Raw genomic sequence first — 72089 nt, forward strand, 5'->3', positions numbered from 1 at the left:
ATTAATTGTTCTAACTGTAAGGGCATTTCTCCTTAGTTATAGGTTGGTTTTCTCATTGAGGAATCTGGTAAGGAAATATCTCTGACACGATGACCCAAGGATATCAGTTTTATAGTAAGATATAAACTCTTTTCACACATTCTATTCAATGCAGGCAGATCTGTGTGGAAAAATAAGGAAAATTGTCAGCATCATCACCACTATCTCCACCATTGTAGTAATAAGATAAATGTTGAAAGAACATAAATTGTAGAACTTCTTGATTTTTAATAAACTCATGGACATATATAATATGCAGATTTTAGAGCTTGCATTTTGTGAACCTTTCTAGAATTCTCAGATGGTACCGCTGAAATTTGGTGGCAAAAACACTGTACTGAATTAGAAAGTAAAATGAGTGCATTATGTTTCTGTGAATGGCAAAAACAACCCAAAATGAAAAGAAACTGGATTAATTTTTGGAGCTACTCCTTACAAGAATATTATTATTATGCCCACTGAGATCAAAGGCCTTAGGGGAAAAAAGTGTCTTCTAACTTCCTCAGTCTTCATTGGATCTCCTTGGGTAATAAAATGCAATTTTTTTCATTACATGTATGTTTTTGAATAGTGAGAAGTTTCATGAATTAATGTTTATCTAGGTTTGGTTTATTTTGAAATGAGATTCAAAGAGAAAATAGCATAGTACTAGGCTTTAAGTAACTTTTTAGAAATTATATCTGAACTACAAATCACATTTTCTATACTAACATAGCTATGTTAAGGTAAAAGTTTGTCCTATCCAGTTGTGTCTGATTCTAGTGGGTGATGCTCATCTCTGTTTCTTGGCCAAGAAGGCAGCATTGTCCGAAGACATTTCTGTGTTAACATGGCCAGCATGATTATACACTGAGGCACATGGAATGCTGTTACTATCCCACCAAAGTGATACCTATTTATCTATTTGCATGTGCATGTTTTTGAACTGCTAGGTAGGTAACTATGTTTATAACTGATTTAACACATATATCATTTTAAGCTTTTAGCTGTTTTGAATATTTATATACAATCACTGATTTTCTTTTAGATATTTTATCCTTCTGCATATACCTATTTGAAGCCTTAAATATAAGGGTGAAGAATTAGGAGATAGATTGAAAGAGACAATCTGACATGGGGACATTTGTTGCAAAGCACCATTCATGTATCTTATGCAGCAAACAGATTTCTGCAGGGTAATTACAAAACAATTAAGCCTGATTGAGAATGGTTGTATATTTTCAATGTAAAGATGCAAGAACAGCACTGAGAAGATGGCAGAGGCTTGTCCAACCCTAGAACAGTGGTTCCCAACCTTTTTTTTGGCCATACCCCACCTAAGCATTTCTAAAATCCTGATGCTTCCCCCCAACATATAATTCTTATTTTACTCAAAAAGTGAACTCTACTCCTGCGGAGGAAGCCTAAAAGGCCATTAACTTGGTTTAAACAAGGTTCAATTTGCCCCCATTAAAAATCAAATTGCCCCCCCCCCCTGTGGGGCCTGGGCAGTTGGGAACTACTGCTCTAGAAGAATGTCCTGAGCCCATAAAGTATAGAGTTAGCAGAGTTGTGTGCAAAATCTGGAAGGTTGATTCACAGAATGAAGCCATCTCCTCCTCACTGCAGAGTAGATATGATGCAACTTGTTGAAAGCTCAGTGTGACCACTACAAGGAATGTCTGCTCATATAGCAGACATCCCTTCCTGCAAACTGCTACCAAATCAAAGTCCAGCAGAAGATTCATCTGTGTTTGTTCAGATGACATGAAAAGGCCCTCTGAGTATTTGTATTGATCCTGTTATATACTGTAGATAGTAAAGTCCTCGACTTACAATCTGTCACAGTGTTTGCTGCATGACTACTCTTAGGAGACAACCTAGGAGCAAAACACAGCACACAGAGACTTAGACATTAAACAGTGGTTTATAGGCAATATATACAGAAATATACATGGTAGAAAAATACCTGACAAGCAATCAATCTTCTTCTTAACAGTACATGGAGAACTTAGCAATGGATACCGGACACAAGAAGAGAGAGAGAGAGAGATATGCCCTCTCATGACTCCATTATATAGACAGCTTCTTAAAGTGCTAATGCCTCTGCTGAATCATCTTAAATTACAGCCTTACATTGGCTGTTCAGCTTTAGATCTCATTACCCTGATAAAATCATTCATTCAGTGACCATTCAAAGTTACAACACTGAAAAAAGTGACTTATGACTTATTTTTCACACAATTGTTGCAGCATCTCCATGGTCACTTGATCAAAACTTGGATGCTTTGCAATGACGGTTGCAACATCCCACAGTCTTGTGATCATCTTTTGTGACCTGTTGACCACCAAAGTCAATTTTACTAACTGAGCAAATACAGTAATTCACTTAACAACTGTGGTAAGAAAGGTGGTAAAATGGGGCAAAACTCACTTAACAACTCACTTAGCAACATAAATTTTTGCCTCAATTATGATCATGTCAAAGACTACCTGTAATATTGATTTAGAAAAAAAAATCTGTATTAAGTAGTTACACAGAGTTAATTTAAAAAATCCATACAATTTCCTAAAAATCTATACAATAACAACTACAGAATTACAGCTTATCTAAATTTATCTAAATGTATCTAATTTATCTAAAATAGGATTTATCTAATTTTATCTAATTAGAAGATACGTGGGCAACTGCATCAATAAGATGGATAGGATTTTCACAGATTTCACTTTTTATCATATAAGTAAAGCCTCTGAGTCAGATATGACTCTTGATAAGTCATCGGCAACATTTTTTTTTTGACTTGACTACAGTTTAGAAGTAGCTGTTCACTGACTTGGACTGGATTGATTCTATTTCTGTTGGCGCAAAAAAATCACTTGGCTCTCTCTTCTTTAATTATAAAATTGAGAATTATAAAAAATACAAACTTGCAGTTGTGTGATGACCTAGATAAAGAAAAGTGGCTATACAGCACTTAATAAGGTACTAAATTCATACACCACTTATTTATTGATGAGTTTAACTTTAGATACAGTTAGAAAAGCTGCAGACACCTGTTGATGTTGGAGGCGCGCCTTCTGATGTTATATAATAAGCACAGACTTTTTTCTGTCAGTGAACATATATGCATAACATTTTAGGAGAAGGACAGGCTGAGCTAGAAAGTGGGAAAAATGTGCCATCAGTTTGGAGTCATTGTTTTGCCACAAAAGATCCAAGTCAGTCTCCCCCTTGAATTCCATTGACCCTTATCTAATGCCAATTTAGCTTTGACTATTAGTTGACTAGATTCTTGTATATGGGTAGCAATAATAAATTCTTCTGTACTTTGAACTCATGGAATGCTCCTCGTTATTAGTGCCTGACATATGTACAAAGCATCTTTAGAAATATGGAATTAAAACCTTCCAATTCCGCTAGGCAAACTCCATAAAAAGAAGATCCCTACTATATTGTCACAAAAATGTTAACATTTTCAGCAACAAAAACATGAAAAGGTTTGCACTGATTTTTTTAAAACATTAAATCATTCATTTATTCATTTATTTAATTCATAAAATGCTGTCTAGTTGATTTTTAAAAATGCATCCTTTCTACATTTTAATTGCAAATACTTTTACTGCAGTCTCTTGCAACATTCTTGAACCAGCACATACATTTGTTATGGAAAGTCCAGAATTTGTTTTACAACACGGGTAGCCATATAAATGTTTTAAATAAATAAATTAAGAAAAGTGCCTTCCTATCATTATGAGCAGACTAGAATTCCATTTACAATGTATTGTTTGCAATTATTTATTTCTGTAACAGTGTAGCTGCCATTTTCAGTGACAGATCTGTTACTAATTCATTCTACAATCAAATGCTTTGCAGATATTTTAGTCTGTATTGCCAATGGGCAGGGATTATGTGGTCAGTAATCCCAATCATTGAAAGACTACAAAATTGTTTGTTTATGGCCTAAAACATGCTAATCTTTTTTTAAAAGAATAAAACTTTTACTAAATACAGATCTATGCAAATCTCTATATTTTTGTGTTTGGTACAATTACAATAATACAGATGGCCCAAGGTGAATGTTAAAAATAAACATATAGGAATTATCTATGCAGTATAACCACATGCTACCGTAGTAATGGAGGAGTTGATGATTAAATGCCACCAGCTTTTTAACACTGGAAAGGAGAAATTTTTATAGCTACTATTGTAGTCTTGCAGGGCCCACTAAATGAAGCCTTGGAATCTATTGTAGCCAACAGTGCTTGGATAAACTGATAGAAGGATATTGAAAAAATCCATGTATATGTAGTTGAATGTTATAATGTTAATATTTTAGTTTTGTTTTGACAAGATATGTAACTGGTTAAAGTAATATTTTAATCATCTTAGTATTACCTTTCAAGTTTTATAAATAAACTTTTAATTTGTTTTTCTCTGCTGCCTGTTTGGAGGAACATAGCAACGGATTTCAGCTTCTATCTTTCTAACAGCTTTGCCTTTTTTGTTTTTGCTTTGCCTCCTTGAGCTAGATAAACTACTTTCCCAGCTGACAAGTACAAATATTTACGAAAGAACCAGCCTCACGAGAGTTTATATTTATCTTATTTACATTTAAAGATCAGGTTTGGATAAAGCCAAAATGAAATACTTTGAACTGATGACAGTAAACAACGTGCAAGGGAAATGAAGAATTAAATTGTAGAAAACGACAAGACTGTTTTACCCACGAGGCCTTCTAGGTTTAAAAATATGGTGCAACCCAGGTGCACACTGAATGTGTCACTTGCCTGGTCAGCCTTCTGCTGTAGAGTCATTAGCATTCATGCAACCCTCTTCCTTTAAATCTTTTGATGTAGCCCTTTGCGTAAAAGCTTCCAGATTAAAAGAAACCATTGCAGTATGCCAAATATTTTATAATAACAGGATATATAGAATTTATAAATGCTAGAATAATTTTGCAATAAAACAAAAGATCCAGGACTTGTGTGCTATAATGAGGCACATGATATGCAGTACCATTAGCTTTCTCCATTCATCTGCCTGCCATGTATCTTGATGCGCAATGGCCTTGAGGTTAACTGTATTTGCAGTGAGTGAATATAATAGGCACATTAGGAATACCCAAGATAGAATCAGGCTCCCCAGCATAATGAAGAATTAATGATGCCTAATTTGTCTAGAGATACAGAATGAATGTCAGATCTGATGGATACTAGCTGGGTGAAACAGATTCATCCTTTTGGTGCTCATGTTGACACCTTGTCAGTGGCTAAACAAGATTAAAGTCAGGCTTGTCCCAAGCACCTGCAGTAATACAGCATATATTTTATTGGCATTGCTGTTCTGCTTTTTAGTGCAGGTTGCAGTGATGAATAGGAATCAGCAAGGAATTGCTTCCCATGGGGAAAAGGTTAATTGTTTTGCTATATAAACCAATTCAAAGGAATTTGTTTCTTGACCCAGTTGGATGAGCCTCATCTCATGATGCATCAGAAGCATAACCAAATGTTTCTTATTTAATTAATTTGCCTTTTCTGCTAGGAGCTTGCTTCTCCTTAAATACAAAACCTTCTTCTTTTAACATCAATGGACATCAGCAACATAGGCATCTGCAGTAATAAGAAAGAAGGGCAAATGACATCGCAACACAAATATAATGATTGACACTTGTATCAGACAGCACAATATAATTATAAAAGGGCAGGATTGTGTTGTTACCTCACAATATATATTTCATACTTTCATGATCATCATAGTTTGCAATGGATGACTATGAGCAATGTTTTTCCCCCTCTTTTTAAAAAAGCAGTAATGGGTCATCCAAGTTTCTCAAAGTAATAGCTAGGACCCATCAAGATGAAGAGACTCTCAAACCGTGTAGACAATCCTATGACTTGGAATAGAACGTCTAGCAAGTTTGGGAACACAAGGGAAGAAACAGGGACTATTTTTAAAGAGATGTCAGCTCAAGGAAGGGGGCAAACGAGAAAGAGATTCAGAGTGACTTTGCCTTAATTACACCAGGTATAAATAAATTTTTAAGGGATGTGGTGACTCAGTGGCGAAGACACTGAGTTTGTCGATTGAAAGGTCGGCAGTTCGGCAGTTCAAATCCCTAGTACCACATAATGGAGTGAGCTCCTGTTATTGTCCCAGCTTCTGCCAACCTAGCAGTTCGAAAGCACATAAAAATGCAAGTAGAAAAATAGGGACCACCTTTGGTGGGAAGGTGGCAGCGTTCTGTGCGCCTTCACTGGTTTGTCATGTCGGCCACATGACTACGGAGATGTCTTTGGACAGCACTGGTTCTTAGGCTTTGAAACAGAAATGAACGCTGCCCCCTAGAATCGGGAATGACTAGTATATATGTGCAAGGAGAACTTTTGCCTTTTATAAATAAATTTGGAGAATTGGCATTAGCAGGTTTTGCAAATTCTGTGCTGTAACTTAGTAGCAGTAGATGCATTTCTAGAAATCCAGATGAATCATAATTATTTTCTAAATTTGTATCATTTTCAGTCTTAGGCTACTTTGTCCCATCCATATAGATTTGAGCTATTTTCCTATCTTCTACTTTTGGTATATGCCCTCTTTCTGATCTTTTTAAATTGTTCTTTTTGTTTCTCAGCTAATCGGAGAACTTTTTATGTAAACACTCCGGTTTCATTGTGTGTCCCTTGTTTTTCTTTCTTTTTGACCTCTTTTGTGTTTAGGTCTTCATTACCTTTTTTTTTTTCCAGAATTTTCAAGAGTTGTTTCTTTCAGTTTTCCATCCATCAAGTCCTATCTGCCTTTCCCCTTAGCTTAGTAGTCATCTCTCTTGAAATCTAAAATGCTAATCTTGCCATCTTCGGTTCTCCTTATCTTCAATGTAAGATGACATTATGTAAGATTCCTGCATCTTCTGTTTTTTCAACCATTTCTCTCCTGTCAGCATTAAATCCAGTATAGCTTCTCCCTTAATTCCCTCCTCCCTTTTTACATGATGAAATGGTCTGCAAGGCATAAGAAGAATCCCTTGATTCTTTTACTTCTGAGTTTGATTCCTGGTTGATGTGTGAGTTATTAAAAGTCTCCTATTGGTGACTATTGGAAATATACCTGTATGGTATATTTCCAGGACACCTTGACCACCTGATTCACAAAGACTAAATCTGTATTTTCTCCTTGGCTTGATGACTTGCAACACCCACCCACAACAATGTCACTTTTATTGTTTTTTCCTCTTGGTTTTCACCTGGACACTTTTAGTAGGCCCTATACTCTTGGTGTCATGAATATACCTCTACATAAGTATAGACCCAATTTATAAAAAAAATCCCCCTCCCTTTTGCTAGTTGATTGCTTTCAAGTACTATATTCCAAGTGAATGTTTCATACCATCTGTGCTAAGATTTCAAGCATCCATCATAATCATCTGATCCCTTAATGCTTTTCTTCGAACAAAGTTCTCTTTTTAAAAGAAATAAAACCATATTTTGCTTTGCACAGAGGGAGATATTTTCCCTTAACTTTTCAAAAAATCTTTTCTGAGTTAATCAGTCTTCAAGACAAAAGAGCACAATACTGCATGTCATGAACTGCGTCTGGCTAGTCTAAAGAAAAGAAGAATTAGGTTTGACATGATAGCAGTATTTCAGTATTTGAGAGGATGCCACAAAGTAGAGGGGGTCAAATTATTCTCCAAAGCACCAAAAGGCAGGACAAGAATTAATGGTTAGAAGCTAATCAAAGATAGAAGCAACCTGGAATTAGGGATACATTTCCTAACAGTGAGTTCAATTAACCAATGGAACAGCTTGCCATCAGAAATTGTGGGCACTCCATCACTGGAAGTTTTTAAGAAGAGACTGGACAGTCATTTGTCTGAAATGGTATACTGTAGGATAGGTTCTCCTGCTTGAGCAGGGCACTGGATAGAAGACCTCCAAGGTCCTTTTCAGCTTTCTTCTCTTCTCTGTGCAGCTTTATTTAAAATCCACTGGCCATTTCTTTCTTTGTCTTTAGATTTTATAGAGGAAGATATAGTGAGTGAGTAGATGAGAGGGAAAGGGTATCCAACTTTCATTTAAAAACAAATAATGTTTTCATTCCCTGAAAAAGTGTAACATGTACAAATCCTCCTCCTCCTCTTCTTCCACCACCATCATTATTTCAGAAATGTATCAGAAAAAGAAAGAGAAAAGAAGCCTGTTTATTCTGGTGTGTGTGTCTTACATAACGTATGTGCATGTACACACCCACACCCACACCCACACACCCACCCACACCACTGTCAGGTTCCAAGTAATGTACCCATCACAAACAGAACTCTGAGGCAAGTTGGTTCCTCAAAGAACAGGTTTATTCAGAGACATCATCTTGGCACAAAATGGTGGAAAGCCAGTACTGAAAGTTCCTGTGCTTCCTACCACATTAAAAGTAAATGTTTCCTGTTTTCTCAAAACAATAAGTCACATTCTCCAATCTGGATACTGGCTGGTTGCTTAGAGACTTCTCTCCTCCTCCTCTGGCCAGCCAGCCAATGGAATATATCTGACTCATAAGAGAGCTATGTTGTTTTGGCTACAAAACCCCATCTATCTCTACACTCTCCCTTCAACTCCAGATTGTTCAAGCTGAAGCCATGTGAGAGGAAACCCCAATAGAAACAGAAGCCCCAAAGAAAAGGAAATGGCCACAGCCAGGTCAGCTTCAGGACACACACACACACACACACACACACACACATGATTGCAAACACACAAATCACAGAGATGTTTACATTCAGTCATGGCTTCCTTAAAAGGAAAGCAATAAAGAAAATACTTTATGTTCTATCAGACTGAATTAACACTGTAGATTTCATGGGCCCTTCAACCAACAACATTTTGCATGCATTGGGCATAGGAAGAATGCTGGAGATAAAACTCCAGAAGAAATAAAGCATGCAGAGTACTGACAGCCAGCATTCCTATATGTCTAGGGATTTTATTTTTTGCATATCACAATAATTCGAAATGTGGCAAAATAAGTTTCCTTTACTTTCAAAAGAAAAGTATCACTATAGTTTAATTCAGTTTAAACCAAGGGTATAAGAGTCACAAGCTTCATTGTTAGGTCAAAGAATAGACAGAAAACCTCCTATGCTGAATATATAATTTTGACCTCTAGTAAATTCAATAATAAATTTTAATCACAAGCAAGAAACAAAAGAGTCTGATTATATAGCACACTGTTGTGCTTTCCACCATTCAACTCTATTTAGGTCTCACGGATCAACCACATCAAATTACATGTAAAAACTTGGGACAACTCCTTAATAGAAAATAGAAGCAAATTAAACACTTAAAGTAAGTATGATTATCTCATTAGCTCTTCTTTTAAATTTTTTCTAAGGGAGGCAAACCAAATTAAAGGCTCAATTATATTCATCTTTCTAAGGAAGGAAAACAGATGTCATTTTTTGAATATGCAAACTGATGACTTTTCTTGGTGCACTCATTGTGAAAGTATATTTTAAATATTTGATATGTAATTGTTTTAACATCTATGGAAGAATAATGCAATAAGAAAAAAACTCATAATAAAATAGTCAAATGACATCAGATAATAACAATGACAAAATAGGGCGCAATAAAATCCACTTCCGCATGCATGTAGAAAAAGAGTTCTGTCTGTCTGTCTTCTGTAAGGGACAGAAAAAGGAAGAGAAAAGCTTGTGTTGTCTATTCAGATGTTGTAAGCATGGGAAAATTGGACAAAGAATCCCTGTGTTTTTGCAGGATAAAGTTTCCTGCTCTTGTGAAAAATGTATGCTCATTCAAGTGAATGCATATAGATTTGTGTTTCAGACTTTAGTAAGCTGAAATTTGGGGGGGGGGGGGGAACCCAACTACAAAGAGAACCTGAGTTTTCCAGTTATCATATGAACGCCCAAATCACATTTTAAAAAACCCATTTGGAGATCCTCTTTTGCCCTTCTTTCATTAGAAGCAGAAATATCTCAATTCGCTTCCTTTATAATCCCTTTTCTCAAATATCTCCTGTCTCTTTTTGTGCTGTTATCTGTGTCTCTAAAGGATAAAATTTGACTTTCTATAACCCCCTTTTTCTCTCTCTCTTTCTACACATAATTAGATCCCATATGTGACCATCTAGATCTAAAAGCCTTTCCCTCTAAAAAAAGGCATTCATATTTTAAGGCTCTGAGGCCCTAGGATTATGAATTTTAATGTATTTATTTAACATATTTCAGTGCAGCTTACCAACCTATGTATAGCTGTAAAATAAATATTGTATATACAGTTTAACATCAATAAAATGGAAATAATAAAATATGTAAATCTACATGAAGTAAATATATGGAACAGTGCTATCTACCAGATGCTGATTTTCATCCATAAAGCCTGCAAAAAGGGCTTTATGTGAGTGAGTAAGAAACTCAAGACTACTGCTGAGGCATGGTCAGTTCCAACCCTATTGTCTTTCAAGAGAGCTCTGGAAAACTGGCTCTTTCTGTAGGTCTGCGGTAGGGCAGGATGTGCACCCACAGTGGAAGACATATCCATTGTATTAATGGCTGTAGAGGAATATGGAGTTGCTTATTAGGAAGGTTACAACAGTTGCTATGCAAACACCAGCTTAGCCCTGGAAGGTAAAAGAGTGAGAAAGAAACTCAAGACTATTCCACCTTGGGGAATCCTTAGTATACAAGGCAAGAAAAGGCTTCAAGATTTCGTTAATTTATTTTTTAACAGTAGAGTTCCAGTAGTTCTTATAGTCTCTCTTTCATGATATGACCTAACTAGAAGGACTGACAATGGCCAAGAGGTTTTTCCTTGCTTCGTTGGACCATCTTTTATTAGTGGTGTTCATGAATATTTCTAAGTTTGAAATCCTGTAGCTACCCAAAGCCATTATGAAGTCGACAGCCCTAGAAATCTATATTACAAATAAATACTTCATTAAATCTTGCCAACGTGAAGAAATATGTTGCCGAATCCTATGACTATGGAGGACAGATGGATAGGAAGCTAACTAACCAGATTACAAGAACACAAGCAGGTGTTTAGATGAAGAGACTCGAACCTGAGAAATGGGCCTTTTGTCAGTCAACAGGAGTGGTGATTTACCACTACTTTACCTGGAATTTAGTGTAGGAAGTTACCACCCACCTCTCCTAGAAAATGAAATATTTTAGGAAATATTAAAAGGGCAGAATATTTCCCCCTAAAATGGAGACAGGAACTCATCCCCCACCCCTTGTCAATGGGCCATTAAGGCCTGAGCCACTCTATTCTACATAACAATGGTCTACCTCCTTCAGGAGGAGCCATCTAGCAAACAGAAACTGATGACATGCCATCTGGTAAGATTACATCAGCCAGCAAGGCTCAAGCAAGCCTGGGAGACAGCCTACAAAGTTAACTAAGACACCTGTGTTAGGGTGTAACCAACAAGTTGGGTAGACAATATATTGCACAAGGCATGTTATGTATCTTTAAGAGAGGAGCTCTGCTAATTAGTAGATTACAGCATTTAAATTGCAGCTGATGTTGTTGCTCTCTCTCTCTCTCTCTCTTGATTGATGTATGATAACTGCTGTCTAACTGTTACTACTGTTGCTACTACTTACTGTGTGTAAGTTATTTGCTACTTGTATCCAAGTTATCTTGGTAGTATTGGACTGTTTTTTCTGTGTATGACTTTTTGGCTGTGTTTATGGATTTTGCTATATTCTTCAAAAAGTAAAGTTTATTTTGTTACTTTACTATCCATTATTCAGTGTGGTTGCTTTATCTATCGCACGCTGCGTATACTTTACAGGGTTGCTCTGTTATAACCTCGACCTGGGGTTCATTGCTAGTGCTTAATCGCACCAGTACCTAACAACCTGCTCCCTGGGAGTCTGACAGCCAATGGGATGCATTTCTTACACAGGAACAAGAAACAGAGAGGTGGGCCCAACAGAGGGTATAAAACTCAGGCTCTGTCAGCATCTCAGCCCTTTTTCTGTCAGGAACTCAAGCCATGTGATTCTGCTCAGGAGCTCAAGCCATGTGATCCTGTTCAGGAGCTCAAGCCATGTGATCCTGTCCACCATTAAACCATCTTTCCAAACAGCCACCATGTTTCCAGTGTCTTTCCCCCCACTTGGAACTGAACCCAGATGGACATTTCTTCCAACATTAGGAACCGAGTTCACGGCAGCACAAGGAAACAACAATCAACAACTCAATAACCAACCAACGAAAAAAGACACAGACAAATAGTTCACATAAAACAGTCCCAGTGCACACAACCTGGAGACTGAGAAGTTCCATGAAGATGGACTCCGGCATGAATCTGAAAGCTTGGAACAACAAACCTCTAGCCCTGATGACCAACTCAGATTGGATCCTGCAACAGGATCCTGGGACACATATATTTGCCTTCATTCATGAAGAAATGTTTTTGACATATGACAGAAATAGTAAATTATTACCTACATGGGGCTAATTTTATTAACCATATGTTATTACATTAAACTTAATTACTTTTTTGCAGAGCAGTCCACTTGGACTAAACAAACAAACAAACCTAAACATCCAAGTATGGTCTTAACCTAAAAAAGGTTTTGCTTGCCAGAAGAAAAAGTTCCATTCATTCATTTATTTAGGCTACAGTTACTTTGTACATGTCTCTTGGGAATATATCCAATATTAGATATATTCAAACAAGCACGGTAATCCATAGTTAACTTAATTGTGCTTTAGTCAATTAATCCAATTTTCTGCTTCACACAGCACACTGAACCATAAACTAATAACACTGACTGGGCATGCTAAACTGTAGTTAGTACTTTGTAGTTTACATGAATATGTGCTTATCCAAAGTAAGAGTTAATTAATGTTTGGTGACTTTTTTAAAAGCATGGAAACTACACTGAATTTATTGCTCTGCAGTGAAGTTAACTATCAGTGTCTTGTCTACATCTCAAGCTTTCACAACTATGCCACACCAGCTACAAAGTATTATTGTTGGGTTATATTTATTGGCTGGAAATATCAACACTATTTACTAGAGCCGTGTGAAGCAAACTCAATTCACACTGATGAGTCACTATGAACCATAGAGGTGATATACTCTGCTTTGTTGATGGACAGCAACAAAACACTTGTTTTGATGAGGCACTTCAGATAGCATGAAGCATTTCCTCGAGTATACCCAATAGCAAGCAATGTGACTTCCATCTGCTATTTAGAAATGGACTCACATATACTGTGATATTACACTGAGAAGTTTCCAAGAGATGCCACATACAAGCGAGTATGTCAATAATTAGCATTACTAGAAGCTGTTGATGAGGTGACAATAATGCAATAATGATTTTTTTAAGATGACACATCTAAACGTATACCTAACTATATGCTAAAACTAATGGAGCAGAAAGCTTCTTTAACTAGGTGAAAGGATATTTCTGAATACAATACAACATTTTACTTCACAATCTTTGCTTGAACAGTGCAACAGTATGTATGTTTAGACAATTCTTCAACTATCAGCCTCTTCAAATATCTTTAAGAGTGTTATATAGAACAAAATTTGATATTGGCTGCCTCAGTCACAAGAATTGGATATAACAGACACAAGTAACAGGATACAATGACCTTGAGAGAAAATTCTAGTGCATAAGAGGTATTCAGCAATAAAACTAATGATTTGAGATATATTTCTCTTTTACTGGCAGTCTTCAAGAGAAGATAGGGAGTTAAGGGAAGCAGTCTTTTTCTTATTCTCTCTTTCTGAATTTTGGCTGCTTCATATGAAACAAACTATTGACTACTAAGATTCTAAAGACAGCAACACCTTTTGTTCAATGTGGAGCCCAGAGAAGTTATTGCATGAATATTCAGGAAATCAGAGATACAACATTAGTAATTCACTAAGCTGTCATATCTATATATGTACATACAAACCAAAGTTGGATATATTTATTTGATTGGTTGAGTCTCCATTCATCGTTTTTTTCCTGCACAGTTATGAAAAAGGAATGTTGTGCATTCCTTTTGTCCTGTAGTCAACCAGGATTAAACCATGAATTATCCTGAGACACATAGTCGCCATTTTGATATGCTGGATAATGTGCAAACAATCTGCTTTATTGGAGCAATGTAAAAACCTTGTAAATATGATATGAGACTAAATTATTTTTCTTGACAATTCTATGTATTAAGCATGTTAAATTACAACACGGGAAAAAAATGCTTCAACAGAATGCTAGGGACCACATTGAAATGAACTCTATAAACTGAATTTATTAATTAAAATGTAAAAATCATAGTTGTACATGATCATAACAAGATTCCCCAATCTATCATGTAATAAAACTATCCTGGATTAAGAAGGCTGTTCAGAATGCATCATTTATTTCTGATGCTCACAAAAATATGATTACCGCAGGGACAAAATTGGTATATTTTTTCATCTCATATCTTTTTTTTTTGTTTATTCAGTTGCCCAGTTTTACTGCTTCCCCCCTTCCACATATCAATTCAATTCTGTGAAACTTTCTCATTTTTGATATTTATCATTCCTGTCCTTTCTTGATGCAGTGTTCCATGATGTCATGTTTGCAGTCTCTTCATCCGATAAATAAACATAAATTAATCTGTCTCTTTCAATGTCATGGCCGCTGACAAATTGACTTGCATTTGGCATCTAGGGAAAAAACAAAACATTTCCTATTTCAATCAATGTCTATTGTGATTTTTCAGTTTGTAGCTGAAGAAATTTCATGAATGTAAATAAGAGTTTTTGCCTATGGCTCCTTATCTATTGTGAAAATAAGTTTATACATATTCTATGCAAACTCCCTCTTCAAGCATAATGAAACTTACTTCTGAGTAAGACAAGAATAGAACTGAATTGTTAACACCCTTCTAGAAAGCAACACAAACACACCTTGCAAAATTGACATAGGAAGTAATATTAAAAATAAGTGGCACAATTTACATTGGAATATGTTGGAAAAAGTGCTAAGGATAACATGGAGCAAAGTTAGGCTTATTCCTGTATGTTTTAGGCAAAATTGGTTATGTATGTAACTTGGTACTATTTTTAATGTAAAGAAAAAGTATAATATGACAATAAGCAGTGGTGGGATTCAGCCAGTTCGCACCTATTCAGGGGAACCGGTTGTTAACTTTCTAAGCAGTTCGGAGAACCAGTTGTTGGAAGAAATCTCATTTTGTTTTTTTCCCCATTTTACAGGGCTAATCCTGCAAGGAAGGCAGGAAGAAAACATTCTGTTGTTGTTTCTAGCCTAATCTTTATTGCCCTGCTTACAGAAACTGCCTCTCTGGTTAACCCTTATTACATTGTAACAGCTAAGGTGAAGCGCCCGTGAGTAATGTTGAGTTGGGCACACCCACCCAGTCACATGACCACCGAGCTCCGCCTACCCAGATGGACATTAGGGCAGAGAACTGGTTGTTAAATTATTTGAATCCCACCACTGACAATAAGTAAACGCCATTTTGAGGCAAATAGTAGCCCTTTTACAACAATTGTTCAGATTACCTGCTCATTAATGCTTAAAGGCACTGGTGGCTTTTGTTTGTAAATTTTAAAGCAAATTTTCATCTCCAAACACTTTTTTTCTTCCCCCTTTTGTGTCGCCATCTAAATCTGGCAGCTGTGAAATATTAATTGTCTCATTTGAGGCTTGTCATAACTGTCAGAAAACATCAAGCTGGCTTTCACTGGGAGCAAAGCCATTTCAAAACACGATACTGAGATCACCTCTTGCATCTAGGGAAGAAGTCTTTGGCTTCCTTTGGAACTTTCATGTGCCATGGAATGTGGCCTGGGAAAAGCATAGGAGGGAAAGGAGGCATATAATCAGGGCTGCCATCAAAAGCTACACGATGCCGGTGTAATAACCCCAGAGGGAGTCTTCTTCTGCTAGGCACCTATCACAGAGCAAATGTTTCTGTTTATTCTGTTTTCTCTCCAGCCAGATTTCTGAAAGCGCAATCCAACATTACAATGACAGCTGATGAGCTCTGAGAGCTTCAGACATTGTCAACAGCCAGGTACAGAGATACGACAGTGAGATATTTCTGGCCAAAGTCAGAGTGATGGGAACAAAAATACTGATCCAACTTGACCTTGCAGGAATGTCAAATAACATTTGCACGTCAGAGATGTGCCATTTGGGAAAAGTACCAAGCAAAGTGGCTTTGCTTCAAAGCTCCTATGACCTGCATGTCCAGCTCTATGTGATATGGCGCCGAGTTGAATTATGTTGACATGAATAATGAAATCTGAGAAAACTAGTTGGTCAGTTGATATGTGTGTTCTGAAAAATAAGGCACACAAGTTTATTTTTGTATTGCAATATAACAAGCAAATAAATAAATGAAATGAAATGAAACCAAGTTGTTCCCTCCAGCTGAATATTCCTGTTTTTATTGTTTTACTTCATTAGGAGAACAGCACTTTTTATGGGTATTATTATTCTTATATTATTTGACATGCCTATTTGACCAATTTCTTGTTGATAGGTAATTTGCAATCCCCAAAGTCGAGTGGATAACCTGACCTAAAATAACTGAAGTAACATATATATTTAAAATAAAAATAATAAAATAGTTTTTTTTAAAAAGCCCACCAGTGATGTCAATCTTCTTAGCTCAATAGGGCTTGTCTTCCAGGATGTAGGCAGGTACAAAGAAGGCCCAGTCTTAAATTGCTGACAGATGTTAATTTCTAAGAATAAAAAAAATATAGCCAGTTCAATCCTCATTTTCTCAATATCTGCCAGATGGAGATTATTCATGGAATAACTTACATTTTTCAAGTTTTATGAGTTAACACATGGATATTTCAAAGTCTAAGCAAAGGAAAGAATATCGGAACAAAGAAATTAAAAGTTAGGACTATGGCAAATCAGAATAGTTGCAGCTGGATTATTGTTTGTACACTGACAGGGATTTTGAATCACACAGCTCTTTAAAAAAACTGGCCTAGAATAATTGTCTTATGTAATTACTATAGGGTTTCTTTGTTTCTATTCCAACCTTTTTTTAGTAGAAAAAAAAAGAAACAATGCTATGAAAATACATGCAACCTTTGGTACAAGAAGAGCTTGTGATAAAGAACATTGGGTAAAAAAATGTATTATGAAAAATTATCAGGAGAGAAGGAGGTATCCTACAGGATAATGAACCATCAAGATATCAAAGAAAATAGGGAAAATTAAACTGGAGAGATGTAGAAGAGTTTCCTGTCTGTCCTCCCTTGTCTTGTCTAGAACAGGGGTCTCCAACCTTGGCAACTCTAAGACTTGTGGACTTCAACTCCCAGAATTCCTCAGCCAACAAAGCAAAGCTGGCTGAGGAATTCCGGGCACTGAAGTCCACAAATTTTAAGGTTGGAGACCCCTGGTTGGTGCCAAGGTTGGAGACCCCTGGTTGGTGCCAAGGTTGGAGACCCCTGGTTGGTGCCAAGGTTGGAGACCCCTGGTCTAGAAGATTGAAAGAAATATTCCAAGTACCTGGAATCTACCTGGAAATTTGGAGAAAAGAAATGAGATCCAAAGACAGAGATCCAGTGGGGAGCAGGCAAAAAAAGGCCATGAGACAGGCTCATCAGATCAGTCAGAGGGAAAAGAACAGCAGGACAAGGCACTCCAAGTTATCAAGAGACAGAAGGGAGAAATTTTTAAAAAGTAAAGCTATGAGGATCAATGAGGATTAAATGACTGCACGAGAGAAGATAAAAAAAGAATCTGAAGCAGGAGCACAATATAGTTTGGAAGTGTAAGGGTTTAGCATATGCCTCTCCCAAATGGCCAATCAGCCTAAATAGCAGCACTAGGATCAAATATAATTCCTTCCACTCATTGCCTCTTTTGTATATAAAAAAGTGATTCCTTACAATAACTGTCCTAAGGTTAAACTAATAAGGCGGGTTTAAAGGTACAAAAGGATTCTCTAACGTTAATTTTAGATGAATTAGAAAAAGGGATTTCAGCTGGCCTTACTATACAATCCCATTATTTTAAATGTTTAATTTTTATAGTTAATTGAAATAAAATTAATAATGGACCTTTCCCCTGTTCATAAATAAGAGGTAGCATTCTTTTATTAAGTTGAGTTTCCCAGTGAGGGCTTAGAGGGATTTATCCCTTTTTTGCCAAGTCTGACCCTGGGGGGACTATCCAAAGTGCCAATTTTGTTTAAAGGAAGCAAGAGGAGCTGGACAAAGTCCAGCAGAGCCTTTGAAATAAATGAGGTCCTGAACCCAGGAGGTCCCAAGTTAATAGAGGACTAAAACAGGCATACGTCCATCTAGATTATTGGAGGAAATCTTACTGTCTCCCCCTCTTTTGCAGAATTGCTGCCTGCCTGATTTTAGAGTCAGTGGCAGTTGTGACTGGAGGTCAATGGAAAGGACCTTGGTTTCTCTGCATCTCCTGCTGAGTTTCAAAACTGCTGATAGGATTGTCATTTGGCTATTCTAACCAGAAGGGAAAACAGGTGTCAGATTAAAGCAATTTGTAGTAAAGTACAGCAAATGGAGTAACTTTTGTAAACTTCTTATTTGTGTAAGCAGCAAAGTTTTTCCAAGACTTGTAGGTGAGAAAGAGAACAGGAAAATGGCCATATGTGCAGCTTAAAGAGAGATGGATGCTGAGGATCATTCCACCAGAGTGGAGAGTCAAAAGGATTTTCTCCCACAAAGCAAAGGAACATTAGTCGGCACACTGAAAATCCTATTATTGGAACCTGTGGAGTGGAAAATAATAGTGTGCATGTGCTGGAGGTTATCACAGCTAGCCTTGAAGTGGCAGGGATAAAGTAAATGCAGTCTCAGTGGAAGGAAACCAAACCGTCAGTGGTTGCTTCCCTCCTTCAAAGTAGTGTCTACACTAATTGCGTAAGAGCACACATTGCGCACAACCTGGGGATAAGAATTGATTCAGCAGTGACTTAGGGGAGTGTTATTAAAATGGGATAAAGCAAATTTAAGACTGGAAAATAGGAAAACTAAGACATATCCAAATGAACAGATTCTTTAATCCAAACACTGAAAGTGGTTAAAATATTGTACTGGAAGGAAAGAGTGTGCCACCCTAAAATCAATGAGGCAGCTGATACAGCTCGGTTGTTGAAAACTATGGCATAAATTACAGAGTAGGAGAAAGAGCAACAAAAAAAAAACATACAAAATCAGGTGAATAAACAGGGGATTTACGGGTATCATAAGAATTGTTTTTTAAAAAATATTTCATTAATTGATTATAGATAAATCACTATATGCAGAAAGATCTATAATAATTTTGTACTTTAGGAGTTTAGAACTTCTGTCACTTCAAAATCTACACCAAGCTTTTTTTTGGGTGTGTGTGTTGAGAACAAAAAATATAAAACCTAACTGGAGATAGAATTAATTTAATTTAATTTAATTTTTAATTTAATTTAATGCTTCTAGACCGCCCCCTCTCCCGAAAGGGACTCGGGGCGGTGTACAGTTCATACAAAATATAACAAGATACAATAAAATTAAATATGTACAGTTGACAGTTGACATGGAGGAGGTTAAAATGCCGTTAAAAGAACTGTACAAAGCAGATATAAAATAAATTCAAACCCTTAAAAACAAATACAGTGAATTAAAAAACCCCTAAAATAACCAGATATAATACGTTTGCCAGGAGGGACAGTTGAATTATGCCAGGCCTGCTAATCGGAACAGGTGAGTCTTCAGTTTTTGCCGGAAGGAGCGGAGGTCAGAAGTGGTTCTAATGTCGGGGGGGAGGTCATTCCAGAGGGTTGGGCCCATCACAGAGAAGGCCCTACTCCTCGGTGTCACCCGCCGGCATTGTCCAGTGGATGGCACCAGGAGAAGTCCCTCCCTGTGTGAGCGTATTGGCCGCAGGGATGTATGTGGGAGGATGCGATCCCGCAAGTAACTAGGTCCCGTGCCATGGAGCGCTTTAAAGATGGTAATCAGCACCTTGAAACGCACCCGGAAAACCACAGGTAGCCAATGCAGCTCGTGCAGGAGAGGTGTTACGTGGGAGTACCTCGTACTCCCCATCACAGCCCGCGCGGCTGCATTCTGAACTAACTGCAGTCTCCGGGCACGTCCCAAGGGCAGCCCCATGTAGAGAGCGTTGCAGTAATCCAGGCGGGACGTCACCAGCGCATGAGTGACCGTGCGTAGGGCATCCCGGTCCAGTAGTGGGCGCAATTGGCGCACCAGGCGAACCTGGTGGAACGCCCCCCTTGCCACGGCTGCCACATGGTCATCCATTGACAGCCGGGCATCAAGGAGGACGCCCAAATTGCGCGCCCGATCCACAGGGGGCAATTGCTCACCCCCTATGGCCAGCGATGGGATCAGCTGGCTGAACCGAGGTGCCGGTAGCCACAGCCACTCAGTCTTGGAGGGGTTGAGTTTAAGTCTGTTGTCCCCCATCCAGACCCCGACGGCCTCCAAACACCGGGACATCACTTCGACAGCCTCGTTGGGGTGGTTTGGAGTTGAAATATACAGCTGAGTATCATCAGCGTAGAGATAATACTCAACCCCAAAACCACGGATGATCTCACCCAGCGGCTTCACATATGTGTTGAACAGGAGAGGCGAGAGGACCGACCCCTGTGGCACCCCACAAGTGAGTGGCCTCGGGGTCGACCTCTGTCCCCCTGTCAACACACATTGCCTCCGGTCGGAGAGGTAGGAGCCGAACCACCGCAAAACGGTACCTCCGACTCCTATCCCCTCCAACCGGCGCAATAGGATACCATGGTCGATGGTATCAAAAGCCGCCGAGAGGTCTAATAGGACCAGGATAGAGGAACAACCTCTATCTCTGGCCCTCCAGAGATCATCAACCAACGCGACCAAGGCTGTCTCTGTGCTGTGCCCAGGTCGGAAGCCGGACTGGCGTGAGTCTAGATACTCGGATTCGTCAAGGTGTCATGGAAACTGCTGGGCCACCACATTCTCAACAACCTTCGCTAGAAACGGAAGGTTGGAGACTGGACGATAGTTAGCTAGCTCCATTGGGTCGAGTGAGGGCCTCTTAAGTAAGGGCCTCACCACCGCCTCTTTCAAGGCGGTTGGTAAGGATCCCTCACCCAATGAGGCATTCACCAGGCCCAGAAGCCAGCCTCGTGTCACCTCCCAAGATGCCAGTACCAACCAGGAGGGACACGGGCCCATTAAACATGTGGTGGGTCGCAGCCGTCCACGCAACCTATCTAAATCCTCGGGGGCAACCGAATCAAACTCCTCCCAGGATGGTCTCACAAGACTCGCTGTTGGCGGCCCGTCTGGTCCACTGAGTGGGGCCCATCCGCTCCGGATCTGAGCGACTTTGTCCTGCAGATATTCCCCAAATTCCTCTGCTCTGCCCTGTAAGGGTGCCCCCCGCGTCCTCTGTGACAAGAGGGAGCGGGTCACCCTAAACAGGGCGGCAGGGTGGTTATCCGCGGACGCAATAAGGGTGGCGCAATATCTACGTTTGGCTGCCCTTAATGCCACCAGGTAGGTCCGCAAGTAGGATCTTACCTGTGTTCGATCAGATTCGGAGCGTGAGGACCTCCACCTGCTCTCTAGACGTCTCCTGTGGCGCTTCATCACCCTCAGCTCCTTGGTATACCAAGGAGCCCGGGTGGGTCGCTGCCGCAGGAGAGGTCGCAAAGGCACAACCCGGTCCAAGGCCCCAGCCGCTGCCCTATTCCAGGCGGCCGCTAGGTCCTCCGACCGAGCGCGGGTCAGGGCTACAGGTAATGGCCCAAGCTCCGTCTGGAACCTATCCGGCTCCATCAGGCCCTTGGGGCGGTACCAGCGTGGACTGTCTGGTCCCGCCTCCTCGCGGTGGGGGGTAGCGCCAGGGAAGTCAAGCTGGAGACATGAGTGATCTGACCATGACAGGGGTGTAACATTAAAATCCCCTCTACCCAGATCACTCGTCCACTGCTCAGATACAAAAACAAGGTCCAATGTGTGGCCTCCTTCGTGTGTGGGGCCCTGAATTAACTGGGTCAGGCCCATGGCTGTCATGGAAGCCATGAACTCCCGAGCTACCTCAGACGCTGCTCCCGTCGACGGCAGGTTGAAATCCCCCATAACCATAAGCCTGGGGATCTCAACCGCCGTCTCCGAGATCAGCTCGAGGAGCTCGGGCAGGGCTGCTGATGTATAGCGAGGAGCCAAGTATACAATCAGCAAACCCAACTGCCTCCGTGGGCCCCATTTCACACCAAGGGACTCACACCCGGATATCTGAGGAACAGTGAACTCCCTCGGCTCTAGACCTTCCGGTATAACTACCGCCACCCCACCACCCTTACCCAGGGCCCGAGGCTGATGGAATGCATGGAAACCTGGTGGGCACATTTCCACGAGGGGTAAACCACCCTCGTGGCCCAACCAGGTTTCCGTTATCCCTGCAAGGTCTAGCTCCTCCTCAGAGATCAACTCATTAATGAGGGGGGCCTTGTTGGTTACGGACCTTGCATTGCAAAGCATCAGCCGTAGGCCCGGGCTCTGTAGTTCCTGGCCACCTAGGTTGCGGGGGTTGGTGCAAACGACCGGGCATAGCCAACAACCACGGTCTCCCAACCGACCTTGTGATCTTCTCTTGTCCTCGCATCCCCCCCTCCCCGCGACCGTTGTAATCGAACAACCCTCTATTGGAATCACTTGTTCCCTCTCCCCCCCGCTCCGCTCACTTCCTTCCCGGACTCACCTGTCCATCTGGCACTGGCACTGGCGCCTCTCCCGGCCTGGTTATCACACCCCCCCTCCCTGGAAACCCTTAATAACAATAAAAAACTTCTGGATAAAAAGCCCCTCAGCCTCCGTTTCTTCCACCTCTTGGGGTTCACAAACCCGTCATCAAGGCAGGCCCTTGAGAGAGCCAAGGGCCATACCTGCGAGAGAGGGGCCTCCCGCAGGCGGAGCAGGTCCAGCCTCGAATAAATAGTTCGTTAAAAGTCCAATGGAATCAGGGTGCTAATAAAGGTTGATAGAAAGTTGATAAAAGTTCATAAAAGTTGATGGCTAATGAATCGGGGTCTTAGAGAGAGGAAGGAGATGTTAAAATATTTAGATAGAGAAGAAGGGGGTGGGAATGATAAAACGACGAAGGTGACCACAAGGTAAGAGATTGTTCAAGATGTTCAATGTTCCATGGCAGGGTGACCCAAAAGTGGGAGGTTATTCGCGCTGGTTCAGGGTGGTTCCTTCCTAGAGGTCCACAGAGACTTACAGTTAGAGTTTGGTGTCCCCTGCTGTCGTTGACAGGGCCTGGGGGGGGCATAGGGGCGTTGGGAGCAGCCAGGGTATGATGGAAAAAACAGCAGAAGTCCAGGCAATGGCGACCTTCCTTTCCCTCACCCGCCGCCATAGCCACCTCTAATTGGTCTCTCCCGGCTAACTCACCAAGTCCTAGCCATATCTTGTTCTCCTTATTCTCCCCCCCGGTCTTAGGTTAGTTGCCAGCAGTAATGCAAATCTCTTGCAAGTCTCTTGCGCCTCAAACCTCACACCCATCTGTCCTTTTTTGGTTGTTGTTATTTTGTTGTTATTTTGTTGTTATTCTCCCCAGCGCTGTTCATGCCAGTATCTTTCACCTTGCACTTGCTGCGTTCCGCTCCGTGCTGCTGTTCCGCTCCGTGTTGCTGTTATCGCTGTAGCCACCATTGCAGCCCCGCCTTCTCCTCGCTCCAAACAGCCTTCCTTCTATTTCTATTTCAGCGCTCTCCGCGCTCTCCGCCAGACTCCGGACTCCTCCGACCACCCTGGCAGCCCAAAATGGGCTCGAAACAAGCCAGGGTGGGCAGGCTATCAAACCCTCGGGCCTCCGATGGCATGAGGCCCGGTAGCAGCCCTAATCCATCGGGGGAGCTCCGCGGCGTTCTCCGGAGCTCAGGAGGCGACCGCCATCACCGGAAGCTCCTCCTCCTCAATTAAATTAAATTAAATTCAGGACCTCATTTATTTCAAAGGCTCTGCTGGACTTTGTCCAGCTCCTCTTGCTTCCTTTAAACAAAATTGGCACTTTGGATAGTCCCCCCAGGGTCAGACTTGGCAAAAAAGGGATAAATCCCTCTAAGCCCTCACTGGGAAACTCAACTTAATAAAAGAATGCTACCTCTTATTTATGAACAGGGGAAAGGTCCATTATTAATTTTATTTCAATTAACTATAAAAATTAAACATTTAAAATAATGGGATTGTATAGTAAGGCCAGCTGAAATCCCTTTTTCTAGTTCATCTAAAATTAACATTAGAGAATCCTTTTGTACCTTTAAACCCGCCTTATTAGTTTAACCTTAGGACAGTTATTGTAAGGAATCACTTTTTTATATACAAAAGAGGCAATGAGTGGAAGGAATTAAATTTGATGGAGTTTCAGATGTTTTAAGAGAATCAGTAGATACTATAAGCTTTAAGTCACAATTTCCACATAACACTCTAGATCCATGATGGTAAACCTATAGCACGCATACCACAGGTGGCACACAGAGCCCTCTCAGAGCTCAACTCCAGGGTGCATGTGCGTGCACCTCCCGCTGGCTAGTTGATTTTCAGGTCTCTGCTGCACATGTGCAGGGGGCAGGGCAGATGTGGGAGATGCATGTGCACGCATGGGGGGTGCATGTGGGGGAGTGCAGCAACCCCCTGCGGCCTGTTTTTGGTCCCAGGAGGCTGCAGGGAGGCCTACTAGGCACAAAATGGGGCCTGGGGGGGTGTACAGGCATGTGGGAGGGGGAGCACAGGGGGTCACACATGCACGTGCAGGGGTGGGTGCGTCATGTCACACTGCATTATGGGTATGGGCACACACGATTTTGGCACACGATGACAAAAAGGTTAGCCATCACTGCTCCAGATTTTCAATTTAAAAAATGGCTCCATCATCTTTTGGCCTTCTTGGTGCTTCAAGGGGGACACCTGTGCCAGGGTGATGATGTCAAATGAACATTCATCTCCATGGCTTTTTAAGACCTGGTAATATCTATCAGTTAAGTTTCAGTTAATAAGTAGAATCTGGTCTCTTCTATTCATTCTGCTCCATGGGGTTGTAAATAGATAATTCCATAGTATTTTCAAGAAAATTGAAGACATAGAAAATAAAATTCTCTAGACCACAGTAGGAAGTTAAATTCTTAAGTAGAGGAATTTAATTTGCATTGTTATAAGAGAATAATTCTTTTTACTATTTACCCTTGGTATTTTCTCCTGAAAGTTTACTTAAATCCACTATTTCCTTATTGCAGGCTAAGCATGATTACAATGTAAAGCTATTTATTAATGCTACAGTTTAAGAAGTTCATACATTCCTAAATTAGAGGGAAATTAGCAAATACTGTTCCCATTGCAAATTTTAAGGCTTTAACCTACAATGGTAATGATAATCAGAAATATACAATTTTGTAGATAAGTGGGATGCTATAATTCCTTATGTTACTTATTATAGACTTGGAACATATTTATGCCACACAGGTCTGCCTAATCTTATGCGATTTTATGATGTTCTTTTATTCTTTGAAATTTCACTTTGAACTAGAAAATAACTGCAGTATAGTAAAGTATTCCTCCCCCTCCCATCCCTCCATCTGAAGCTAACTCTGTATAGGAAGATGAAGAATTTATTTTGTCATGGATACATGGATTAAGCAGATGGTAAATGCATGCATTTGTCTTGAGTGATGCTTTTCTTAGGTTCATTTGTCATGACCTAGCTACTTGCGGGATCGCATCCTCCCACACACATCCCTGCGGCCAATTCGCTCTCACAGGGAGGGGCTTCTCCTGGTGCTGTCCACTAGGCAATGCCAACAGGCGACGCCAAGGAGTAGGGCCTTCTCTGTGATGGGCCCAACCCTCTGGAATGACCTCCCCCCAACATTAGAACCACCACTGACTTCCGCTCCTTCCGACAAAAATTGAAGACTCACCTGTTCCGATTAGCAGGCCTGGCATAATTATAACTGTTACCTCCTGGCAGACATATTTTTAACTGGTTATTTTAGGGGAATTGCTTTTAAATTTAATTTATGTGATATTTTTAGGGGTTTTTAAAATTATATTTATATATACTTTACGCTGTACAGTTCTTTTTAACTTTCTTTTTAACCTCCATATTTACCTATCTACCTATTTAACAATTTTAAGTGTTCAGTTATTTAATTATATTATGATGTATTTCTTGTATGGACTGTACACCGCCCCGAGTCCCTTTTGGGAGAGGGGGCGGTCTAGAAGCACAGTAAATAAATAAATAAATAAATAAATACAGTATAGGGAGTGTTTTCTACATCAAGCCAACTCTGTCTGTTTCCTCATCATGCCAATTGTGTTTATCCCTGCCTATGAAATGAACTTTACTATAGCAATGCCATGAATTGAACACAGAAAAAAACACCCTTGATTTCTAATAGAAAAGGGATTCACTTCCCAAAATCAGAGGATGAGACTCTTGATTACTTCCTTTCATTTTGGAATAAATCAAGTGAAATGATTACCAATTCTATTGCCATACTCCTATTGCTATCCATAATCCATCCAGAAAAGTACATCATAAAATTAGCAGCAATAAATCTTTTGTTATCACACTTTAAATATTACAAATGCACAATTGCACAATTACTATTAATGGTATGATTACATTTCATCAATGGCATTGCTAATTGAGTATTCTGGCATCTGTTCTCTGGCATTTATAGTATGAAGATTCTCACTTCCTTTTGTAGAAGGTGCTGCTACATATTTTTTAACACCTAGGCAAAAAAAACACAACAACAACCAAAAAAACAAAAACAATCTAGTAGAGCAAGCAAATACTTTTCGGAGTCTCTTCTGAGACTGGGGATGAGGAAAGGGATCAGTTAGAAATTGATAAAAGCTTGTTCCAAATAGTTGACTCTTGTCATATTTGCACAATTAATAAGCAAAAAGAAACTGTAATTCAAACAACTAGCAGGAATGAATGATGACTGTTTGTAGAAAAATATTCACAGAAATTCCAATCTGCTGTTGGTTCATTTGTTTGTTACCGAAACTTCTGTGTTGAACAATTCCATTCCTCAGGTCTGTTCTTTAGAGGATTGAACAATGCAATCTGTCTTATCTTTCTCTTGAGAAAGCTGTCCTATAACTCAAATGTGGTAAACATATAGTCCAGCAAGACACTAGATTCTAAAATGAAATTGTACAAAACTGAGGACATGCAGAAAGCAATGAAATGAGACCTATTTCTCACAGTGGTTCATACCTATGCTGCTATGGGAAAGAAAGAAAGATTTTGGGGGGCTTTATTTTGGTTCCATGACTTCTGAGATATATTTAATTTAGAGAAAACATCCAAACACATATTTAATTTTAGCAAAAGACTGAAATAAAGCAACAGGAGGAAAAAGGAGAAGAGAAGGGAAGGGAAGAGACTTTATAAATGGGGAGTTCTCCAGTATGAGATAAGCTTTCAAAGATATGAGAGATCTTTAGAGGTGCATGCCAGGCAAGTTAAAGCCGGATGTGTTTCTTAGAAGAAAAGTTCTGTGAACTTGGCAATAATGATCCCGACTGGCTGCTCTGGTTGCTGAAGAGTCCAATGAATAGACTGAGAAAGTTGTCTTTTATAGGGTTTTTATTATTTACATACATGAAATATTCAGGATTCTAACATTATCTAAAAAAGGGTTGCCATAGTAACGGCAGTCATCATGAAGGGATTGTCTTTTTATACATTGTGAACACATGCATGACTTACTGGGTATAGCACAGTATGGAAGTGAAGGAGGTTATAGACAAAACAATAACAAAATAGAGTCAAGATTTTCTCTTTGAGCCTTTCCCAACCTCTCATGGATATATTAAGACTGCAGCTCCCAGGTTTTTCTCTGGTCATGCTGGACAGGAAATCTGGAAAATGCCACCTTGGGAAAGACTGGAATAAATACCAATATCAAGACCTGTAAACAAAAAACATAGACATGCAGTCTAATTTTCCTAGTTTTTCCTAGTTTTTACTTGTATTTGCATATGAAAATAATAACAATAACAATAATAACAACAACAACAACAACAACAACAACAGCACTGGGTGCTATTCCAAAAGCACTGGAATTACATTTAAAACAGTTAAAACTTGACAAAATCACCATCAGTCAAATGCAAAAAGCTGCACTGCTTGGATCCGCACGTATATTACGAAAATACGTTACGATGTCCTAGGCCCCTGGGTGGGGCCCGACTAGTAATCAATGCCAAATCCAGCGAAACAACTGGCCGCTGTGATACAATTGTATAATAATAATAACAATAATAATAATACACCATAATACACCAGACATCACACTGGTTGAGAAAAATAAGGTTACAATCATAGACATCGCAATACCAGGTGATAGCAGGGTCGGCGAGAAGGAATATGAAAAAATCGCGAAATACCAGGACTTAAAAATCGAAATCCAACGATTATGGCACAAACCAGCAGTGGTAATTCCAGTGGTAATCGGCACACTGGGTGCTATTCCAAAAGCACTGGAATTACATTTAAAACAGTTAAAAATTGACAGAATCACCATCAGTCAAATGCAAAAGGCCGCACTGCTTGGATCCGCACACAATTACGAAAATACGTTACGACGTCCTAGGCCCCTGGGTGGGGCCCGACTAGTAAGTAATGCCAAATCTGGTGAAACATCTGGTCGCTGTGATACAATTCTGTTGATGCAATAATAATAATAATAATAATAATAATAATAATAATAATAATAATAATAATAATAATAATAATCCCATTACTTCTCTTTCTCTTCATTTTTGCTCATTCGTCTATTTTATTTTTATAATCAGAAGCATACAATTGTGACAGAAGTACAAAAGGAGGCAGAGCTTGTATTGTGTTGGTATGACTCTGTTTTGGTTATTTGGCCACATTTCATCCACAAACACTGTGCGTTAAAATTTCTAAATTGTTAGGTTGTTATACTGCTGTACATATTACAATGCACCTCATGTAGTTTGGTTAAAAAGAGTACATCAAATATTCATGAATAAAAAATCTGCTTGCAAACATACCTGTAATTTGTTTATAATTCCAGTCCTCTCCAGCATATTCACTGGACATGAATTTCCAACCACAAACAAGTTTGAAAAACACCAGCTAAGGGTGAAGTAACTGGAAGAGCAGATACATAGCTAGAATCTACTCTGTGGCTTAATTTACACAGGCCGGTTGGAGATTTCTCTCCTTCCCTCCAAGTCATCATCCTTTGCCTGGAATAGAAGCTCCCCAATGGCTGGTGTGAATTATTATTTTGATGAGCCTTCCAATATATCCCCTATCCTGGGGAGCTGAGGTGTGTGCATTAGGAACTGATAGTGTTTTTAGGAAGAAACTGGTATTCAAATTTCAAAGCATTCAGTCCATGGGGTTTCTAGAATTCCATACCAAGTTTTCTTTATTGATCCTAAAACCTGCAGATGGCTCTTTCTTTCAATTCAGACATGATGTTCTTTTGGAACTTTGTGGATGCTTAATGGCTATGTACTCCCAAATCATTATTTCTTTTTCTAAAGCCCCCTCCCACTATCCAATGGTCTCACCTCACAGATCTCTGCATGACAAAAGGCATTTTTTTTATGGCTTCACACTTTTAAAACCTTAGACCCTCATGGTTCAGCCTCTCTTTTCAATACTATTCCCCTCTCTCCTTCTGCCTTTGCTCTGCTTAGCAGGTGTGAAATATTAATTGCCACACTGGGGACTGGGCATCAGTCTGCTGCATCTGACTTAAATATCATTCTCCATGGCGAGTGCAATGATTAGGGGAGGGAGGCGAAACAGAAAGGCCTTTTTAAAATAGAAAATAACTTCCCCCATGCCTCTTAATTAAGAGCCATACTTTGCTTCATACTGAGATATTTTGGCTAATTATGAAGAGGGGTACACAATTTGTCACCTCTTCTGCTTTTGTTCTGCCGTGTCTCTCAGTGACAGCATCACCAAAGTGTGATGTACTGCTCAGTCAACAGTTCCAGATGCTCCCTTGCAAATCCTGAAAAAGCAATAACAGAATAGTTAAAATCAGATTTTTTTAAAAAAAGAAGAATGTATATTTTCCCTTACAAAAACAAAATAAAACAAGTATGAGCAACACACACACACACACATACACCCCGAGCAAAAAACAACAACAACCAATGTCTATATGCTTTTACAATTAACATTTCTTTCCAGGCAACATTTAATTCACAAAAACAAAAAAGCCAACAGACATATGACTATGGTTACAAAAGTTACATGATTATAACTGGAAGAAGCAATAAAATCTCAATTCTGAAGGACAGATATAAGGAAAACTTTTATAGCATTTTACATATATGCTTACTTTGTATAAGAAAAGAAATTAGTTCATCTGTCAAGCATTTTGGGAATATTAGCTAACATTTAAATATACTGTATATTTTTTCAGCTTCCATGGTTGCCAAGGAAACCTTGAGGACACTTAAATCATGTCTGATAAAGACTGAATTTTTTTTAAAAAGTACTTGATCAAATCTGCCAGTCATGGGAAGGACTAGAAAACTGCAAGGCTAAAGCTTGCAAGGAAGGAACCAGCACTGCACATTCTCAATAGAACTACTGTGTAACTACTGTGAGCAGATGTCTCTCAAGTCAAATGTGTGGCTATGTGTGTGCTGAGAGGCAGTGTGGTGGTGGTGGTGGGGGGGGACAGCCAAACATCTATTGACTCAAAAGAGTGGGAGAAAGTGGCTTGAGATTTAAACTCTAAGGCTCACATACATATATATATGGTTAGATATCCATATATGATATGCTATATATCTATGTTATGCAGTAGACAGATCTCTGCATACATGTCTTCTTGTCCTTAGTAAAGCAACTTATCTAGCAGTGCTAAATCTGACATTTGAGTATCTAACCTCTAAAGCACAGGTATCAAACTCGCTGTGTCACATTGCCATCACGTGATGTTTCACCACGTTTTTCCCATTCAAGGAGCTGGGAAGGGCAAGGCCTGTGTGTATGTGTGATGCATCCGGCCCAATGGCTGCCAGTTTGACATCCCAAGGGAGGCTTGGGTTTCTGAGACTAGACATTGATAGCGATGCCTGGCTTAAGGTCTGAGAGCAACAGGACATCTATGAGCACAAATATGCTTCGAGTATCATTTTTTTTTCAAAAAATTTTTTATTGGTTTTTTAGAACATTTATAAGGAAAAGGGTAGGTGGAATGGTGTACAAATTTTGGCAGTTGCAAGTGTGGCAGACGCCCCCTCCCTCCAAACTCATAAGATACATCTAAGTATAAAACATTAATACATGATCATATAAAATCAGCATATTAATTCTAATAAAAATTTTTTTCAATCAGCTTATATATTATGATATATAGTCTAGATATAATTTCATTATTACTTTCGGTCTGTTTATAACAATGTGATTTTCTTATTCATTTTTGTGATCTGAGCTTTCTTGGTGTTGCCCCTTCTCCCCCCGCTGGCAGAGATCCGGCCCCTCCCGTGTCCTGTGTAACCGTTGAAGAGTCTTCTGTTTTTTCTAGGTTCGCTTAATTTTTTTCCATAAAGGCCTGAGCCTCTATGGGTGTATTGATTCTAATTCTTGTCTCTTCCCAGAATATCAGCATCCCTTCAGGCATCAACCATCTAAACCACACCCCTTTCTGGTATAATTTATTCGCCAATTGCGAATAATTTTTCCTTTTCTCCCTAATTTTTTTGGGGATCTGCTTCAAGATGGTTATCTCCCTATCGTGATATGTCAATGCTTGCCCCCTTTTCCTAAGGAATTTAATATGGACCTCCCTGGGTACATTGTGTGTTCTTGCATATGCTGAATTCACTCTATAGACCAGATCTATCTCCCATTCCATCTGTTGTTTATCTTTGTGTATGTATTCAGCTAAAATATTAGTCATAATGTCCCTTATATTTTCCCCATCTGCTTCTATGACATTTTGAAATCTAAGATAAAAGGACATTCTCTCAAACTCTGTTTTCATTTGTTGGATATCAAGTTCTTTGTTACCCTTCTGCAGAGCCTCCACCCCCCCTCGCCTCCGCCACCCCACCCTCCACAAGGTCCAGTCTCTGTGAGTTCTTATAAATTTGGACTTGATTCTGTTTAATTTCTTCCTTCATTTCCTTTAATTGTTTCTAATTTCTTCCTGGCCCTGTATGAGTTGCTGAAGCATTTGTTGCAAATCCATCTCTGTACTCTTAGGTTGCATCAGTTCTGTAATCTTTGACTGTGTGGCAGGACTGGATGTTGCAGATGTCGGTGCAGAGGTAGCAAAGCCAGGTTTTCCAGGTGGTGGTCTTTTTGGAGACATAGTTTGTAAAACAGAGAGATCAGTCAATGTAGAGACTGGACAGCTGGAGAAGTAGAGCAGGCAGATGAGTCCAGGAGGCAGAAGATCCAAGCAGGTGGGAGTTTCTTTAATCAGTCTAGCAATAGAGAAAGATTTTCAGGAAATAGCAATCCACAAGAGATTCTTCTGGGTGACACGGAGACAAAGACCGGAAGCCTGAGTTTTAAAGGTGGAGTCAGGTTTCATAGTTCATAAAGACAATGGAAGTGTGCCATCTTGCCCTGCCAGCTTTGGGCTCAGAGGCATAACAAAGTTTTTAAAGTTCAGAAAAATTCTCAGGTCATCAGTAAAGTATGGAATTAAGTTCAATGAAAATCACTTTAAGCATGGGTGTGGCATCATTAGTTGGCTCTCCCCCCTCCTCCTTCCCCTGGGGGCGAAAGCAAAATTTTCTCAAGCCGCTTGTCCAAGGGGGGGGGGAAATCCCCCTCCCTCTAGCCGCACCTCCAGCGAAAATCCGAAAGTTAAACTTTTAAAGTTGCTGAAAAGTCCATCAGTTCAAAAGAAGGGGAATGGAGAAAGGAAGCACCTCACCATACCGCCGCTGCTTCCTTCAATTCTGCGTTGTCCGATCGGCATGGAGCGAGACACTGGCGCGCCCTCCGAAACTGCTCCCCGGTGCCTGGAGCAAAGCGTAGAAGCCCCCACCAGCCGCCGCCGATGCCAGGGCCCTCCGCGAGCCGCTCCTTCGGCAGGACGCCTCTCCGGGGCGTCCTGTGCCCCCCCAGAAGCGGGGGAAGCCCACCGGGAGAGCGGGAGTGGGCAAAGGACTTGCCCGTCGCCGTAGCCGCTGGAACCGGAAGTCCGCTTCGAGTATCATTTTTGATATGCTCCAAACTCACTCTGTGCTTAACTCTAGTTCTAAAACTTTTTTTAATTTTTTTTTAAACATACAGGCAAACTTGAAATTTGCAAGCTAAGTGCTAGAAATATCTCAGAAAGTTAATGGCCATGACCTCATCTTATAGTAATTTATTCCACAAGTTAATTCATTGTGTGAAGTATTTTAAAACTCCTTCTTATCAGTTTCTCTGGATAATTCCAGTCCTGGTATTAATATGAGGGAAAAAATATTCATGCAGTGAATTAATTTATGTACCTCAATTGTATTCCTACTTTTTTTCCAAGCTAAAAACTTCTAAATATTTTAGCTTTTTCTCATAAAGATGTTTGAATCACTGTTTAGTTGCCATTTTCTACTGGTTTGTCAACTGCATTATATTCTTCCTCAAAGGTAGCAACCAGAACTTAAATAATCTAGTATATACACGTTCCAGAACTCAGGGGGAATAAATTATTAATCATTTGACCACAAGAATTTATGAGAGAATAAGGATGTAAAGCCATCAACTATGTCCAGATATACACACAGTTCTTGTTACATTCATGCTGTACACTAAAATCAAATATTAACTTTAGTAGCTAGACCATATAAGATTATAGTAGGTCTTATGTTCCAAATGTTAAGTAGAACAGACTGGCTAGCTTTCTGTAGAGGAATGATCTTTTCCAATTCACTGAGGTTCAATTTCAGATTAAAAGAAAACTAAATTCAATCAATCAATCAATCAATCAATCCAAATAGAACTGGAAGGGACCTTGGGAGTCTTCTACTTCAACCCCCTGCTCAAGCAGGAGACCATATATCAGATAGGTGGCTTTTTCTTTTTGTAAAAATTTCCAGTGATGAAGCACTTACAAATCGAGTCCTTGGTGTTCTCTTAGCTTGGTTGTTTGCTTATAGATGTTTTATTACCTGACCAGGTAACATCATCAGTGCTAATGAATATGGGATTTACTCCCTGTTTATATACATTAGCCTGAACCTGCCAAAGTTGGTGGTGTGTGGCTTTCTCCTTGGTAGTTTCTTGATTAGTGTATTGTTTTCTCCTTACTTGTTTGCTGGTGTTTAGTGTATAAGAAAATGTTCTGATCTCCACCCCCCTTTCCTTTTTATTGTATCTTCTAAATGGTGTGCAAATGTGGTTTATCTCTTTGTGTCTAATGATGGCTGATTTGTCTGAATGGCAAACTTTCAGGAATACCCTAGTATTTTTGAATTTAGTTTGGTGTAGGACACTTGTGGTTTCTCAGTTGAAACTGTGGTTGAATCTATTTATGTGCTGTGAGATTAAGGATTGCCATTGTGTTTTTTTGTTTACTTGATACGTTTTGGAGTTTTTATTTGATTTGTGTGCCAGGGTGATGTTACAGGGATGTAATAGTCTGTATTGCTCTAGCTAATATAGAATAAAATAATGAAATAAAATAATAAAAGTTGACCAGCTAGAATGTATACATATCCTACCCTAGTCACATTGGATATCAAATTGTTTCTTGTTTACTTGAAAGCCCTAAACAGCTTTGGATCTTGTTATATAAAGGATCACTTCTATCCTTTTAGCCATCCTAGGATGTGCTTTATATGCTGTTAAATTCTGGAACAAAACATGAAATTTCCACCAGAGAGACCTCTTTCTTTTTCTATTCCAGAGACAACTGACTGAGAACCACACTTGGTCTAGAGAAGGATAGACTCCAACATCTTGGCACATGTGGGTACAATACTAAACTGGATTCAATATGATTTTATGAGGTTGTTTCTTTCTTTCCAAACTTTTTCTCACAAGTGTATTAGGTTGATTTTTGGATCAACCTAATGTTGATTCATTGGTTGTAACAGGAATTGACTGACCTGCTTATTTGCCCAAACCTGGCATCATGGGCTGAAAGAGAATGACTGGCTCAAAGTCATCCAGCCAGCTTTGATTCCTGAGATGGGACTAGAACTCAGTTGTCCATTTTCGAGCTTGGAGCCTTAACTACAAACTGGCTCTCAATAGGAACTTATATTTCAATTAAATATAAAGCACAGTTATTATTGTCACACCAACTCTTTGCTACAATAAAAATTGAAATTCAGTGGCAATATATGGATGGTTTCTAGAAGCCAAAATTTTGGGATGTACCAAGACAGGACAAAGGAGTTCCATGTGACCTAGATTGGACTGGTGGTATACACTTCACTCTACCTTTAAGGGTAGGTTAGAAATGCCTTTGTTTTTTTATTATTTTTAAATTCAAATATGCTTTTGGCAGAATTATTTATTACTCTGCTATATTGGCTTTTGATTACACGGTGTTTTGATTTATGCAAACCATCTTTTATGGGCTGTAAGATCTTAAATCAATTTCACAACGAGACTGCTAATTCCAATATTACTTTATGCCAAATATTAACTTTTGCATTATTATATCAAAATAAATAATTGCCCTTATCTAAAGAAATTAACTGCAGCGCATGAAAGTTTATGTTTTTAATAAAATGTGTTAGTTGGAAAAGGTGCTATCACCTTTTCTTATTTTTTTTTGCCACTATATACTAACATGAATCTTCCCTTACAACCTCTATCTCTACTAAAGTGTCACACCATTTCCTTTTTAAAAAATGAATAGAATGTGCTATTGATAAGATATCATAGAACAGTTAATTTATCTATCAATACTACTGCAGTCACATACCTCCAAAATGTGGTATAAATCAGTAGATGCTGGAAAAGTAGACATTGGTCTGAATGAAGCTAGCAGAATTATTACTGGTTGCCTTAAACCTACCTCTCTAGATAAGATCTACCACCTCGTTGGCACTGCTCCACTGCTGTTCACAGAGAAGCAGCGCCATATACAGAGACTGACTCAAATCATCAATATCTAGACAACACCCTCCCTATGACCTACAACCAGCTCAGCAGAGACTAAAACCCAGGAAAAGCTTCCTTAGGTCAATAGAAGACTTTGAAGAATTTGCCAGTAGAGTGGATCTATGGAAAGCTACAAAGAACCAACACTGGATGGAACCAATGGAGGAGCTGGCACCTGAGTCTGATGAAAGCTGGGAAGTATGGAAATAATTGAATAGACTGTGCATGGGTAGAGTAAGATCCAGAGACACTCTGAACAAATGGGGCTATTCGATTTTTTTCTGCTTTGTGATTGTGGTTACATGCAGACAACAACACATATGTATACCAACTCTTTGTGCCCTGATCAGTGTACACTTGAGGATCAGATAGCAGTGTAACAGATTAATGTTGCTAGTTTCTGGGCAAAATCTGTTTAATTTGTACATATTTTGATATTTTAAATGTTATGTCATACATCATGGGTCCCCAACCCCTGGTCCATGGCTTGGTACTGGGCCATAGCCCATTGGGAATCAGGTTGCTCAAGTGGCAGGCGGGTGGTGAGTGTGCAAAGCTCAATTTGCCCAAGCAGCAGGCACGTGTACAACACTACCCCCTCTTCCCACAGTGCTGCCACCGCTGTTGGTCCGCAGAGCTGAAATGTTTGGGGAACCACTGTCATATAGAATGCTTTATTTTTAATTGTGATGCAATAAATCTGACATGAGTAAATGAACAAACTGCAACCATCACCAAAAATCACCTTTGTTGAACTTCTAGATAAACAGGTGGATATTTATATAAAGTAGCAGCCAAAGCATGCTACAAGATCTGATACTCACCATTTACTAATGGATAGATTTGCATGTATCAGAAGGTGGACTCTTGGATTATCTTCTCTCTTTTCCCAGTGCCACACAGAGTCCCTCTTCATTTCAGAAATCCAATTATTACTTCTACACAATATTTGAGAACAAAAGAAATAGCAACAATGCTTTGCATTAAGATGACAATTGTAAAGGGCTTTATAATAATTTATGAAATTATACAGCATTGCATAGTTTGCTTGATAATAACTCAAATTGATGTACTAAATAGGCATAGTAATTATTTTAACAATATTAAATGTCTCTCTGTCAAATAATCATTTCATAAATATGGAGAAAGCATTTCTAAGTGGCCCTGTCATTTAAGACACTACTAGATTAGTAAACCCCCTCCCCATCCATATTCTTTTTCTTCAAGACAGATGGAGCTCCTTATCTGGCTGTGAGCTTCCTATTTTGTGAAAAATGAAAATGAATTTTTAAATTAAAAAAAAAAAGTATATATTATAGAAGAAACGTTGGCAGTGAACTGGAAAAATAGAAGGGAAGATAAAAGGAAGTATTTCTTTATCCAGGAATAAATTGTGCAAACCTTGTTCTATTACAGAAAGTCCCCCAGGGTCTGAAGAAATAATTCATTTTCTGTCAGCTGTTTAAGACTCACAGTTCAGGCTGGGTGTATTAACTAGAGGTGCCCAAACTAAAAACACATTTTAAAAAAAACAACTCATAAAACCCTATGAATTTAAAGTATTATTCTTCAGATGAAACACAAAAGATAATGTCACTTAGAGCCTTAGGATAGTCTGGTCCAGATGTTCACAACCTGGGAAGATACAGAGTTTAAGGATTTCTAATGACCCTTTCCATTTATCCATGAGGTTGGTGATATTTTCCTCCATACCAATATGGTTACCCAAAAATTTACACAATTCCCTACATAATAGTAGATGCCAGTTTAGCTCACCCAGTGAACTTCTTGTTTTATGGGATGTCTTCTGCTTTGTCAGATTTTACCTTTTACAAAATTGCAGGGATATACAGGATGCTTCTAAGCCACCAGTGTTTCCATTCACCAGTCTCCCAAAATATCATCGTCTTCACTTCTGAAAACAAGAAACTGTCAGGCCCGCAGCCATCTTTTCTTTTGGATATTTGGCCTGCCACACTTTCTATTATTCCACTATGCATTTTTTATTGTGGGAAAATGGGAGGGGGGATTGTAAGGAGCTAGATGCTATGTAGCCATAACAAAATTATTTCTAGAAAGTCAAGGTTATCCTTTGTCTTTGCACTTTTGCACCTGACCAGAACTGCATGGGTGGAACTGCCAGCATAGCAGTGGAAGATTGGACCATGTGAGGGACTTTCAACTGGGTGGGAAAAACCAGGAAGATTTCCGATTTGGGTTTTCCCAGATGTGCCAACATGGCTCTCTTAATAAATTGGATCTTTGAGCAATACTTTGCCTTGGACTCTGATTTACCTTTGGATGCTATTTGGAACCCTGACAAATAAGAGCCAAATAAAGGCTCTTATTAGCAAGGGCTGCACAAGACAATTAATATAAGGTGTTTTGCAAAATATTAACTCAAGTGAATACAGTTTGAGAATTGACATAGTCTTGGTTGGTGGATTTGGTGGATTTGAAGGCTCTCTTCCAACATTGTCACAATGTGCAGCTCAATTGCTTCACTGTCTTGGCATTCCTTGTGGAAGCATTGTTTGTACATAAGGGTGCATGTACCCTAGCATACTTTGTAAAGTCCTTTTCTGAATGCATTGTGTAGTCCTATCCTGTCTGTGTCCACCAGAAAGGTCAAGGGGTGGGAAGAGGAAATGATACTATATGAGTTGTGGTGATGCAGTGCAATCCACATGACTGTGGTTTGTGCAATATTGGGAAACAAGTATGAAAGTTCAAGTTTAATGTTATGGTTGTTGAGCACAAAAAGTGAAGTGAGATTGGGAACATGTAAAACATTTTCTAGAATGGTAGTGACATGCGGAAGTGCCTTGCTTTCCTGTTCTGACTTCAAATACTGGGCTTTGACAATTCATGGTATAGAATATAACTATTTATTATATTAGAATATTGATCTACATAGTTTAGTATTGTTACTAAGCAGTAATTCTTTGAGACAGTAATTCTTTGTTGCTGGATAATAAATATTTTATTAAAAAGTCAGGAGTAGATAGGGTCACCAAATATCTGAATGAGGAAAGATGGACAAATCAGGGGAAAAGAAGGACACCCCAATTGTTTAAGATTTGTATTTACATTCATTGGAGAGGAAGGCATACAATGGCATTCATTGAGTAAACAGGCATGCAATGGGGAATATACCTTGATAGGAATATGGCAGAGTTATTATGAGGCAAAAGCCTTCAGCATGTAAGTGATTAAGGTCTTGTCAATTTCAGGCAGCAGCCCTGGGCAGAGGAGTACTAATTAAGGTCACAGAGCAGAGCTTGTTAACTTGCAGTTAGCACTTATTAGGGAAGCACTGCACTGCAGAGAAAAGGTGTCAGGAAATGATGCAGAAAAAGGCGAACAATATTTCATTTTAAGGCTATACTTGCCGGAAGGAGGATATGAGGACAAAAAAAGAGAACATATCCTCCTTTTGCCAGACAACTGAATAGGTGAATTGTAAGATCCAGACTATTTTGCAGCTTCTAAAGATCTCAGTAGACTTCCATACTGATAAAAATAATCAAAACACTGAAAATCTGTGGCACACTTGATATTATTTTAAATATTAACTCAACTATATTGCATTTATTAGGATTAATTTACCTATTTAATATTTTAGAAAGCACCTCCAAATCCTGGGGGAAAAATAGTCAGGCTGGTGACTTTACTCATCTATCTCTGTGTCTCTTAGGTGTCCCCTCCAAAGTAAAAGTAATAGGCTATTCTTGATTGCAAAAGAATTGAAAATGACCTCCCTTTAGTATCTGGGTTCAAACACTGAGCCAATTTATTTCAAACTCAGTAGCTTTATATCTAGTGTTGATTAGTCATTTACCAAATGCATTCATCCCACAAGGAACTGGCAGGAATAAGTATGTCCTCTGTAAATTCCTTCTGAGTCTGTTGTGTTATTCCTAGCAAGGAGAACATTGCAGAAGCATGCCTGCACAGGAAGATATTTGCACATTTTTCAGCAAGCCAAATCTTGATGGCCATTGTTACCTGTTCTGCACTGGCCCAGCAAGATGGAGTGGCATGAATTTTACGATTTCTCCTCCTGGTGGAGGAGAAATGTAAAAAACACTTTGAAATTCTGAAGTTGTGGCTTTTTTTAAAGAAAGTAAAGTCTCTTTATTTTTAGTAAGTGCACAGGTAGCAAAAATATCAATATTAGGTGGAATAATTATTTAATTCTGATTGAGAAATGTTAAATCTAGCACTTAAATAACCACACAAGGTTTTTTATTGACATGATATTTTTTTTCTTCCTTAGATAGGAAAGCAATAAATCTTTGTTGAATGGGTTTCAAATCTTTTGTTCTCTCCCCTGCTGGGACTGGCTCTATGCTGTAAGACAAAGGACTGTCTAATGGAGGTTCCCAATTTTTTTTCCTGAAGGGACTTTCTAAAAGGATTATATTCTTTAGCTCTGGTTGAAACAAATGAGTAGCACACAGTAAATAAAATGCCCCATACTGTTATGTTGAACACCTTACTATTTCAAGCTTGCATTTGTTGAACTTAGGTGTCCTTTCAAGAAATGGAGCTCTGTACCTACAGAAGTCCTCAGGAAAAAAAATATGCATGCACAAACATACTCATAAACACACATCCAATAGCCAAACCAGAAGCAGTCCCTCAGTCCAAAACAGTTTCTTGGGGTTATATTCTCCTTTTTGACAGCAAAATCTTGTTACTGCTTTTTTTTTCCAGGTTAGTAACCAATAATAAAACAAGAAAAAGGGTTGATGCTTATCCATCCATTCTAAACCGTTCATTTTATGGTCTATAAATAATCATATTAGGATGAATTTATCCATCTGATGGATAGGGATATATAGTGATGCGGTGGCTCAGTGGCTAAGACGCTGAGCTTGTCAATCAGAAAGATCAGCAGTTCGGTGGTTTGAATCCCTAGCACCACATAACGAAGTGAACTCCTGTTACTTATCCCAGCTTCTGCCAACGTAGCAGTTCTAAAGCACGTAAAAAATGCCAGTAGAAAAATAGGGACCACCTTTGGTGGGACGGTAACAGGGCAGTTGACCTTCGCCACAATATAAACTGGCTGGAACTGAAGGCCACCCGAACCCTCCAACTATTCAAGGGTTCAATAGAGGGCCACCACGTCCTTCTGTTGACAGACAATGTGGCCACAAAGGCCCACATAAACTGACAAGGGGGGGATTCATTCCAGAGCTCTTTGGCTGGAGGGACTGAAAGTCGGGTCCTGAACAGTGAGACATCTTGCATCAGTGGTGTCGGAGCACTTCTCGGGTATGGCCAACCACTAGGCTGATTGGTTAAGCCATGCGACTGTTGGACCATGGGGAGTGGCAGATTCTACCCGAACTCTTCCAGAAGATTTGTCAGATGTTCAGCAACCCATTGGTGGACTTGTTTGTGAACCTGGAAATGCCCAGCTCCCGAGATTCTTCTCTCAATTCCTGACCTGAGCCACAGAAGGAACAGACACTCTCTGGAGCAAATGGCCTCCGGGCCTATTGTACACCTTCCCCCCCCCCGATACCAGAGACACTGAGGAAGGTAGTGGTAGAGAGGGCAGACATCATTTTGATAGCGCCTCACTGGCCCAGACAGCCTTGGTTTGTGGACCTCGTCCAGCTCTCCATATCCCCCCTTGGAGGATTCTGTAGAAGGAGCTCTCCCTGCGGCAGAGGGTCTTGATCCACCCGGAGCCCCAGGGGCTCCACCTGGCTGCCTGGCACTTGAGCGGAGCCTCCCGAGAAGTGCCAACTTGTCCTCCTGAGTTATAGTAACCATCGAGGCAGCCAGACACTCCTCCACCACACAGATATATAATTCCATGTGGGCAGCATTTGTTAAGTGGTGCAGCCCAGTCAGGATTTGTCCAACCAAGGCTTCGGTCGCTCAAATTTTGGACTTCCTCCAGAAGGGTTTGGATGGGGGTCTCTCCCATAACACCTTGCGGCATCAGGTAGCCGCCTTGGCCTCAGTTCTTCCAGGGGATGACCATTCATCTCTGGCCCACCATTCCCTAGTCAAGAGATTTCTGATGGGAGCTGCTATTTCACCCCCTCCCATCCATAGGTTCCCGACTTGGGACCTGCCCCTTGTTCTTAGGGCCTTGACGGAGGTTCCTTTTGAACCCTTGAGAACTGTCCACCTTAGGTTCCTATCTCTCAAGGTGGCATTCCTTGTTGCAGTGACTTCAGCTAGGCGCATTTCCAAGTTGGGGGCCCTTTCATCTAAGGATGATCTCTGTCAGTTTCACCAGGATAGGGTGGTCCTACGGCTGGACCCTACCTTTCTCCCTAATGTCAACTTTCCCTTCTACTGAGCGCAGGACATTATCCTTCCCAATTTCTGTCCGGCGTCGTCCCATGAGAGGGAGCACCTTTGGCACCAGCTAGAGGTTCATCGCGCCTTGCACATTTATCTCTGATGCACATCTTTTTTCCATAGGTCAGAGGCCCTCTTTATTTCATTCCAGCTTGACTTCTTGGGGCCCAGAGTTTCCTCTGCCACCATTGGCAGTGTCACAACGTTAAAAAGTTTGCTAGACATGAACTGACTGAACTGACACTGAAGAGTTAAACTGAGAAAGAGTTATTGCGCAGGTCATAAAAGTTCTTATCTGAAAGTGATTTATTGCGCATGTCTTCACACATTCCAGAGACGAAGGAGAGAGAAAGAGAAAGCTACTGCTGAACTTTTGTCCGGCTGCCAAGCTGGCAGACGGAACTTTTTCTTATCAAAATGTAACAATTAGTTAGCTTCTGTTTTATTTACTTTTATTATTTTCGTATTAAAGTTTGTTTATTAATTAGAATATGCTTCTCAAGACTTTTATTCTTTTCTTCACATCTTAATGCATATGCTGTTGGGAATCAGCCCGATCCATAGACCTCATTTTCTTCAGGGTGATTTTTCCCCTGACAGGCAGGTGGTTACGACAGGCCATCTCTACGGCCTATGAGTCCTCGGGCTGCCCGTCCCCCTTCGGGGATCACGGTCCAATCCACACAGAATGCCGCTACTACAGCAGTGTGGGCCATGAGGGCTTCTTTTGAAGACATTTGTTGAGTAGCCACTTGGTCATCCCCAACACCGTTCATCCGCCACTACCGGCAGGATGCTTTTGCATCGTCCGAGGCATCTTTTGGGCCTAGGGTTCTACAACAGGTAGCGACCGCCCCTTCTCCCGAATCCTAGTTTCTCTCCCAGGGACTGATCTTGGGTACGTCCCAGGGGTCGCCCCTCCATTGAGTCTACCAGAAAAAGAATGTTGGCCCTTACTTGAACATTTCTTTACGGTAGATGAGAGTGGGCGACATCCCGCCTTAGTCAGACATAGGTGATAGTCAGTGTGAGGGGCAGGGGGGTGGTTTTTCCCTTGCTGTTGTCTGTTTTTTTGGCAGCATGTTCTGGTCATGCAACTTCGAAGAACTGGGAGCCACAGGGAAAGGAGGAGGTTAAAAGAGATTTCCCTCAGTCTTTGGACCAATCAGGCTGTGAGAATACCCCAGGAGTCGCCCCTCCCTCTCATCTACTGAAAAGAAGAGTTCAGGTAAGGACCAATGTTCTTTTTCTTTAGGGCTTGATTTGCAAAGTTTTTGGTTTTTTTTATTTTTATCTATAGCACATTTCAAATTTTAAGTTATTGTAAATAAGCAAAGCTTTTTGTAAGCTGGACTTTTCCCCCCCCTGAGATGCAAGGTTTTATATAATTCTCTTCTCATTTGTCTAAGTTTCCAAGCAGAACACTGATTTTTTTTTAGTTTGGATAATTTATTGTACCCTTTAGACTCCAGGATAAATCATATGTTGACTCCTACATAAACAAAAAGAAATCCCAAAATCTGCCATTTCTTAAAAAGTCAGCAGCTGTCTCAATTTGGGTGATATTTTAGCAGTCTGAATTCTCACTGTACTAAGTACTAAATTAGTATCTGAAGCATCCTTGAAAGTATAGTGCAGACTCACAATCGGAAGTTGTAAGTGCTACAATCAGGATTTCATCTTGATTTTCTGTAGCAAATGCATGGCCCAGAAGTCTTTTGTCCAAGATCTAATGTAATTTGTTTACATTCATATAAACAGTCAGAAAAAATATTAATTTTTTTCCAGTTTGTCAATTGCACCCACAATAAGTTTATATATTCCTATCTAATGAGCAACTTTGTCAGTTTGGTTCCCAAATGTCTCAACTGTTGCGAAACTCATTGATCAACTTATATTCAAATAGCAACTGGTACCTGTCTTTATTTTACACCAAATAACTAGGTCCTCCAAGCCTTAACAGATTTAAAGACACTGCCCATGACCTTATTAACGAAACAAAATTTAACAATGTGAAGAATTGTAGCTTAGTCCATATGCTTGGTAAAAATAATGTTTATCAGAATTCCCCAATCTTCTATTTTCTCTTCTCTTCTCCTCTTCTCTCTCTCCCTCCCTCCCTCTATCCATTCATCCATCTATCTCTCTTTCTATCTATCTATCTTCTTCAATCTATATAAAAAGTGTGTGTGTGTGTGTGTTCCAGCATAACTCTAGAACCGTGATGGCGAACCTATGGCACGTGTGCCACAAGTGGCACGTGGAGCCATTAGTCAGGGCACGCGAGGCGCTGCCCTGTCAGCTGAGTTCACCTTTTTAAAAGCTATTTTTCGCCTTCCCCAGGTTCCAGAGGCTTTATAGGAGCCTGGGGAGGGCAAAAAGAGCCCCCCGCCCCCCCGGAGGCTTCAGGGACCGTCCCTGAAGCCTTCGGAACGCTTAAAACCACCCTCCGAGCAAACTGGAAGTGACTTCCGGGTTGCTCAGAGGGTCATTTTAAGCGTTCCGAAGGCTTCAGGGATCGTCCGATGCTTCCCTGATGCCTTCGGAGCGCTTAAAACGACCCTCCGAGCAACCCGGAAGTCACTTCCGGTTTGCTCGGAGGGTGGTTTTGAGCGCTCCGAAGGCTTCAGGGAAGCCTCCGGACAGTCCCTGAAGCCTCCGGAGGGCCTCCGGTGGGTCGGGGGAGGCTCTTTTCGCCCTCCCCAGGCTCCTATAAAACCCCTGGAGCCTGGGGAGGGCAAAAAAAAACATGTAAAAATGGGGGGGTCGCACGTTGTGCGCGCATGCGCACTGGGGGATCGCGCATTGCATTATGGGTGCGGCACGCCCGCACTCGACCCCCCTGCGCTCCCCCCACTTGTGGCACGTGAGCCAAAAAAGGTTCGCCATCACTGCTCTAGAATGTCTCAAGCAATTTCAACCAAACTTGGTACACAGATGACTTATTCTTTGAACGTGTATGTACATACATGAGTGTGTGTGTTTGTTTGTGTGTGTATGTGTGTGTGTGTGTGTGAAGAGTTAATACCTTCTTGTCAAATTGATCAATGGGATGGCTTATCTCTGGAAGGGTGCTCCATGACTGGAGGTTTTCAAGAAGAGGACCACCATTTTTCCAGAGTGGTATAAGGACTTCTGCTTGAGCAGAGGATTTTATTAGAAGACTTTCAAGATTCTTTCCAACCCTATTATTATATTTCTATGTTCTACCTTGAAGCTTTATACAATCTACTTTCCCTTAAGCTCTTAGAACAAAGTTAAAGTTTGAGATATGAAGGAGGGATCAAGCAACAAGTATGAAAATAGCTATAGTACCTGAAACTTTGTAGTCCTCACTATTTGAATTGGGGCATTCTGTAATTGGAGGGTAGGGGGTTCAACCTGCTTTTTGTGCACTGGGCATTTAATATGTACTATGCCTTTAGGCTAAGGGTCCCCAACCCCCGGTTGATAGCCCAATTCTAGGCCATAGCCCGCAACTGGAACATAGAATTGGTGTGTGAGCACGCATGCATGCAAGGCTGCATTGTGAAAGTGGTGTGCCTGTGCATGCAAAATCATTCCCTCTCCTTCTTCTACCATTGCCTCCACTGGTCCAGAAAGGTTGGAGACTGCTTCTTTAGATTGCCACTCTACAGCAGAGGGTTCCAAACGCAATTCTGGGAGACTGAGCTTGTCTGGATGTGTGTAAGTGAGTAATGAGAGAGAAAGAGAGAAGGAGGGAGGGAGGGAGGGAGGGAGGGAAAAAGGAAGAGAAAGTGAGCTTTGGTTCTTAGGCAAAAAACTTTGAAGGAAAATGCAATGCTATGTTAAATTCTTATGTGCATTCGATCAGGGTTTTTCTGTAAAGCTATTTGAATAATACGAGTAGTAAATTTATTTTATCTATTTACTATCATTGTGGTGAGTTTTATTTTATTTACATTACCTGGGGAGAAGTTTGAAAATAGAACTTTCAGAACCTCCTCACTGGATAAAAGCACAAAGCACCAGACTTTGCAGCACAGGACTATAAGCAAGAATATAGTTTTGGTGAAAGAACTGCATACTGTATGGAAAGCTCTACCAGGTCCCAAGAGAAGATTTTATTTATTTATTTATTATTCATGCTTCTAGACCGCCCCCTCTCCCAAAAAGGGACTCGGGGCGGTGTACAGTCCATGCCAAATATATCAAAATACAATAAAATTGAATATGTACAGTTAGAATGGAGGAGGTTAAAAATGGAATTAAAAGAACTGTACAAAGCAATATATATAAATATAGGATTTTGAACCCCTAAAACACACACAATAAGTTAAAAACAATACCCCTAAAATAACCAGTTAATACATTTGCCAGGAGGATGGCAATAACTTATGGACAACTTGTGTCATGTGCACAATCAAACTCAGCAAGCATTTGCTGAGTGATAAAATGATAAAGGAGAATGTTTGTAGCTCAGGGTTGAAATGAGAGGTCTTTGGTGCTCTCTGGGCTTGATTGTTCTCTTTCAGATGTTTCATTACTCAAACTAGGTAATGCACCAATGTTATGTACCATAATTTGGGAATGAAACATCTGCAAGAAAACAATCAAGTTCAAAGAGCACCAAGGATCCCTTATAAAAAGAGTTTCTTGAGTAATAAAGCAACTCAGTGGATCAAGGAAAAATGTTTTTGGACTTAGAAAGCTTCAAAGTAAGTAAGCAAACCCAACATCTGCCTACAGCCAAATTCATGTATCATCAGGATCCTAAGGGAGATGCTGAAGATCATACAGGTTATAAGATTTGACAGTGAGCATCTAGACAGTGTTGGCTATCAGGTTTTATTGACAGTTTATTGCTGCTCCACACTTAATATTAAAGATTTTTGATTCTGATGGTTCTACCCTGTCAAGTACAAAGATGCAAACAAAATGAAATTAAACTCTGAGGATAATGGCAAGCAGAAACAAAGCACCAAACATAAGTCAAAAGACAACCTGTATGTCTAAGTAATATGCTTGTACTCAGTTATTTGCCCTTGAAAGATAATTGCTGACAGTCTGCTGAGCTTCTGCTTTAGCTCTTGAGAAAGCGTTCACTGAAATTTCAACACGGTGACAATCATTTTTCAACTAATGAATCTTTTACTTTCTTCAGTCAGTAGCTCTGTGATTTCAGTCAGGAACAAGAAGAAAAGTCTTTCACTACTTTCTAAAGCTTTTAACTACAGTATATTCTTTTTAGCTGTCTTCCAGGTCAAAGTCCCACCCCTTCTGTATGTGTGCCAATATTGCACACAAAGCACAAGCTTTGATTGTGGTATCTGCCACCTCTGCTGTTTTGACCACCTCCATGCTGGCACAATTGTCTGGGTTACTGTAATCCTATGGGATTTTAGATCTTCCTCAAATATGATTAGATGTACAGTTATACTTCTGTGCCAGTCTGAAAATGCACATCTAAAGCAGTAGAGCAGTGCAGATTCTTCAATAGAGAGAACATAACATTATTGAAAATAATTTTCCTCTCTTTTTCCAGGTTTGTGCAATTGTTTTTGGAAGCTAGCTCCTAGCTATCTTTATGTACTGGTGCAGACATGGTCATGTTCCCCCCTCCCCTTTTTTCCTCCTGGAACTTTGGGTGGGAAAAAAGGCAGCACCAGCAACAATGCCAGCCTCCAGCATCCTCACCCTTCTCTTGTTTTGAATGCCTGGAGAAATGTTAAGTAATCAGAAACTAAGCTGTAATGAGCTATCAATTTAGATAGCATACAATATCATTTCAAAATGTATACACTCTAGTCTGGACAGCAAATGCTGCACTTTTCTGAATACTTTATTTTTAATGGGATAGCAAAAAGTGTCCTAGAAGGTGGTGTGTTTGGAAAGTATCCTGTCTGATTATCTTGTGTCAACAAAAAAACCCTTTTTCCTGGAACAGTTCCTTTCCTCTTCCAGGTTTGTGTGTCTGTCACTTTCCCCACATTATATATCATCATAAGGTACTTTGCAAGATTGACAAAACTTTTGTCTGGGGAAAATTTAAGCTTTAAGTGCTTCGGAAACAAATGTGCCAATTCTCAAATGCTAGCAGTTTGAAGAGAGACCTTTTCTTTCCAATTTGTGTAATGCTATTCTAAGCTTTTCTTATTGTTTGCTCGTCTAAAAATAGTATTCATAAATTAGATACTTCTTGATTCCTTATTCTGAAATATGATTTCATGTTTTTTTTTCTGTCCTCGTTTTTTTTTTAAAAAAGTTTGTGCTGTCTTCACTTTCACATAAAACACGCAGATTGTTTTCTTCAGATGGACACAAAATATCATTGTTTTGATCTCTTTTTAATGGCCTCTTCCCTTGGCAAAACAAAATGAAAACACACACATACACACACGCACACAACATCAGGTGATAGTGCTGAAAATATGACTGTGTAATTCCCATTATAATTTGCACCCAGAATATTTCCAGTTAATCTAGAACAGAGTGAAGACACCCACCAGTTACTTTAGCTAGCAGAAAATACTACTTGATTTCTTAAACATTACTAAATATGATAAGCCGTTAACTAGCAAAAGCAAGACAAAAGGCAGGCAAAAACAGGGAAAGAGAGACATGAATGACAGGCAACAATTTACATGATTTCCATATTACGAAAGGCCCAGAGCTTTCTAGAACTACTAGAAATAATACTGTGGGTAATTAACAGGGACATTTCCAAAGGACTTTGGTTATTCTAACCTTAACTCTTTTATGTGCATAACAGCAGCAGGAGATGGATGAAAAGTAAGGCCCCAGGTGATCCCTCCTTTTGTCTGCGCTATGAAGAAAACAATTTGGTGATTGGGGATGAAGTTATCTAACAGATTGCATCCTAAATTAGTACAATAATACATAACCATGTGGAACAAAGGCAGAAGCAACCATCTCCGTAAAATTCCTACTGTGTTTTTACTGATTCCGGTGCACTGTGCTTATTAATCCTTCAAGGTTATCCAGAAGATAAATTCTATAGGAAGATTAGAACCAAGCTCTATTAAGGCTACATCAAGAGGAATCTGGGATGTCTGTATGTTTCTTTCCCTTCCTTTTTCTCTTTCCCTAGTGAGTCAGGGAACAGTTGGTCTGAGTTTCTTTCTATCTTACCTCTTTTTCCAGGGTTTAAGAAATGCTTTTGCCTTTTTTGTTTTTTAACTGCTTCTAAACATTTCCCCCAAAGACATCTAGCAAGGCTCTCTACAATTTCAGAGTTCTATAATGCATTGTTCTGCTGCTTTGCAAATAACTGCACATTTATTTAGTTCTGGACCACATTATAGTCCCCCTGGATGGTAATAAACAGTGTTCCAGCAATTCATTTAGTTTCAGAGCTGACAGATTAGCATTAGCAATGATCCATATTTCTCTTAAACAAACAAGCAACAGACATTCAGGATTACTAAACATCTGTTCAAGTGCTGAGCTTAGACTGTGCCTACCTACCTTGCAAATTCAGGAAGGACAAAACCTCCAGTGGTAGGGAGTGAGGAGACCAATAGTACAGCATAGGAGACCAGAGAAGTAGCCTCAAGGATATTTTAATCATTCTTTTATTCCCCCAGAAGCCCGCATTCCACTCTTTGCAGATTGTCTCTTTGCAGCCTCAGCAGAGGGCTTTGCTAAAATGGCTAACAACCAGAGGCACCTCCATCAAGTTCTGGATGGAGTTTATTTATCACAGAATAAAATATTTATGCCCATGTCTGGCTTTTTACAGGGAAACCTGCTCAAATATTAATACCCCAGCATGAGGATGTTTCATTGGCCCCTCAATATAAGGACAATTATGAAAAGAGGCATCAGAGAGCTTTTGAAGCTTTCTAATGATGTAGCTCGGCTTGCTGATAACCAATCCATGAGATTTGTAAACACAGAGATGAGGCATGGTAAATTATAGTGGAAAGAACAAAGATATCCAAATTCAAGGTTTCAAAATAAGGACAGTTTCTTGTTCCCTCTTTGTGATAATCCTTTTCTCATTAGTGGGATATTCACATTTATATTGAAGTAATTGAGCCAGAAATGACACAAGTCCTTTTAAACAACACAGATTTTTTTAAAAAAAATCTACACAATTTCAAGTAAAATGTCCTATATTCAGAATACACATTGTAATTCAAAATGAATCCTTGAACAATTTCTTCAATTTGTTTCTATGCATCAGATAAAATGGTAAATTTACTTACCAGTGACTAAATTATTTCAACCTCTCATTGAATATGATTAGCTGAGGCATAATTACTTAAACATTTTAATAACAAGTAAGTCATATTGCTTTTATTCCCACTCATGTAAAAAAAAAGTCACTGAAAGTACGGAAAGATCAGTAAAATTTGTTCAATGGCTGGGTTGTTTCAGAAGGCAGTCAATCTAACAAAATGCCTAGATCTGATATGAGGTTTAGAAAAACCAAACTCTACTCATCTATGCTTTATACTACCTATATAATAATATTCTATGAAAAAATGACTAAAATATGCAGTATGGGGTATAATTGAACCTGATAGAATTCCTGGAAGAAATATGCAAAGCCTTTTGAGCTATGCTTTATTAAAATCTCTCTTTAGGTTTTTTTTCCAGGGTACCCTTAAGTTGGTTCAGTGGTGGGTTTCAAATTTTTTTGGAAACTCTTCTGTAGGTGTGGCCTGCTTTGTGGGAGTGGCTTGTCGGCCATGTGACCAGGTGCGAGTGGCTCGCTGGCCATGTGACTGAGTGGAAATGGTTTACCAGCCATGTGACTGGGTGGGAGTGGCTTGGCAGTCATGTGACCAAGTGGGAGTGGCTTGGCGGTCATGTGACCAGGTGGGAGTGGCCAAGACAATGTCACTGAATTCTTTGCCCCAATGGATGATCTATAAAAAGGAGATATAAAAAAGGAAATTTATTATTTTGTGCACTTACTACTTAAATAAGATTAAAATAAGTACACAAAACAATAAAAGAGCTACTTACAGAAGGAAGATGACTGTCCTTGCCAGTCTTCAGAATCACTGACTCCAATGAATGTCCTGAACAAAGAAGAGACATTGAAATGAACTCTTCCATTGCATGCACTGCCAGGTCTGCCCAGCCACCAGCAAAGGACTTCCCCAGGCTTGCCCAGCAAATCACGGGCGATGGGAGGTAGCTTGCATGGTGTGGCCTGTGCAAAGGACTTCCCCGGACTTGCTTTGCTGAGCACGGGGCAATGGGCCCACACCACCATCACCACCAATCCGGAAAAGGTCTTCAGTCCCTCTTACAGCATGCCCCGATGCAAAAAACGCCGAGATTGGTGTGCTTGGGGCTGCTGTGATATCCAAGGAGGCTAAACCAAGCCGCGTGCCTCTCCCAGCCACTTTTGTGGCTTCCTGGAGCACCGAGAACCTTCATGCTCTTCTCTGCACTCTCCTCAGCTCCTTGCGACTGCAATAGATGTCCAGAAGGGGTGGGGGCTGTCAGATTGGAAACCCAAGCCCCATTAGCCCCAAAAGCTGCTGCGCCAGCAAAGAGCTTACTTACCTCCTCAGCAGGCAGAAATAGAGAACCAAGGGCTTTCTATAGGGCTCTTAGAGGCGTGGTGTGTATGGGTGGGGGGAGAGAGCGGACAAGCGGCCTCCGGACCCGCAGGACTAAGTGAGCGAGGGGGCAGTTTCACTGGTAGTACTGGTTCTAAATGGCACGGTGGATTTGTGGAACTGGATAGAACCAGCAGGAACCCACCCCTGAGTTGGTTGTACTAGGATGGAACCTGATGATATTCAAGCAAGGATAGGTTCTTCTTTGAGAAACAACTTAGATAAACAAAGCTCAAAAAGCATACAAACCCCTAACTATATTCATGGATACCAAATCCATTGGTGATATGTATTTTACTATCTACATTCATAGAGGACTTATCCTAATACTAAAAAGATTTTATGACAAAGGGATTTTCCCAAGTATTTTGCGAGAAAACATTGATAAGATATGGTTATAAAATATATGGCCCATAGATATGATTAGGAGGGTGCATGGCTTTTTGAACCTGCCTTATTTACATTTCATGTTAAAATGTATGGGAAAACCCATTAGGGTAAAATTTATTTAGGGTTAGGTACAGAGGTGGGTGCGGTCCGGTATGCCAGAAGAGGTAGTGAAAATCAGGCATACTGGATAGGACCAGTAGTAATAATGGTGGCCTGGCCACGCTCCCAAACCTGTTCTCCCGTAAGAAGCTTCATCAGAAGCTTTTTTTAAAAAAAGGTTTTTTCCCCTACCGGTTCAGGCAAGGGAAAAAAGCTTTAAAAATTAGAGAGAGAGAGGGGGGAGGGAGGAAAGAAGGTAAGGGAGAAAGAAAGAGAAAGAAAAAGAAAGAAGGAAACTCACTTTTCAGCCGGAAGATTCAGCAAAGGAGAAAAATAAATGCTGTCACTTTAAACTGGAAATGAGCATGCCTACTGTGGAATTCTGGGAGTTGAAGTCCATATGTCTTAAAGCTGCAAACTTTGGAAAGCCCTGCTTTAAATTGAAAAGCTGCTCGGAAGGAGATTTGCAAAGTGACATTGAGCAGCTTGTTTCTAGGTCAGCTGAACAACAAACTGGATAAAAGAAAGGGTTCTTATATGGTTTTATGTTTTTGAAGTTTTGGGGTTGTGCAATATGGTTTTTGTGTTTGGATGATTCCTTGTTTGTGTGAATGAATGGAGCCAAACTTTCTATAGGCTCATTATCTCATTATCTCTATCTGGCAGGAATGTAGAATGAGCCTCAGGCAGGTTTCTTTGTTAGCAGCTTGATTTTTCCTTTTCTGTGAGCCTTTCTGGGAATAATATTTTATTTGGGGGGAGGGGTTGCATCCCACAGAGGGAAGGGAGAAAAAAAAAAGAAAGAAAGAAAGAAAGAAAGAAAGAAAGAAAGACAGAAAGACAGAAAGACAGAAAAGCAGCACAGCAATTTAGGGCTAGAAGGATACTTAGAGGTCATCTAGTCCAACCCCCTGCTGCAGCAGGAAACCTTACATTTTCTGGATGATTTTGGTGCCTCTAACAGAGAGGAAAATTGCCAGAAAGGAGAAGGAGTTTACTAGAACAAGGCTGCCATGCAGAGGGAGGCAGAGATAGTCCTTGACTTATGACTACAATTGAGCCCAGAATTTTGGTTGCTAAGCAAGAACGTTCTTATGTGAGCCTCACCACATTTTACCCAAACCATGACATCTCCTGGTGAGTGACATCATGTTGGCCATGCCCAATCAATCACAAGACTGCCAAGCCATGGCCACAAAATAGGCCACACCCACAGAATAGGTAGTAAAAAATTTTGAAACCCACCCCTGGTGTCCAGGAATTAGGTGTCCAGGAATTCAGATAGAGAAATGGACATCGCCAATGGATTCATAGCCCATAGATATGGTTAGGAGGATGTATGGATTTTCAATCTGCCTTATTTATAAAATGCATGGGAAAATCCCATTAGGGTAAAATCCATTTAGGGTTAGGTCTCCATAAATTTGGAGAGAAAAATGAACATTGGCAATGGATTCGGAGCATATAGATATGATTAGGAGGGTGCATGGCTTTTTGAACCTGCCTTATTTACATTTCATGTTAAAATAAATGGGAAAATCTCATTAGGGATAAATCCACTTAGGTTTAGGGTTAGGTGTCCATGAATTCAGATAGAAAAATGGACATCACCAATGGATGCTTCCCTGCCTTCGCATGCTAGCCACGGTGACACCGGGAAGGTTGCGTGGAAGGCAGACAAGCATGGCAGGGCTGCGAGCTGCAGGGAAGGGAGTAGGGGATGGAGGCTGGGACAGTGGAGATTAGAGAATTCATGGACACCTGGCCATGGTGTGCTGAGCAAATGGTGACTGGGGAACTGGTTCAGAGGTGTGGCCAGCTAGCGGTCCCTACCAGTTCAGCGACCTAGGCCCAATGTCCGCTACTGGTTCTCCTGAACCAGTCCGGACCATTAGGATTTCACCCCTGGTTAGGTGTCCATGAATTTGGGTAGAAAAATGGACATTGCCAATGGATTCATAGCCCATAGTTATGGTTAGGAGGGTGCATGGCTTTTCTAGCCCCCTTATCTACATTTCATGTTAAAATACATGAATGGGAAAATCCCATTAGTGTAAACTCCACTTGGGGTTATTGTTAGGTGTCCATGAATTCAGATAGAGAAATGGACATTGTCAATGGATTCATATCCCATGATGCACAGCCAAAGGAGTAAGCAAGGTTCAAAAGTGGTTATAGCACAATGGATCACACTGAGTTTGTTCAGCAAGTCATTGAAAGTACACCATTCCTCTGTGCAGAGCTTTCATTGACTACAAAAAGGCATTTGAGTCAGTATTTTAGCAAGCAATAATTAATGCATTGCTCAACCAGGGTGTAGACACTGCTTACATATACTTACTACAATCAATATATGGAAAAACAATGACAACAATGTCTTAATGATTTTAAAGTGGAAATCAACACAGAATGAGTGTATGACAAGGCAATGCAATATCACCTATCCTTTTCTCAACCTGCCTTTAAGAGTATTTCACAAACTAGACTGGGAAAAAGATGGAATAAAAATCAATGATCCCTGTTTAAATCACTTAAGATTTGCAGATGATGTTGTTCTCTTATCACAAGACCCAGAAGACCTATACCAAGACACATACAAAAGCTGCATAAAGCAGGAGAATCATTTGGCTTAAAAATAAACCTGAAAAAGAGCTAGATTATGTTTAATAAATTCATCAAAGAAAGCAAAAAAAAAAAAAAACATCTGGAGAAGAACTAGACACAGTGTCAGGTTCCAATTAATATACACATTACAAACCAAATTCCGAGGCATTCTGTTTCCTCAAAGAACCAATTTATTTAGATACATCATCTTGTCACAAACTGGTGGAAAGCCAGTACTAAAGGTTCCCATGCTTTCTACCCCACTTAAAGTAAAGGTTTCTCATTTTTCCAAAACAATATGCCACACTGTCCAATCAGGATAAGGTCTGGTTGCTTGGTGACTTCTCTTCTCCTCTGGCCAGCCAGCCATTGGAATGTATCTGAATCATCTGCTAACTAAAACTCCATCCACCTCCACTCTCTCCCTTTCAGCTCCAAACTGTGTCAACCTGAATTTATGTGAGAATAACCCATGTAGAAACAAAGTTTCCACCAAAAAGTCGGCCGCAGCCCGGTCAGATTCAGGCTTGACACATAGTAAACTGCTACCTATACTTTGGCCAACTAATCTCAATTGAAAGTGATACAATAAAGGAAATTTAATGGTGTGGTTAATGTGATTGGCAGGCATTCATCAAGTTCAGCCTAATTTTCAAGAACAATCTCCCCCTATGCTTTAAGAGAAAAGTTTTTAATCAGTGTGTGCTACCTGTTCTAACATATGCCGGTGAAACATGGACACTAACCTCACAATCAGAGGTTGGTTGCTAATTTCTTTACTACCAGTTCGGGAGGATCCCACTCCCGCTACTACCGGTTTGGCCGATCCAAGCCAAACTGGCAGCAACCCCCCTGTGCTCACAACAAAAGCTACAAGTGGTACAAAGAGCCATGAAAAAATACATGCTCAGCAATGAAAGTGTATGATATCATCAAGAGATTAAAGAATTGAAATGGAAATGGGCTGGTCACCTATCAAGAACTGATGGCAGGTGGAGCAAGGCAGACATAGAATGGATCCAACTTGATAAAAAGCATCCATGAAAGAGACTTAAAACAAGATGAAGCGACAACATTACATATACTGTATATAGGTTTGTGTATATAATTATACACACACACACAGATAAAGGTAAAGGTTCCCCCGTAGATGCGTACTAGTCATTTCCGGCTCTAGGGGTGGTGCTTAAACACATATACACACACATAAATTAGGTTATGCAAATCTTGTATAAATGCATCTTTTGGGGTGATTTATTAACAATATCCTAACTTGAACAAATAGAAGCTGATTTTAGTCTTGAGCTTTGTTGCTATTAAAAGATAGCCTCGAAACGTATTCAGCATTGCTCATCTATATTATATTCATGATGTGATGACAAAAGTCCAGAAATATTTTGGTTGTTATTTTAATGCAGAAATTAAACCATTATTAGTGGAATGTATAAATAATCTACATAACCATCACCTGCAGGAATTGTATTGAATTACAGTGTGCTAATTATTCTTCTCCCCTCCCCCCCCCCCAATTGTGAAGAAGGATCCCTATTGCTAATCAGCTTCATTTCTTTGAATTAGTAATTTTAGTCCCCCAGACCTATGTTTCTATTCAGAATTTGTTTGGTAGTGGGACTGGACAGCACTTGGAAAAATGACAGCAATTAACCCAGCTGCTGAGTGTAGCAAGCTGAGAAAATCTCTATCATTTTCAGGCATGGGGGCGTTTGCAGGAGGAACCTTCTAGTTGCAGCCTTTTTTATTTTATAATTGCACTAACAGATGCTGAAGGAGAGCTAATTTTTTTCCAGCCTTGGGTCTCTCTCACTTTCTCTTTACCACCTGTGAGGACAACCACTTTCACCCCTGAAAGTTGTGTTTAATAAGCCTTTCTCAGTGGCACGTATCAATTATTACTCAAGTACTTTGGCTCAGGCGGGTAACTGTAAAGCTATTGAGTTAAAGCAATAATGAGTGGAAAGCCAACCCTCGCCATGGGGCAGCCACAACAAACCAGGGGCTCTGTTGTTAAGTGAAATTTGTCTTTTTCATGCTGGGCTTTCAGTTTGGAAACCTGAAGTTTGTCCCCTTCCCCCCTACCCACCCCCCTCCACCCCAAGCCATCTGCAACATTTCAGATGGCTTCTTTATAAAATGTGTGGTGAGAAGGAAATTAAAAGCCCAACTGTATGTAAATAGGAACCTGAGCGAATGCATTCAGCAACTCTGGGGAACGAGCAGCTGTGATTTGCCAAGCCATCCAGAAAATTAAAAAGATTGTTTTACAAACAGGCAGAGGAGGTGTGTCGGAACACGACACCCTGGGAGTACACACAGCTTACTGAAGGCAGCTTTGTGAGGATTTCCTGTGATTTAAACACAGTTTCGCAGTCTTTTGGCATGAGACAGACCATTGCGAGAGCAAGTTTTATCAAGGGCTTATGCCTTTGAAGCATTCTCCCTCTCATCCAGAGTTTATTTTCTAAACTCGGAAAAAAGTGCCAAACCTTTTTACATCTAAAGGCTGTGATGTTTCTGGAGCTTGGAGCACAGATGGTGATCTATATCCAGATGTATAGGTGCAATATTAATGTCTTCAGAACTTTCTGTAATGGCTCCCATTAAGTCTTAAGTGTGGAATTCTCCTGAGATTAATAGTTGGAATTTACATGACATTCTTCTGCAGGACCAGAAGCGTAAGTGACACTGAAGTATCTTTGCTTCTTCCCCTGACTATCAGAACAGTCACAAATTACTTTCACACAAGGTCCAAATTCATCCTCCAAATGATTTCTGAAATTTGATTGAAGTTTATGGATAGTATCTGAGCTACAGTAAATGCTACTAAAACAAATTCCTGTTAGGTATTTTTTTTAAAAAAAAAGGTTCAAAAGAAATATGTGTGCTTTCCCTGTATTACAAAATAGGACTACCTGAATTAGTTTGTTAGGATGTGAAAACCAACCCAAATCCTTGAAAAAAATGTAATTATCATTATTTATTAATATAAATTATATAGAGCACTGATTCGGAAAAGGTGACTGCTTTTTCATGATAAACATAGTAAAGAGATCTCTGTCCTTAGTGAAAATAGAAAGAAGTGTTGCTTAAATAATGCCTTTTATCATTATACCGTGTGCTTTGGCATCATAGGCTGTCTACCTAGAATTACAGAAGAGGTTTTAAACAGGGTTAAAATGTCTCTAGCTGGAAAGATAATCCTGAAAATGCATGAGAACATCTGTAAAGATAATCCATTTGATTAATAGCTGCAGATAAGAGAACTGCTCTTCTTTAGTGTTTAATTTTCTTTAAAAGTGGAAAATGAGGTTACTCTTCTGTGACTTTAAGGCAGAAGAAACACAAGAATAATTCAAAATTCTATGGTAAGACTGACTCCTTCTGTAAATCTACAAAAGAGGTAAATCTTTAGTAAAACATAAGTGAACAAGATGAAGCTATTCCTTTGGACCGTGATGGTGAACCTATGGCATGTGAGCCATCGCCCTGTGCATGCGCATGTGCCTCCGGCCAGCCAGATGGTTTTTGGTCTCTGCCATGCATGTGCAGGGGGGCATGTGGGAGATGTGTGTACATGCGTGGGGGGGCAGGGGGCCACGTGCACATGCACGGGGGTAGGGGGTTTGCAGACGCATGGGTGGGGATTGTGCGCACATGCACGGGGGGTGCATGGGGTAGTGGTCACATGCACATTGCATTATGGGTACACACACAGACACACTTTTGGCATACCACAACAAAAAGGTTAGCCATCACTGCCTTAGGAAATACCTCATATGTTCAATACTATAGAGATATAAAACAGAAGAACAGAAATGAGAATTCAGCCCTTGCTTCCCATCTCCCATATATTTGGATGCCATTAAAGTAAATGAGTCAAATAGGTTACAACCAATGTTAATCCAGCATGGACTAGTTTGGTTTAGCTAATACAGACATTATGTTGTTAGAATTCTAGCACATAAGAGTATGTAACACAATATATTTGCGAAATGCATGCTTTTTGTTTTCCAGGATCCCATAAAAGGAAGTTTATGAAAAGAAATTAAAAGTTCTGTTTTATCATGATGTTTAAATGGAAGCTGACATAGCCCAACCTATGATACCAGGCAATGGAGAACTTGTCTTGAAGCTTATTCCCAGTGTTCATTCCCCTCGTGGAAGAATCAGCTTAAAGCATAGAAACTAGTCAATATCCCATATCCTTCCAACATTGCTTTCTGCTGTTTTATTGATGCCATGATAAAGACCGTGCTTTCTTTCCCAGTCCCCAGCAGCCTCTCTGACCTATTCCTGCCTGCCAAAGGCTAAAGTGTCATTTGAGAATACAGTGTTTATAAATTCTGCATCAGGATCTCTGACCTAGGCTATATAAACTCTTGTTCTGCCTCAGGCAGTGCCTGTGTGGTGAACTCAGGCAGTCTGATGGTTCCAGCTACACATCACTGTGTCAAAATAATGTTTGAAGAGCTCATTCAGGAGGGATCCCTGTTTTGAAGCATCTTCCTTGCCCAAACATCCTTTTGGAGAAGATAATCCCAGCATGAAAAAGAATAAGAAAAAAGTGGGAAGAAAAAAAAAGGAAAGCTAAGTGTTTCATAGCTTCTCTTGAAAACCACATCTAATTGAGATCTAACAAGGGAGAAAAGGCTTTGCTTTTTCTTCAAGAAACAAGCAGCTGGAGCAGAACTGTAATTTAGATACAGCCTCACCTAGAAGAAGAAAAAGGTTTTGGACAGGAGGTGCAAATGACCTTTAGGAGGTTTGTTTGTTTGTTTTAAATTAAGGTGGAAGAGAAGCATTCTTATTCCTACTATACAGTATAAGCTATATGCTTTCAGTAGTTCTCTGATTCTCCACTTGTACAACTCTGCAGTAATTAAAAGTCAGGAACAAGAGTCACAACGGCTTGAAAAGGCCTCTTTGTGAGCATGATAGAAATGAGCTGATATTTTCCATTGTAATAAATAGGTAGGAGATTTTAGTGAGCTCTTAACTGGGGAGGAGGGGCACAGACATCTTGGAAATTGAAATCCTTCTTGAAGCAATAATTATGTAAGGACAGAAAAAGGAGGGTTAGATCAGAGTTGAGTAGAGCTGAATTCTGTAAACTAGATATTCCCACCTGCAAAAATGGAAGAGAAGCCATTTCCTTTCTCTTTCTTGCTCTATATTTCACGCCGTCATGTTGCTGTCATGTGGCATATCACAATGTTTTTTCCCATTCGCAGAGCTGGGGTGGGCGTGGCCTGCACATGATGCATCTGGCTGTGGGCCACCAGTTTGACACAACTGCTCTATACCAATGTACCAGGAGTTATTCCATAGAGGTTATTAAATATAGACTTCCTTCTTTGGTTGCATGCCTACACAAGTATCTAAGAATAAGCTCTATTGAATCTTGTGGTCCTGATTACACAGTTTGATTTTGTGTTCACCTCTGTTGATGGAGAAAATGTGACTCATGATATGCATCTTTTATTTGACATGAAAGATTTATTTTTGATAGAATGTGTTACTTATGAATATTGGCAAGGCATAAGTAGAAGATGGCTATTTACACCTTCTCTATAGCTCTGGCTCTGTAGCTTTGGCTCTGTGGAATACTCTTCCTTCAAAGATCTGGCAGCCTCCCCACCTTCTGGAGGGCCTTGAAGAGCTGGCTCTTCCCATAAGGAAGATTCTGTTCGGATGTATGAAAGACTGGTGCAGCAGGGTGCCATGAATTTTTATATGGTTTTTACTGTTTTATGTGCTGACCAGGGTTTTTAAAATATGGATGGCTACATAAGTTTTTTTTTTAAAATAAAAAGTAAAAAAATAAAATAAAAATCAAACGAACATTGTAATCAGTTTTTTCTATCAACTACACTGATGAATCCCTCCACATTTCTTCTGAAATGCAATGCAAATGTTCCATATTTTCTTCGCAGTCAGATAAAAATACATAATGTTTTGATTATGTTTCAGACTGATCACCTCATTCTAAAAGTCAACTTATATTAAACAGAACCAGCACTTTTTAATTTGTGTATGCAAATTTGTAATTAAGAAGATATGATGCATCTGTTTAATTAAAAGACAAGTTAATTTCAGTTGTATATTGTATGTATGGATAAAATAATTTCCAGAGGAATAGTCATGATAGTGCTTTTTAGCAAAAACAAAACATTTCTTGTTTATCTTAATGACCAATAACTTTATACGCGTAAACATTATATATATTTATATTTATTAAATTTATAGACCGCCCCCTCTCCCCGAAGGGACTCGGGGCGGTGTTATAGCACAAATAGTTCCCAAAGAAAGACAAATGTGCTTTAGAAGTTAGCCTGTAGCCAAAATATTATGGGTATTTCTGGTCTTGTTGGGGAAGTATTGAATAATCTTCTGATGAAATCCTAGTTGTGATACTATTCCTATCTACAAAAACATTTGATCCTAACCTAATTAAAATGATGGTTAGCACTTTCTTTTTAACTATAGAGTTTAAGGCTTTACTGTGGTTTTATTTTTATGTTTTCTTCTGCCATTTATTTTATTTTATAGCAAGAATTTCTTGATTTGAATTTTACTCTTGGGCTTATATAAACTTCAAAAGCAAGCAGGGTAATGCAAGCTTCATTGACTTTAGTATGTAAAGAGCAATTAAAACTGTATACAATTAAGTTATATATTAAAATCAATTAACACCTGCAGCTTTGGAAATACCATTGGCCCATGAAAATATTTATTGATTTTGTTTTCACATCAGAACAGGAGGACCTATATTTGATTTTATGCCCCATGAAAACAAAAACAATCTGCATTTATTCAAGAATTTGCTTTGTAAAATAACTGGCTTACAATGCTATAGTTACATACCCTGTTTGTAACTGTAAGACTTCCCAGATAATAAGCCCAATCAGGCTTTTGAGTGCATGCATTAAAATAAGCCCCCCCTGAAAATAAGCCCTCCCCGAAAATATTACAACACAGCAGCAAGCACGAGGTGACCATACTCACCGCCTTCTGCACCTCAAAAATAATAACACCTCCCCAAAAATAAGGCCAAGTGCTTACTTCTGAGGTAAAAAGAAAATAAGACCCTGTCTTATTTTCAGGAAAACACAGTAGCTATAAATGAATATGGTTGATAAAGTGGCAAATATCTCATAGGAAACCTATAGAAATAATAACAGATTGCTTGTGATAATCTCCCAACATTAACCCTCTACATTTAGAATTCAGAATAAATTCAAGCAAAAAGAGTCCAATTCATTACTGCATTGATGAGCTAATAGCATTGATGAGCAATTATCCAAAAGACTCTTGCATTAAATTTCAGTATAATTGTAGTTTCAGCCTGAACATTCCCCTTTTGTTATAGATGTTTTACTTTAGAATATCAATGAAAAACTATAACTTGATTGATAATGGCAACTATAAAGGCAATATAAAATATAATTGACATTAATTTCAACATCTATTATATTAAAAATATAATTAAAAACTTTAAGTTCTTTAATTTGGAGCAAAAATATATCCCTTTACTCACAGTTCATGTGAATAAAATCACCACCATTTGTACGGGAACACATCTGTAAGGAGAAGTTATTCTTCAGCAGAACTGTGCAGTAGAACTTGGAAAGGGCAGTCTATTTTGACAAAGATTTGAATGAAACATCCTTATAAAGCTACTTCTTGAAGTAATGCAACCCCTTTAAAGACTTTATTGTTTTGCCTCCTATTGCAATATCTATAAAAGATTTCTGAGTTTTTATGGCATTCCTCTCTAGCTCTTGGAATTATTGGTTAAGATATTCAGCTATGCAAAGTACTAGAAATTTACATTGCCTCATCACTATGACAATTGCATGAAATCTCTCTCTCTCTCTCTCTCTCTATTTGTGTGTGTATGTATTCCAGCATAACTCTGGAACACCTCAAGCAATTTCAACCAAACATGGTACACAGGTGACTTACTCTCTGGAAAAAATACTGTGGGGATAAGAAACCCTAATACCACTTGGGGTGTGTGTTCTGTTAAGATACAACCTGTTGTGCCTTAAAATGGCTTCTACTGTAACTGCTGTAAAATGGCTTCTACTGCATAGCACAGTGGAGTTGCCATGGTAACGGCTTCACAGTACTCCATAAGGGGGCTCCCTCTGGAAAGGGGAAAAATCTAACATTAGAAATTACATTTGGTCTGGACATTTTCCCACTATAAACAAATACCCGGACAATGCCAGGTTATCAGCTAGTAATTTATAAAGAGAAAACCAAGTTACCTCACAAAGGTGCTTTTTAAAGAAACAAGACTTTCTTGTATTTCTTTGAAGACATTTCACTTCTCATCCAAGAAGCTGAAGAAGCTTCTTGGATGAGAAGTGAAACGTTTTCAAAGAAAAACCAGAAAGTCCAGTTTCCTCTTGAAAAAGCACCCTTGGGACAACTATGACCTGGATGACTGAGAATCTCCATCACATGAGGCCTAATGTCCATATTTATTGGAAGAGGAACTCACTTCAGAAGGGCTTAGTCTTCTCTGTAGATCACCTTAGCGACTTTAGTATGGGCATGTTATCCTGAAATTTACTTCCCATTTGGTTGTGAATTGTTCCTTAAACAATTACCAGTGCAAACCAGTTACAGTGTCATTATAGAGAATAAGCTGAATACACAATATATACTGGTACTGATACATTTCATACAAAATTCTGTATCTTGAGGAATGCTAAACAGTAATGAATGTGGATATTTTAGGGACTTTTTAAAATGAGAACAAGAAAATGAATCAATATGTGAAAGCCTCTTATACAGACTACATGGTCCTAATTATCTGTTCAGTATAAGCTCTTAAATTATATCTTATATACCATTTCAGGAGAAAAAAATGATCTGTTTTGATATTTTAAAAATGACAAGTGGCAGATAAACACTTTTGACAAGTGAAAGGGGAGATTTTTATGGGATGTGAGAGCAAATGGGAATTTTCTTAATGGTACAACTGAGCACTAAGTCTAGTGAAGTTTATATAAAAACCACACTGCTGGTAATTAGCATTTTGACTGAACTTGGCAAGCTCTGAGGGCTGCAAAAATGGGGAAGTTGCATGTATGTCGTGAGTCACTTACATGAAGGTCTGGAATAAAGCACGAGTAGGTTTATTTTAAGTTAGTGAGCGGAACTTTTATGGACAAAGTATAGCATTCTCCCACATTTTCCTGTGTTAATCTTCCTGTAGAATTCCATAGAACATAAGTGCAAAGCATCCATTTAGAATGAGAAAGACATTTCTCTGCATAAGATAGAAAATCCTAGCAAATACTTTTTAATAATCCAATTATTAGAGACCCTAATAATTCATGTAAATTTCTTGCAAGCTGCTATTCAGATACAAGTCCAAAGTAGAATCTGATGGTTTTTCAGAAATGGAAGTCAATATTATATCATTTTGGCCTCTGATATGCTTGCTAGTCACTGGGTAGACCCAAACATCTATTAGATTTTTTAAAAAGCAATGGCAGTGGGACACTTCCTCCCTCCCTTCCTCCCACTCCATCAGGTCAATCTCTACTTTAGCATTCATTCATGAGAACCACTTTCAACCTTGAGACACCTAAAGACATGCTAACATAGTATCGTGAATGTTTCTTATTTTGTCACTTCAATGTTGTGAGAAGTAACTGCTACACTTATATACTAATCAACATTTCATTAACCATTTTTCCCCAAAACTCAATATTTTCTAATGAAGCCCCCTTGTTAATTTACATATTCAAGGATCAAATGCACTGACAGCACAATATGCTACATATAACATCACACATTTGTATATCCCTATAATTTTTATTCCGGGTTTTTGGTGTGATTGATTAATGTATCAGGCCATCCATCTGATTGACTTGTAGGACCCACTGTCTCTCTCCCCATTCCAAATCTATGTTGCCAAGCAATAAAATATTGTAAAGGCAAACAATCTTCACCCAGAAAAGCACAGCTGGAACAGCCAACATTACCTTAAGTGATGGAGATGACCCCCCTCTTCTATTAAACTTAAACCCATCACGTATACACTGCATAGAGAAAATTATTGTTCTATTCCTCCTGCCAGGCAGAGCTTCCCATGAATAGTCTCTCCCACTCCCCAACTTCTGAAAAGAGATGTGTAAGACTGAAAGCAAATTCACGCAGAGTAAGTAGGATTTTCCTCTTTTATTACAAAATAATCCCCTCAAATTCGGGGGAAGTATTTCTATTGATATTGTCTTAGAATGCAGTGTTTCCTGGGTGACAGATTTCATATTAGGCAGCCAAATACTATAATCTTCTGCCATAAAAGGACTAAAGATGCAAGGCCTTTTCGATGTGCCCAGGAAACTAGACTAAAATATATTTGCCAGCAGGACTAGCAGTCCCGTCTGAGTGGTATGTATGATGAGATCTAAAAGTAGGATGGAAATTAACCATGATTCAATCAAGTATAGACTTTGGTTTTGCAATTCTTTTATTATTTAGGTGAAAGAGATCAATGTAAACTGAAGTAGGGCTTTCCTAGGCCTGAGTTCAAATTACAGCATTTACCTTGCTTCTAGTTAGGTAGTTAATAAGTTTTCCTCATCTTTCTGAGAAAACAGTGAATATAACCCTTTGTGGAAATGATGAATATAAATAAACCTTCAAACATGGAATCATTCTTGTATATGATCCCAAGGCAAGTTGCCTCAACTAGCTTGCATTGGAATCCTATGTTTCCCATTTGAAATTATTTCATGTTTTCTAATAAGCCAAATGGTTAGAAAGTTAAAACACTATATAGATATTAAATGGCTTTAAGGGGGATGCTCTACCCTTTTGAATGGTGACATGACTTTCATGAGACAGAAATTTAGCAACAGATGGAATCAAGCTAGGCCAGACTGCTCTTGCTGGACAATATTTTTATTATGCTCAGGAAAAACTTTCCAAAGTCTAAGACAGAGGTCATTTAACAAGATAGTGAAACTACAACCATAGATTTGAATAATAGGATGACATACATATTTAGAAACGCACAGCACACTCATCGATGTATCATGTTTTAAATATCTTGTATACATAAACAGATCCTCATTATGAAACATAAATGTTTCATTCATAAATTCATAAACATAAATTCACATACATATAAGCCTTTGCTCATTGTATGGAAAGACAGTTTATTTTATTTTCTATATGAGCAATTTCCTATTTGTCCATTACATGTCATCTTTTTTTCTTTATTCATGAGCAGTTCTCTTTCTTTCTGGGCTGTGTGACTTCCAGAAGCCAATTTCAGAATACGCATAACGGAATACAATAAATAGTAATCACAGAAAGCTTATAAGGAGGAGAAGCACTACAGATTGCATGTTGTCTAAAAAAAGTGGTTTCTCATGGTTGCATTACATCTTCCTCTCTCCCCCTCTCTCTAATGGGGGCATAAAAAACATTGGTATGTAATCTAACATTTTCCTCATATATTTATGATTATTGCATGAACTAAAGAACATGCCATTGAAAATTTGTTTTTCAAATTGACTGCAGAAAATTAAAATTTTACTAGAATAAATGTGTTAAGTAATTAGAAGTGGAAACTTCATTTTTAGCTGTGTCCTGTACAAGCAAAATTAAAAGTTGATAGGGAGGTCAGCACACCGCCAGTATTAAATGTTCAAAACAGAGCATTATCCAATGGGATAGTAGGAAAATCAGTAAGGACTATTTTGGGATCAGGAATCAAGTTGTTTTTGTTAACTTCACAATGGTTACATTCTACCATAGATCATTTGAGTAAAGTGCAACACATAATTAACTAAATGCTGCACACAGAGAGAGATTCTCTGAGGAATTAAAAGCACATTTCCTTCACACAACTCTTTTGCTAATGATCTCCTTGGTGTATCCCAGGTGCTGAATCAGTCTAGGGTTTCCCATGTAGGTATACAAGTAATCAGATTTTATAAATAAGCCATTTTAATTTGAGCTGGAGAATATATCCATTAAACCTCAGGAGGATCCTAGATGTTGAACCAAAAGCTAACCTTATGATTAAGAGAATAAAATACTGTATCTCTCCTGTGAATCTTTCTCCCCAAAGAAAAAAAAAACAAGCTCTGGAGATCTGTTCAATGAGAATATTTTAAAATACATTGAGCTGCTGTCATTAGTTTTGGTAAATTTAAATTTTGAACTCACAAGCCATCTATTCATGTTAATTCAAAGGGATATTTCTGAGAATGAAATACATTGTCTTTCTGTATTTATTATTATCAATTTAAAATAATTATCTGTGATTAAATCCAGTGATAGCATATCCTCCAGCACAGCATTGGTAGAAATTTCAATGATTGGATGCCAAAATTATTGCAGTGGTTGTAAGTTTGATAATTAAAAAGGACTCAATCATTAGCTTATCAGGAAAGGCAAACAGGAAGAAATTAAGAAATTTTTCTTATATGATACAGCTTAGAAAGATCAAGAAAAGGCTAAATAAAAACTGAGTCTCAAGTTGATGAACTGAGATACCCAAGGGACAAATTCTTGAAGAGCAGCTGTGTAGAATCAGATGTAGCAAGAATAACAAGAGTCTTATGGCAACTTAAAAAGTAATGAGATTTTTGTGGCATAAGCTTTCACAGATTAGCTCTTACATTTTTAAATTACAATAGCTCATATCATCATAAAATGGTTACATTTGAATGTGCTGAATACGGCGTATTCTGATTGTTCTGCCAAATATTAAGAAAATTTGTAATGATACAAGGACCATGATGATGGGCGAATCTAATTATACAACCCATCAAAATACTGCCAAGTTTTTGTTTCTTTGAAGATAACAAGATTGGGAAGCAATGAATGCTACTTGATGACCCAAGACAATTACTGGCCTGATGGTGAATCCCTGCATACAGTTTCAAATCTCTGTATTTACTAGATTTATATGGCTGTTCATCTCACACAAGCGATCCAATAAAAACATTAATACAATAGCACAGTACAGTAAATACATTACAAAAGAAAAATGGTCACCGAGGATAACAAATCAAGAATAAATGCATTCAACTCACAGGGTCCTCCTGATCCCATGTCTGGCTGAAAAGCCAGGGTTTAAGGGCTTTGCAAAAGGCCAGCAGGGTAGGGGCTAAGCTAATCTTGGGAGGAATGGTATTCCTGAGGACAGGCATTGTTATAGAAATGGCACACTTATCAGGTCTTGCCAGATGACAACCAATGAGACTTAGACCATTACTCTACTGCCATATCTTCCAGGCAGAGACAAATGAAGCGAGAGAGTCCTTCATATAACCCAGTCCCATGCTTTGAAGAGCTTTATAGATGATAGCCACTGTCTTGAATTCTATCTGAAAGCCTATGGTGAGTCAGTACAGCTAACAAATAGCTTGTGTCAATACATTCTGGGTCAGTTGCATCTTCCAGGTATTCAAGGGCAGCCCAAGTAGAATACATTGCAGTAGTCCATTGAGATCACCAAAGCATGTATATTGCTGCATGATCCCAGAAATGGCACCATTGATATACAACTTGGAGCCACACAAAAATCTCTTTGGCCATTTGTTCTACAAACAGTGTCAGAGGATCCCCAAACTCTGCAACTTCATCTGGAATTAAAGATATAAAGCCACTGGATTCAGTCTCCAGACACCAAGACTGAATCTCCACAGCATGACTTGTCCAGCCCAGGGCAGACTGGTACATCAGCATGTTGATGATACCTTCCTCCCAGTATCACCAATTAACCATGCCTAAAGGCTTCATGTACTGTATATGTTAAAGAGGAATGGGGAAGAGTCCTGAGGATCTGTGCAAAACAGGGAAATTGGCTTGACCTCTTCCCCACATTAGAATTGACTGGAACTGATTCCAGAGAAAGAAAGAGAACCCTGCTTTCTAGCTAAGACTGGGCCATGTGTGTTGATAGTATCAAAAGTTGCTGAGAAAGGAGAGCCAGGATGAGTAAAAGAATCAAAACAGGTACAAAAGCCGGTTCCGGCGGCTGATGGTGACGGGCAACTCGTTGCTCGCTCCGGCTCCCCGGTGGGCTTCCCCACTTCTTGGGGGGCACAGGACGCCCCGTAGAGGCGTCCTGTCGGAGGAGCGGCATCGCGGGGGATCCCTGCATCGGCGGCGGCCGGCGGGAGGTCCCCTGCGCGCTCAAGGCACCGGGGAGCAGATCGGAGGGCGTGTGGGTGCATCTTCGCTGACAGGCTGTTCGGAGTGAAAAAAGAAAGCTGAAGGATGCGGCAGCGGAGCGGTGAGGTATAGACTCCCTTCATTCCTATTACCAACTATAAAATCTGTCAGTTGTGCAAACTTGAACTTTTGGCTTGATTTGGAGAGGTGCGGCTGGAGGGGAGGGGGATTTCCCCCCCCCCTTGGACAAGCGGCTGGAAACAAGTGAGCTCGCAGCCCCAAGGAAAGGAGGAGGGGGAGAGCCAAACTAAAGATGTCACACCCCTACTAAATGGATTTTCAGATTTAAACCTTTAATGTTTAAGACAATGAGATCTGGAAGCCCTGGGAACTTTGAACTTTGAAAACTTTATTTGTTGCCTCAATACCCGAAGCTGGCAGGGCAAGATGGCACACTTCCATTTTCTTCATGAGATGTGAGATTTGACTCCACCCTTTAACTTCAGGTTCCCGGTCTTTGTCTCCGTGCTACCTGGATAATTCTTTTGTGGATTGTTTGCTTTTGAACCCCCTGGAGTGAAAAACGACTGCTCTTTTGCCAGGGTGATTAGAAAACTCCCCTGTGCTTGGACTCTCTGCCTCCTGGACTCTCTTGGCTGTTCTATCTCTCTGACTGAGCCTTCTTTATACTGACTGGACTCTTTACTTTATAAACAATGGCATCTAAAAGACCACCTCCTGGAAAGTCAGGCTTTGCTGCCTCAGCCGCAACATCTGCAACCTCCAGTCTAAACACACAATCAACGTTAACAGCCTTCAAGCAACCTAAATCTACGGACCTGGAGCTTCATCAAATGTTACAACAACTTCTACAGGGACAAGAGGAAATAAAGAGACAATTGAAGGAGATGAAAGAAGAAATTAAAGAGAACCAGGATAAAATTAATAAGAACTCACAGAGACTGGATCTTTTGGAAGATGGGGCAGCTGAGATGAAGGGAGGGATATAGGGTGTGCAAAGGGGAAACAAAGAACTTGACACCCAACAAATGAAAATAGAGTTTGAGAGAATGTCTTTTTATCTTAGATTCCAGAATGTGATGGAGACAGATGATGAAAATATAAGGGACATCATGACAACCATTTTGGCTGAGTATACCCAGAAGGAAAAACAACACATGGGGTGGGAAATAGACCTGGCCTATAGAGTGAATTCAGCGTATGCTAGAACACACAATGTCCCCAGGGAGGTACACATTAAATTTCTTAGGAAAAGCACAAGAGATGAAATCCTGAATGCACAAAGGGGGCAAGCCCTGACATATAAAGATAAGGAGATAACCATTCTGAAACAGATCCCCAAGAAAGTGAGGGAGAAAAGAAAATCTTATTCGCAATTGGCGAATAAACTATACCAGAAGGGGGTGTGGTTTCGATGGTTACTGCCTGAAGGTATGCTAATATTCTGGGAGGAGACAAGAGTTAGAATTAATACATCCATAGAGGCGCAGGCCTTTATGGAAAAAAATAAACTACTTCTAGAAAAACCAGAAGACACTTCAGTAGAGGTACAAGACACGGGAGGGGCCGGAGCACTGCCAGCTGGGGGAGATGGGGCGACATCAAGAAAGCTCAGATCACACAAATAAGCAGAAAATCCACGTGATATAAACTGACCGAAATTACCAATTGAATTTACCACACTGACTAGATGCTACTATGTAATATTTGAATTTTATGCAAATGTATATTATGAGTTTGGAGGGGGGGGGGTGCACCTACCGCATTTCGCAGCTGCCAAAATTTGTAACCTTTCCCTTACCTTTTCCCTATGTAAAACATTAAAAAACCAATAAAAAACTTTGTTTAAAAAAAAAAGAATCAAACTCAGCTGAGATAGCAGTACTAGACCAATCAATTCTACATTAAGAGAGATTTGTACATCAGTAACAATTCCAACTGATCCCAATTTATGAGACAGGATCTCACATCCAGTTACTTTATGGTGTCAAAGATAATTACAGCTATTCTCTCCCACACTGTGCCCATTTAAATCTTAATAACCCATGTTAGATTTCATCTACAATCACACTGTATACGCGAGAGGCCTGCTGGTGTTGGTAATCTTGATATTTAGTAGTACCAGCAGAAAGCCTAATTCTCTGAAGGTTCAATGACTAGGAATTGCCTACCCCACAAGTTATCTGCTGCCCACCCTCCTGGCTAAGAATATCTTCCTTAATGTACAAATGCTTCTACACCAAGAAATGTGTTACAAGAGCACCTAGCAGTTTAACAGCTACCACATTTTCCCCATCCCCTGTACATAAACATTGATCACTCCAACCACATCCACTCTGGTGACTTCAACTCATCCAGGTGCCATGGGATGCCTATTTCCAGTTATCAGAAAAAAGGATAGGGCTCCTAGTCTCCCAGACGAGTTTGATGCAGCTTCATAGATGATCCCTCCTCCCTTCCTAAATCCACTTCTCTCTGTCCAAATGTACACGGTCCATCAACTCCCAAATCACTGATCCCAAGAAGGAAAATGGAAATCACCTGAAGCTAAACATACAGCTCAAGCTACCAAAGGCTGTAGTTTTCTCCTAGAGCTGTTTACCATTGTGGCGGGACACAATAGTTTTCAAGCAAAGGGTTGTAAAGCAGCCACAGGGTGGAAATCATCCCATGTTGCTGCAACTGGTTTTCATTATTGATATTTTCTTCTTCTGTGTTCTGCTGATACACTGCAGCCACTAATTCTTTCACAATCACCTTTAATTGGTCAAGTTAG

The 72089-nt window shown here is 39.7% G+C and overlaps 1 long non-coding RNA gene across 1 annotated transcript; it reads right to left on the reverse strand.

The window, feature by feature from the left end:
* Window positions 1-14370: 14370 nt before the first annotated feature.
* Window positions 14371-52039, reverse strand: LOC309390057. Its single transcript, XR_014175060.1, has 7 exons — window positions 51969-52039; window positions 50654-50674; window positions 36956-37069; window positions 29977-30072; window positions 27780-27981; window positions 16656-16753; window positions 14371-14701 (listed from the first exon to the last, which is right to left on the reverse strand). It is a non-coding gene; the product is annotated as an uncharacterized lncRNA (long non-coding RNA).
* Between the last annotated feature and the right edge of the window lie 20050 nt (window positions 52040-72089).

The sequence above is a fragment of the Natrix helvetica genome (assembly GCF_964273705.1).
Source record: "Natrix helvetica genome assembly, chromosome: 3".
NCBI lineage: Eukaryota > Metazoa > Chordata > Lepidosauria > Squamata > Natricidae > Natrix > Natrix helvetica.